The sequence below is a fragment of the Cupressus sempervirens genome, chromosome 4 (genome assembly GCF_028749045.1).
Source record: "Cupressus sempervirens isolate cs-2001-9-10 chromosome 4, ASM2874904v1, whole genome shotgun sequence".
In the NCBI taxonomy this organism is placed as follows: Eukaryota; Viridiplantae; Streptophyta; class Pinopsida; order Cupressales; family Cupressaceae; genus Cupressus; species Cupressus sempervirens.
Genome location: NC_143121.1, coordinates 562,200,980 through 562,273,068, shown reverse-complemented (window position 1 = coordinate 562,273,068; position 72,089 = coordinate 562,200,980). Strand labels below are relative to the sequence as shown.

The window sequence follows — 72,089 nt, the reverse complement described above, 5'->3', positions numbered from 1 at the left end:
AGACCCCTAGGGACATATTAGAATCATTGATATAGGTCGCAGGGGGTCATAGGGTGACCTATGAAACCTTTCGACCCATTCCATGATGATATATGTCCCTAGGGGTCCTAGGACCCCTAGGGACATATTAGAATCACTCATATAGGTCAAAGGGTGTCATAGGGTGACCTATGACCCCTTTCAACCCATTATATGATGACATATGTCCCTAGGGGTCTTAGGACCCTTAGGGACATAGTAGAATCATTCATATGGGTCGAACGGGGTCACAGGATGATGTATGACCCCTTTCGACCTATTTTATGATGACATATGTCCCTAGTGGTTTTAGAAACTATAGGAACCTATTAGAATCGTTCATATTGGTCAAAGGGGGTCACAGGATGACCTATGACCCCCTTCGACACAATCCATGATGACATATGTCCCTAGGGGTCTTAGGACCCCTAAAGACATATTAGAATCATTCATATGGGTCAAAGGGTGTCACAGGAGGACCTATGATCCCCTTCGACCCATTCCATAGCGACATATGTCCCTAGGGGTCCTAATACCCCTACGGACATATTAGAATCATTCATATGGGTTGAAGGGGATCATAGGGGGACCTATGACCCCCTTTGAGACATTTCATGATGACATATGTCCCTAGGGGTCCTAGGACCCCTAGGGACATATTAGAATCATTCATATGGTTTGAAGGGGGTCATAGGGTGACTTATGACCACTTTCGACCCATTCCATGATGACACATTAAAATCATTGCTATGGGTCGAAGGGGGTCATAGGTCCTTTGGACACATTACATGATGACATATGAGAATCGATCATATGGGTTGAAAGGTGTCATAGGGTGACCTAAGACACCCTTCGAGACATTCCATGATGGCATATGTCCCTAGAGGTCTTACGACACTTAAAAAAATACTAGAATTGTTCATATGGGTTGAAGGGAGTCATAGGGTGACCTATAACCCCTTTTGACCCATTCCATGATGACATATGACCCTAGGGGTCCTACGACCCCTAGAAACATATTATAATCATTCATATAGGTCAAAGGGGGTCATAGGGTGACCTATGACCCCCTTCGACACATTCTATGATGACATATGTCTCTAGGTGTCCTACAACCCCTAAGAACATAGAAGAATCATTCGTATGGGTCGAACAGGGTCATAAGGTGACCTATGACCCCCTTCGACACATTTCATGATGACATATGTTCCTAGGGATCTTAGGACCCCTTGGGACATTTTAGAATCATTCATATTGGTTGAAGGGGGTCATAGGGTGACATATGACACCCTATGACCTCCTTTGACACATTCCATGATGACATATGTCCCCAAGGGTCCTAGGACCCCTCAGGCCATATTAGAATAATTCATATGGGTTGAAGGGGATCACAGGATGACCTATGATCTCCTTCGACCCATTCCATGATGACATATGTCCCTTGTGGTCCTAGGACCCCTAGGGACATATTAGAATCATTCATATGGGTCAAAGGAGTTCACAAGATGACCTATGGAACCCTTCGATGCTCTTCATGACAACTTATGTCCATTGGGGTCCTAGGACCCCTAGGGATATATTAGAATAATTCATCTATGTCGAAAGGGGTACAGAATGACCTATGACCACCTTCGATACATTCCATGATGACAGATGTCTCTAGGTGTCCTAAGACCCCTAAGGACATATTAGAATCATTCATAGGGTTGAAAAAGGTCATAAGGTGACCTATGACACCTTTTAACCCATTCCGTGATGACATATGTCCCTAGGAGTCCTAGGACCTCTAGGTACATATTAGAATCATTCATACAGGTCGAACCTTCGATGCAATAGATGATTCTAATATGTCCCAAAGGGTCCTAGGACCCCTAGGGATATATTAGAATTGTTCATATGGGTCAAAGGGGGTCATAGGGTGACCTATGACCCCCTTTCACCCATTACATGATGACATATGTCCCTAGGGGTTCTAGGACCCCTATGGACATATTATAATCATTCAGATGAGTTAAAGGGTGTCATAGGGTGACCTGTGACTCCCTTCGACACATTGCATGATGACATGTGTCTCTAGGGCTCCTATAACCCTTAGGGACATATTAAAATCATTCATATGGGTTGAAGGTGGTCATAGGGTGACCTATGACCCTGTTCAACCTATTACATGACGACATATGTCCCTAAGGGTTCTAGGACCCCTAGGGACATATTTGAATCATTCATATGGGTCGAAAGGGGTCATAGGGTGACCTATGAGCCCCTTTGACACATTCTTGATGAAATATGTCCTTAGGGGTCCTAGGATGCCTAAGGACATATTAGAATCGTTTATATGGGTCGAAGGGGGTCATAGGGTGACCTATGACCCTTTTTGACCCATTACATGATGACATATGTCCGTCGAGGTCCTAGGATCCCCAAGGACATATTAGAATCGTTCATATGAGTCGAAGGTAGTCATAGGGTGACCTAAGACCCCTTTTGACCCATTCCATGATGACGTATGTCCCTAGGGTTCCTAGGACCCCTATGGACATATTAGAATCATTCATATGGGTCGAAGGGGGTCATAGGTTGATCTATGACCCCCTTCAACATATTCTATGATAATATATGTCCCTAGGGGTCCTACGACCTCTAAGGACATATTATAATTGTTCATATGGGTTGAAGGGGGTCATAGGGTGACCTATGATCGCTTTCAACCCATTCCATGATGACATATGGCCCTAGGTGTCCTAGGACCCCTAGGGACATATTAGAATTGTTCATATGGTTCGAAGGAGGTCATAGGTCCCTTAACCCATTCAATTAAAACATATGTCCCTAGGGGTCCTAAGACCCCTAGGGACATAGTAGAATTGTTCATATGGATCGAATGGGGTCATAGGGTGACCTATGACCCACTCTGACTCATTACATGATAACATATGTCCCTACGGGTCCTAGGACCCCTAGGGACATATTAGAATCGTGTATATGGGTTGAAGGGGGTCATAGGGTGACCTATGACCCCTTTCGACACATTTGATGACAATGTATATCCCTAGGACCCCTAGGGACCCATTAGGAATGTGTCAAAAGGGGTCACTAGGGGCCCTAAGGACATATATTGTCTTGAAATGTGTCGAAATGATGCATTTTATGAAAATATTATATTTAATAATTATATAATATTTTATATTTTAATATAATAATTATATATTATTATATTTTATAACAATAGTGATCATAAATTTTATTAGATTATAGATTTAATAATAACAATAACCATATATATTATTATATATAATAATTTAGTTATATAATACTACTATATATATTTAATAATAATAATAGATATCATATATATCACTATATTATAGTTAGTTATAATAATAATAATATTTATAACTATATTATATTTAATAATAATATTTATAACTATATTATATTTAATAATAATAATTATACATATTACTATAATATAATAATAATTATAATAATTAATAATAATAATAATATTAATGTCCACACTTTCTCGAAATAAATTTTCCTCTAAAATAGTCTAAAGTTTCCCTCTTAAATTTATTTCCTCTTAAATTTCTCTCCTTGCAAATTTAAAATTGAAAAAAATGCCCCCTCTCAAATTTCCCTCCAAGATTGGATATCCGATGAGGCTTGGCATTTACCAAGCTTATTCGGTCAACCTAGAAAATGTGTTTGAGAATGGTTTCAGTGACACTCAGACTTCGGGTAGCCATCTGATAATGTTATTTTGATTGAAATTGAATGAAACCAAAAGGGTTTTTTTATATCACTCTTTAGATTCCATCGATATAATTGCTGTCAAATTCTGAGTTGAATAAGTATTTATTAGTTAATTTTCAATGAAGATTATTGTAATGTGTTGATTGACATACTGATTGAAAAATAGCTATAACTTTCAAACATAATAACATTTTTTAAATCCAGAAGTTGTGTCACATTCTATGCTTCGCCTAGTATAACAAAAAAAAAAAAAAAAAATTGGTAAAATTTTCTATTAGTTAAGGTGGTCAAACACGAGAGTTTTTTTTTTTCTGAAAAAGTTTTAGTAAAAAATTCATATTTAATTATTTATTTGGAATAAAAATATGCACCACAACTAGACATGAGTCTCTTTTTATACCTATAATTATATTAAAAAAATATTATCATTTGATTTTGATTAAGGTGGTCAGATATACACCTACTTTTTATTTTCTCCTTGAAATTTTTGTAGTACTGCATTAAAATCCAAACTTTTGACCAATCAAAATTTTTTTTTTTTCCTAGATAAGGCCTAGTAGTTTACAAACTACATTCAATTTCGTACTGATTATTTTCTTACAACTTTTTGATATAAACTCGATAACCACTTTAAAATTACGTGTCAAGTTAACATAACCCTGATTTGCTAATTTTTCACTACCACTTAAGGCCATAGTTTGGTACACCATGATCCTGCACATACCCGACTCTTCCTTTTTGAAATTTTGTATAGTAAAATCAAATTTAATTTCTAACTAATTAATTAATTTGTAGAATTAATCAATTTCTTTTATGTTCAATGTTGTCAAATGTTACTAAATATTTATAAACAATGCTACATTAAGGTTTAGTTATTTTTTTAATGTTTTTAATTTACAACTACTTGTATTATACATTAGCCTTCAAAATTGAAACTTGTATTATCTGAAATTAAATCTATAAAATGTTGTTTTTCTTTAACTCATTTGTATTGGATTCTTGCATTCATAATAGGTGTGAAAATGAAATTTTGATAGTTTCAATTTATCTTACAATAATAGGATCAATGCTTCCATCCTAAAGTTTATGAATGGAAAGGGAAAAGTCAACCTAAAAGGATTGAGCTCAATGTTGATCTAGACAAAAAGGAGAATGATAGCCCGAGATGGTTGAGGGTCCTAGTAATAGGACTAGGGTAAGGCTCAATAGGAAGATGACTACTACATAAAGAATTGTGAAGACTCTAGAGGAATACCTTGATGTGACGATGGTCCAGGAAACCAAAGCTCTGAAGGAGCTTGTCTAGGTTCTATTTTGTCCTCTTCTCTATCATTTTTTTGTGTTTGTTGATTGTTGGCATGTGGCTTTTGCTAGTTGATGAACGGTTAATATTTTTTAATCTTATTCTAGCGAAGACTTACATTTTCTAGTCTTTAATCTTTATCTTATGTAACTTGAACTAGGGTTTTGGGTCCTCTTAATACCAATATTTACCTTAATCTAGTTTTTTTAATCTTGTAATACCATCTGAGAGATTCAAGTAGATTTGTAAAATATTTAAAGAAGTATTTGAAGTGTTTCTAATATATTGCATAGTTAATGAAATTATAAATTTCACGTAAATAAATTATTCTAGGGGAATTAGATACAGATTTGTGTTTGATGTAGATACCACTACTATAAATGACATTGCTTAACTTGTATATTGTTTGTTTTTCCTTACATTGCTCATGAGAATAAGCTTGGTTGAGTTTGTAAATTGTATTGCAATAATTGGTTTGAATAGAAATCTTCAGTAAGTATGGAATAATTATATTAGGAAACTAAGTATTAATAGACGATTTTAACTAAATTGAGGTTTATAGGAATTTTTTTTCTTAAATTAAATCATTTTCCTATGAAGAGCTTTATATTACATTTAGCAAAGTTAGATTTTTACTATGCAATAAATTAATTTTGAATAATATTTGGGGAGATAAAAAATATATTTGAAAACTAAATTTAGCCTAAACTTATTATTATTATTAGATATTCTAGAGCTGGGTAAGTGCAAGAAGTTGGGTCTCACTTTTGGACAAAAAGTGGAAGTGTTTTTCCTATTTTTGAAATTTCTCATCAATTGATGTCAAAATTTTAGGCATTTAGAGATTGAATATAAAAAACCTCCAGAAATAAAAATTATAGCACGTTCTGAATCTACTTTTTGAATATGTATTTTATTTGTGTACACATATGATAGATTTTTTTTGGTATGGATCTTTAAAAACCACTTTTTCAAAATGCATGTTTCAGCACCATACCACATTTCTGTACGAACAACATAATTTGATACAAATAAATAAATTTTCATAAATCCTTTTAAAGGGAGCTACCTAATCCACTTAAGATTGATGATAATATTTTCCCTTATTTTTTTATTGAATAATTTTTTTATTATTAATTATTAATTGGATATAAAGGTAAATTTTAAAACCTCTCATGTACAAACACCATAATTTGATCAAAATTTCACTTTTTTCAAATTTTATTTTTTTCTAACCTCAAAAGAATTGTATGTAGATTGATGATATATAAATTAGTTTAAGAAAAATTATAAAATAAAAAAGTTATTAAAGTTTTAGTGAACTTCACTATTTTACATTTAGGTACCACCTTTAATTAAAAAATAATGCAAAAATAGTATATTTCTGAAAGCAGGACAACAAGAGCTCTAATGGGTTTCTTTACATAAAAAATTTGATCAGGAAGACCCTGTAAAAATTATCGCAATGTGTGAATTTGTTAGCTCAATGCCTTAGCCAAATCTTGAGAGGTCAAGGCATAACCTTGGTCTCACCAAGCCTACCCCTAACAAAAATCCAGGGTAGGATAAAAGAAATCCTAACCCATGTTGTAAGAAATAGACATCTATTGTTTGAAATTCAAAAAATGGGTACTTGTTTCAAAAAAGTAAAATCAACATTTAAAATCCTTCAATTTTTTTTTGAATATTTAGAAATGGGTACCCATTTTTTACTTTTCAAAAACAGGTACCTGTTTCTAAAAAATACTATTTTTTTATGTTTTCAAAAATGGAAATTAAAAAAGGGTACCCAATTTTTTAAAAAATGGGTGCTTATTTTTTAAATTTTGGATTGGCTACCCAAGCCTAAAACAGGTACCCATTTTTTTAAAAATAACAATATCACTCTTGTAAATGTACTTCTCCACTCCTATAGGTTCAATACAATCACTGGTGCCCATAGCGCCACCCAACTCAACCACCAACTCTTTAGATTTTTTCACTAACTCTAAATTTTACCGCATTGCCAAGTTACAGGTAAGGCAATTTTTGGAAGTTAAATAAAACATACTCAAGATGTAAATATAGAGATAGTAGAAAGCCATGATAAGGCCATAAGGTTTTTCAAAGCCCAAAAAATCTCTTTCCATGGCATGTGTGAATTGTCCCTTTCTTTTCATAATCACACAACATAGCTATAAATGTAGCGAGGTATGAGTGAGGTGTCATTATTGTCTTTTACAATCAAATTTGTGAATCTAAGAAAATCCATTACCTTCTGCCTTTTGCGGAAATAAATAAAATTTACAGAAAGGATATCATTCAAAGAGTATCCACATATAATCTTTCCAAATGTAAACTTTATGAGCCCTTTTGCTTTCTCACCCACACTGAAACTTGAAAATGTGCCAATTGGTATGATGATTCATATGATAGTGTTAGAATTACTTTCATGTTCCATCAATAGTTTAGTTGATGATGGAATTAGGTTGATGTCTTCCCATTCAGTTAGCCTCGTGACACTGTCTGAATTTGGCCAACTCATCTGACACGCCATTACCTTCACAATAAATATAGTCCACCTAGATTTCCTAGTATTCCTCCATCATCTTACAAGTTTCCTCAATTATCACCTTGATCACCCAAAAAATTAGATTGTACCCTTTAATGGATTTGATAATTAGCATCAAATCTCCCTCAATCATCAGCCTATTAATTCCACATTTCCTCACGAGTCTCAATCCTCATAGAAGAGCCAAGGCTTCAACTTCATTATTTAAGCCACCTCTACAATTTCCAAAATAAGCAACAACCATTTTCCCTATAGAATTGCGTAAAACACCCCCAAAAGTAGAGCTTCCCACAATGGCCAAGCCATCAAAATAAAGCTTAAACCATGTCTTAGGGGGTGGGTTCCACACTGTATACTTCCTAGACAAGGCTTTGGAGTTATCAAATTGTGCCAGTATATGGCCCACTCCCTAGGAAGAAGCCCACTACCTATCAAGTCTACCCAGGGGTTTGTTGGGGGGGGGGAAGGGGGGTTTCCACTACCAAATTCCACTATAACCCTTTAGGATTTTGATAACCTATTGTGCCACCCCCAAACTAGTAGCAACTTTATCCTTGAATATTTTGTTATTCCATTCCTTCTAGATTTACCGTGAAACATAAGGAAGAATTATTAACCATAAGTTATTTAGGTATGGATGGGAAGACAAACCATTCTAGTGAACAAATTGTTGCAAGCCTTCATTAGCACACCATTGGATTCTCCATAAGGCAAGTACCGCCCTCCAAACCTTTGAGGAAAAAGGGTCATGAATAAGAAAGTGTGATATATATTATGTGTCCTAAAGACAAAGAACACAACAGTTTGCAAGCTGACATCCTCTCCTTTGGAGATTTTGCACTGTAAGGATAGATCCATGTAAAGTCATCCACTAGAAAAAAAAAAAAAAAACTTTGGAAGGATCCATAGGTGCTAGACCTTTCTCCAATATCCCTGGTTCTCCTCCCCAAGGAAACATAGGTAAGCCAACATCATTGTGAAGTCCCCCAAGGGAGTAAGATTAAAAACCATGGAGTCCTCAACTCGAATGAGGGGGGTCCTATAATTATTTAGTAGCTTTTAAAATTCCAAGAAAGACCCACCCCCACAAGAGACTGGTGTTGGATCCCAATCCATTGGTGATCTGGGTGATATAGTTTTGGGTCATGGATCCATAAGCTTTGATGTATGTCTTACGCAAAGGGAGGAATTTAGTGTGCTTGAGTGGGTAATCTCTGAGCCTTTGATCTTCCTAGAAATCAATGGTGTCACCATTCCTAACTATCCAATGGCACCCATCTTTAGAATTTTCTAGGTGTGCACCAAATTATTCCAAATTTTAGAGCCCTAGGGGAGAGCCTAGGTCCATAAGGCATGACTAAATGATTCTCCTCCAAGGTACTTAGCCCTCACAATGTTGCACCAATTACCTATTGAATTCATCAACCTTCATCCAACTTTGGATAGGAGGGCTTATTCATATGTCTAATCCTTCATATTTTTAAACCTTTGAGGTCCTTAGGATGACAGATTTTTTCCCAGCTTACCAAACTCATCCTAGTTCGTTCATCAGTGTTAGACCATAAGAAGTTTTGCTATATTTTTTCCAAGATATCTTTGAATCTACGAAGGAGTTTGAAAATGGATAGGAAGTAAATCAAGATGCCCTGTAAAGAAGCATAGAGAAGTTGGAGTTTCTTGGCATTGCTCAAAATCTTACCTTTCCATCCCACCATTTTCCTTTGGAAGTGTTCAACAAGACCATTCCAAAAATGATTTTAAACTTCTTTAATCATGAGTGGGATCCCAAGATAAGTGTCTAGGGGAAATGCCTTTTGGTATTCCAGAATTCAAGTAACCTTACCTTTCAGACTAGCAATAGTGTTGAGGAAATACACTTTGATTTTTCGATAATTTATGCATTGACCAAAGACCTTTGCATACTAGTTTAGGATAGCTTTCCACTCCCTAGATTCATAGACTAAAGAGATACCAAATAAGAAGGTGTCATCCACAAATTGTTAAATAGTTTCAAGAGGACATAAGGATGCAAGTCTAAAATCTCTTACCTTGCCAACATTGTTCAAGGAAACCAAATTTCTACCAAGGACCTTAGCCACAATAATGAAGAGATATGGGGATAGGGGGTCACCTTGGCACAACCCTTGGGATGAAGAAAAAAACCTCCAAGAGTCCCATTAACAAGCACCGAAAAGGTGACAATATTAACCACATTTTTGATAATTTTGATAACATTTTCATTAAACCCATGTTTAGAGAGAATAAAAATTAGAAATTATCTCCTAACTTTATCATAGGCTTTTTGGATATCTAGTTTGAGATCCATACCTAGGTTCTTGCTCTTATCCATAGAGTGGATAACCTTGTGAGTAGTTATGATTGCATCCAGAATCTACCTCTTGGGATGAAACTATTTTGATAGGGACTGATGAACTTATCAAGGATGGGCTCAATTTGGTTTACCATAATCTTGGCAAGGATTTTATAAATCATGTTGCATAGACTAATAGGTTGAAACTCCTCTAGATTACTAGGGTTATCAGTCTTAGGGACAAGAAAAATGAAGGTCTAGTTGAGTTCCATCAGTAAATTGCATGTTCCGACGAAGTCTCTAGTGACATGGATCAAATCATACTTGACAATATCTCAAAATTCTTGAAAAAAAGCCTAGGGAAAACCATCAGGAATTCTTTTCAGATTCTTTCAAGTTTTCTAGTGATATAGAACATGGTCATTCCCTCAGTTGGGTCTTTTCACCACTGTGTAATACAATCTGTGAACTTGGTGTGTGAGTGCCACATGATTTCCTACCTTAAAGGCCTCTATCTAGTAGGTTGATTCTCCAAGCAAGAGAACACCAACATCCTCGACTCTGCCTTTAAGGAAGAATGTTGAAGAATGTCCCAACTAGAAGAAATAAGAGACCTATCAAGTCTAACCTAAATCAAATATTTTCCCAATCTATTATTTGACTAAGTGAACACAAGACCGAGAAGATCAATACCAATCAAGTCATTCCTTCCAAGAAAGCCCTCCAAATCTTGCATACTATCAAAAAAGTCGTCCAAACCCCCCAATTTCTTTGACAGAAATGGAGGGGTGTTAAAATCCCCCATGCACACAATTCTTTCTTGTCTCATAGTCTCAACCACTTTAGTAGCCTCATCCTAGAAACCTAGTCTACCATCCCTAGTGTTGGGGGCATAGAAATTGAAAAGATTCCAACAAACAACATGGGAGTTGAAACTCGTGAGCACAAAATGAGACATATATTATATTAGTATTAAATGCAAGTCTTACATTGATTGTCTATTATGTAAATAAATTTTAAAACATCTATTTTACATTGTGATATTATTATTAGGATTTAATTGTGTAATTTTTTAGTCAAACTTATTGACCCGTGTGTCATAAGTAGCGATTCACATGAATCCATCTCTCATGTGAACAAATGCAACACTTAACACTCACTGAATCTAGGTGATGCTCATAGAGGTGAAGCATTGAGACTTCCCAAGAGGTCACCTATCCTAGTACTGCTCCAACTTGAGTGCACTTAACTACAAAGTTTTCTCCATAGTTATTTCATTTCATTTTCTAACTATTTAATAAAATATAAAAAATTGATTGAATATTCTACATAATTGTACAATTTGTTTATAAGAAAAATAATTAAAATATAACTTCCTTAAATAAAAAAAGAGCTTTTATATTACATTCTATAAAACAAAAATTATAATATGACTAAGATTTTGTTATCATTCTCTAACTTTTATAGAATAGACTTAGGAAAATTCAGTTCTCTCTGAAACAAAAAATTAGATTTCATCATAGAAGTTTACACTTTTTTAATATATATTAAAGGAAATTTTCCATCTAATTAAAATAAATGAATTACTTTGTAATGAGAAATTTATATCTTCCAAAATATTTAAATTAAGAAAGACTTTCTCTTTTGAATTTGACATATTTTAATATTTTTCAATTATTAATTTTTCATAATTTTTAAATTGAAGATAATTGTCTATTTTATATTGTGTGAACTATGTTTATTTCTTTATTTCCACACTGCCTTTAACATTATCTTTTACATAATTTTTTTGTTGAGTATTATTTTTATTTTCAACATTGCCTTCTCATTTTCAACTTGACTTTTGAATTTCATTAATGATAAAATGAGTGGTGTAGGATATGTGAGTATATTAATCTTAACATCGATCTTTTTAGGTTAAGTTAGAAAAACCTTTTACATGTCAAAATCATAATATTTATTATAAACAAAGTATATTTCTAATAATAATTTAATAAAAACTAAATAAAATATTTGTTAAAATTATTAAATTTGCATAGATAAATATAATTTTTTAAAGAAATTGAAATAAAAAACTTAAGTGCGTGCAAAATAAATAAATGAAGGTAAACATAAATATATATGTTTTTTGATGCAATAAATTGTTTAATCATTTTATATCTATCGACTTTTCTTTAGATATATTTTTTAGTATATTTATACTATTTTATGTTTTGTCATATATTGAAACATATTATTGTGTTTAAATAATGTTTAACCCGCATCTTGATTGATAGTTGTCATATACAAATGAACTTGGCTGTTTCAAGACATTTAACATGAAAACCACATCACTATTTAATATAGATATATATTGTTTTCTTGAGAGGAAAAACAAATGTTGCTTTTATTTATTAGTCCCTGCCTTATATAAGACATGGAACTAATGTTTTCGTTTGACCCCCCTCAATTTCTTTTGCTTGAGTAACCAAGCATATTTCAAAAGTTTTAGGATGTATATTTTTTATTTCATTTATGAAAACTTTTTTTTTTCTAATTGGTGGAAGACTATTTTCCTAGGCTTTTATTATTTTTTTCAAGTATAAAAGGGTATGTGTAGGATCATGGTGTACCAAACTATGGCCTTAAGTGGCAGTGAAAAATAAGCAAATTAGGGCTATGTCAACTTGACACATAATTTTAAAGTGGTTATGGACTTTATATCAAAAAGTTGTAAGAAAATAATCTATAGAAAATTAAATGTAGTTTATAAACTACTAGGCCTTATCTGAAGAAAATATTAATTGATTGGTCAAAAGTTTGGATTTTAATGCAGTACTACAAAAATTTCAAGGCGAAAATAAAAAGTAGGTGTATGTCTGACCACCTTAATCAAAATCAAATGATAATATTTTTTTAATATAATTATAGATATAAAAAGCAAATGCATGCCCATATGTGATGCATATTTTTGAGTATTTTTATTCCAAATAAATAATTAAATATGAATTTTCTACTAAAATGTTTTTGGAGAAAAAAAACTCTCATGTCTAACCACCTTAACTAATAGAAAATTTTACCAATTTTTTTATTTTTATTTTTCTTATACTAGGTGAAGCATAGAATGTGACTCAACTTTTGGATTTCAAAAATGTTATACCATTTGAAAGTTATAGCAATTTTTCAATCAGTATGTCAATCAACACTTTACAATAATCTTCATTGAAAATTAACTAATAAATACTTATCGAACTCAAAATTTGACAACAATTATATTGATAAAATCTCAAAAGTGATATAAAAATACTCTTTTTGCTTTATTCAGTTTCGATCAAAATAGCATTGTCAGATAGCTACCTGAAGTCTAAGTGTCACTGAAACCCTTCTCAAACATGTTTTTTGGGTTGACCGAATAGGCTTGGTAAATACCAGGCCTATATTTGATTTGAAATTAGATATCTGATTTGAAATCGGATATCCGATTAGGCTCGACAACTTTTCAGACCAATTTGGAGGGAAATTTGAGAGGGGAGGATTTTTTAAATTTTAAATTTGGAGGGAGAGAAATATAAGAGGAAATAAATTTAAGAGGGAAACTTTAGACTATTTTAAAGGAAAATTTATTTGGGGAAAGTGTGGACATTAATATTATTATTATTATATATTATTATAATTATTATTATATTATAGTAATATGTATGATTATTATTATTAAATATATATAGTAGTATTATATGACTAAATTATTATATATAATAATATATATGGTTATTATTATTATTAAATCTATAATCTAGTAACAGATATGATAATAATATAATAATATATTATTATTATATAATATAATAATATATTATTATTATATAATATAATAATATATTATTATTATATAATATAATAATATATTATTATTATATAATATAATAATATATTATTATTATATAATATAATAATATATTATTATTATATTAAAATATACAATATTATATAATTATTAAATATAACATTGTCATAAAATGCAACATTTCAACTCATTTCACGACAACATATGTCCCTAAGGCCCATAGTGACCCCTTTCGACGCATTCTCAATGGGTCCCTAGGGGTCTGAAGGATATACAATATCATGGAATGTGTCGAAAGGGGTCATAGGTCACCGTATGACCTCCTTCAACCCATATGAATGATTCTAATATGTCCTTATGGGTCTTAAGACCCCTAGAAAAATATGTCATCATGTAATGGGTTGAACAGGGTCACTGGTCAACCTATGACCCACTTCGACCCATATAAACAATTCTAATATATCCCAAGGGACATATGTCATCATGAAATGGGTTGAAGTGGGTCATGGGTCACCCTATGATCCCATTCGACCCATATGAATGATTCTAATATGTCCCTCGGGGTGCTAGGACCCCTAGGGACATATGTCATCATGGAATGGGTTAAAAGGGGTCATAGGGCACCCTAAGGCCCCCTTCAACCCACATGAATGATTCTAATATGTCCCTAAGGGTCCTAGGACATCTAGGGACATATGTCGTTATGGAATGTTTCGAAGGGACCTATGACCCACTTCGACCTATATGCACAATTCTAATATGTCCCTAGGGGTCCTAGGACCCCTAGGGACACATGTCATCATAGAATGAGTCAAAAGGGGTCATAGGCCACCCTATAACCCCTTTCAACCCATATGAACGATTCTAATATGTGCCTAGGGGTCTTAAGACCCCTAGGGACATATGTCATCATAAAATGTGTCGAAAGGGGTCATAGGTCACCCTATAACCCCCTTTTACCCATATGAATGATTCTAATATGTCCCTAGGGGTACTAGGACCCCTAGGACCATATGTCATCATGTAATGGGTCGAAGGAGGTCATAGGTCACCATATGACCCCCTTCGACCCATATGAACGATTCTAATATGTCCCTAGGGGTCCTAGGACGCCTAGGGAAATATGTTGTCATGGAATAGGTCAAAACCCCCTTCAACTCATATGACTGATTCTAATATGTCCCTAGGGACATATGTCATCGTGGAATGTGTCGAAGGGGGTCGTAGGTCACCTATGACCCCCTTCGACCCATATGAACGATTGTAATGTCGAAAGGGGTCATAGATCACCCTATGACCCCCTTTGATCCATATGAATAATACTAATATGTCCCTAGGGGTCGTAGGACCTCTAGGGACATATGTCATCATGGAATGTGTAGAAGGACCTATGACCCCCTTCGACCCATATGAACGATTCTAATATGTCAGACCCCTAAGGACATATGTCATTATGTAATGGGTGGAAGGGGGTCATAGGTCACCATATGACCTCGCTTTGACCCATATGAATGATTCTAATATGTCCCTAGGGGTCTTAGGACCTCTACAAACATATGTCATCATGTAATGGATCGAAGGGGGTCATAGGTCATCCTATGACCCCCTTTGACCAATATGAACAATTCTAATATGTCCTTAGGGGTACTAGGACCCCTAGGGACATAAGTCATCATGGAATGGGTCGAACGGGGTTATAGGTCACCCTATGACCCCCTTCAGCCCATATGAATGATTCTACTATGTCCCTAGGGGTCTTAGGACCACTAGGGAGATATTTCATCATGGAATGTGTTAAAGCGGGTCATAGGTCACCTTGTGACCCACTTCGACCCATATGAATGATTCTAATATGTTCTAAGGGGTCTTAGGACCCCTAGGGACATATGTCATCATGTAATGGGTCGAAGGGGTTCATAGGTCACCCTATGACCCCTTTTGACCCACATGAATGATTGCAATATGTCCTTAGGGGTCCTAGAACCCCTAGAGACATATGTCATCATTAAACGGGTCAAAAGGGGTCATAGGGTGACCTATGACCCCCATCAACCCATATGAATGATTCTAATATGTCCCTAGGTGTCCTAGGACCCCCAGGGACATATGTCATCATGGAATGTGTCGAATGGGGTCAGAGGTCACCCTATGACCCCCTTCAACCCATATGAACAATTCTAATGTGTCCCCAGGGTTCCTATGACCCCTTGGAACATATGTCCTCATGGAATGGGTCAAACGGGGTCATAGGATCATAGGTCATCCTATGACCCCCTTCAACCCATATGAATGATTCTAATATATCCCTAGGGGTCCTAGGACGCTTACTGACATATGTCATCATGCAATGTGTCGAAAGGGGACATAGGTCAACCTTTGATGCCCTTCGACCAATATGAACGATTCTAATATGTCCATAGGTTAACTTTTGATGCCCTTCAACCAATATGAATGATTCTAATATGTCCCTAGGGCTCCTAGGACCCCTAGGGACATATGTCATCATGGAATGTGTTGAAGGGGGTCATAGGTCAAGGTATGACCCACTTCGATCCATATGAATGATTATAATATATCCCTAGGGGTCGTAGGACCAGTAGGGACATATGTCATCATGTAATGGGTCAAAAGGCCTTCAACTCATATGAACGATTCTAATATTTCCATAGGGATTATAGGACCCCTAGGGACATATGTCATCATGGAATGTGTTGAAAGGAATCATAGGTCACCCTATTGCCCCCTTCCACCCATATGAACAATTCTGATATGTCCGTAGAAGTCTTAGGACCGTTAGGGACATTTGTCATCATGTAATTGGTCGAAGGGAGTCATAGGTCACCCTATGATGCCCTTCAACCCATATGAATGATCGTAATATGTCCTTAGGGATGCTAGGACCCCTAGGGACATATATCATCCTGTAAAGGGTCAAAAAGGGTCATAAGTCATCCTATGACCACCTTCGACCCATATGAACGATTCTAATATGTCCCTAGGTGTCCTAGGATCCCTAGAGACATATATCGTCATGAAATGGGTTGAAAGGGATCATAGGTCATCTTATGATCCCTTTCAAACCATATGAATGATTCTAATATGTCCCTTGGGGTCCTAGGATGCCTAGGGACATATGTCGTCATAGAATGTGTAAAAGGGAGTCATAGGTCACCCTATGACACCCTTCGACCCATATGAATGATTCTAATATGTCCCTAGGGATCCTATGACCCATAGAGACATATGTCATCATAGAATGGGTCGACCTTCGACCCATACGAATGATTGGAATATGTTGCTATGGGTTCTAGGACCGTTAGAGACATATGTTATAATATAAATGGGTTAAAGGGGGTCATAGGTCACCCTATGACCCCCTTCAACCCATATGAATGATTCTAATATGTCCCTAGGGGTCTTGCGACCCCTAGGAAAAAATGTCATCGTGGAATTGGTCAAAAGGGGACATAGGTCACCTTATGATCCCTTTCAACCCATATGAACGATTCTAATATTTCCCAAGGGGTCCTAGGACCCCTAGAGACATATGTCATCCTAGAATATGTCAAAGGGGTTCATAGCACCCTATGAGCCCCTTCAACCCATATGAACGATTCTAATATGTCCCTAGGGGTCCTAGGACCTCTAGGGACATATCTTGTCATGGAATTGTTCGAAAGGGGTCATAGGTCACCCTATGACCCCCTTCAACCCATATGAACAATTCTAATATGTCCCTTAGGAACATATGTTTCATGAAACCTGTCGAAGGGACCTATGACCCCCTTCGACCCATATGAACAATTCCAACATTTCTCTAGGGATCGTAGGAACCCTATGGACATATGTCTTCATGTAATGGGTCGAAGGGGTTCATAGGTCACCCTATGACCTCCTTCGACCCATATGAACAATTCTAATATGTCCCTAGGTGTCTTAGGATAGCTAAGGACATATTTCTTCATGGAATGGGTCGAAAGGGGTCATAGGTCAACCTATGGCCTTCTTTGACCCATATGAATAATTGTAATATGTCTTTAGGGGTCCTAGGATCCCTAGAGACATATGTCATCATGAAATGTGTTAATATTAACAATTCTAATATGTCCCTATGGTTACTAGGACCTAGGGACATATGTCGTCATGAAATGTGTCGAAGGGAGTCATAGGGTGTGTCGAAGGGGGTCATAGGTCATCCTATGACCCCCTTTGACCCATATGAACAATTTTAATATGTGTCATCATGGAATGGGTCAAAAGGGGTCATAGGTCATCCTCTGACCCCCTTCGACCCATATGAATGATTCTAATATATCGCTAGGAGTCCGAAGACCCTTAGAGATAGATGTCATCATGTAATGGGTTGAAGGGGGTCATAGGTGACCCTATGACCCCCTTTGACCCATATGAATGATTCTAATATGTCCCTAGGGGTTCTACGTCTGCTAGGGACATATGTCATCATGGAATTGTTCAAAAGGGGACATAGGTCACCTTATTACCCCCTTCAACCCGTATGAATGATTCTAATATGTCCCTATGGGTCCTAGGACCCCTACGGATATTTGTCATCCTGGAATATGTCAAAGTGTGTCATAGGTTACCCTATGACCCCCTTCAACCTATATGAATGATTTTAGTATGTCCCTAGGTGTCTTAGGACCCCTAGGGACATATGTCATCATGAAATTTGTTGAAGGGGGTAATAGGTCACCCTATGACCCCCTTTGACCCATATGAACAATTCTAATATGTCCCTAGGAGTCCTAGGACCCCTAGGGATATGTTGTCGTGGAATGGGTCGAAAGGGGATTTCAACTCATATGAACTTGATTCTAATATGTCCCCAGGGGTTGTAGAACCCCTAAGGACATATGTTTTCATGGAATTTGTTGAAGGGACCTATGACCCCCATCGACCCATATGAAAGATTCCAATATGTCCCGAGGGATCCTAGGAACCCTATGGACATATGTCATCATGTAATGGGTTGAAGTGTGTCATAGGTCACCCTGTGATCCCCTTCGACCCATATGAACGATTTTAATATGTCCCTGGGGGTCTTAGGACCCCTAGGGACATATGTCATCTTGGAATGAGTTGAAAGGGGTCATCGGTCACCTTATGACCCCATTTGACCCATATGAATGATTCTAATATGTCCCTAGGGGTCCATGGGTCGAAAGGGGTCATAGGATTCGACCCATATGAAGGATTCTAATATGTCCCTAGGGGTCTTAGTACCCCTAGGGACATATGTCGTCATGGAATGTGTCAAAGGGGATCATAGGTCACCCTATGACCCCCTTAGATCCATATGAAAGATTCTAATATGTTGCTAGGGGTCCTATAACCCCTAGGGACATATGTTGTCATGTAATGGGTCACCCTATGGCCCCCTTCTACCCAAATGAACGATTCTAATATGTTCTTAGGGGTCTTAAGACCCCTAAGGCATATGTCATCATGGAATGTGTCGATAGGCATCATAGGTCATCGTATGACCCCTTTCGACCCATAGTAACGATTGTAATATGTCCCTAGAGGTCCTTGGACCCCTAAGAACATATGTCATCATGGAATGTGTTGAAAGGGGTGATAGGTTATCTTATGACCCCCTTTGACCAATATAAATGATTGTAATATTTTCTTAGGGGTCCTAGGACCCCTAGTGACATATGTCATTATGGAATGCATCGAAAGGGGACATAGGTCATTTTATGACTGCTTTGACCCATTTATACGATTCTAATATGTCCTTAGGGGTCCTAGGACCACTAAGGACATATCTCATCATGGAATTCTTCAAAAGGTGTCATAGATCATCCTATGATCCCCTTCGACCAATATAAACAATTCTAATATGTCCTTGGGGGTCCTAGGACCCCCAGGGACATATGTCATCATGGAATGCATCGAAAGGGGTCATAGGTCATCCTATGACCCCTTCGTCCCATATAAATGATTATAATATGTCCCTAGGGGTCTTAGGACCCCTAGCGACATATGTCATCATGGAATGCGTCAAGAGGGGTCATAGGTCATCCTATGACCCCTTTTGACCCATATAAACTATTGGAATATTTTTCTAGGGGTCTTAGGACCCCTAGGGATGTATGTCATCATGGAATGCATCGAAAGGGGTCATATGTTATCCTATGATCCCCTTCAAGCCATATAAACAATTTTAAATGTCCCTAGGGATCTTAGAACCCCTATGAACATATGTCATCATGGAATGTGTTGAAAGGGGTCAGAGTTCATCCTGTAACCGCTTTTGACACATATAAATGATTCTAGTATGTCCCTAGGGGTCCTAGGATCCCTATGGATATATGTCATCATGGAATGTGTCAAAAAGGGTCATAGGTCATCCTATGACCCCCTTCAACCCATATAAACGATTCTTATATGTCGCTAGGGGTCCTAGGACCCTTAGGGACATATGTCATCATGGAATGTGTCGAATGATCTATGACCCCCTTCGACTTATATAAATGATTGTAATATGTCCCTAGGGGAACTAGGACCCCTAGCGACATATGTCATCATGGAATGTGTTGAAAAGGGTCATAGTATAACTTATTACCCTTTTCGACCCATATAAATGATAGGGGTCCTAAGACCCTTGGGGACATATTTCATCATGAAATGTGTCGAAAGGGGTCATAGATCATCTTATGACCCGCTTTGATATACATAAACCGTTCTAATATGTCCTTAGGGGTCCTAGGATCCCTAGGGACATGTTGTCATGGAATGTATTGAAAGGGGCCATAGGTCATCTCGTGAGCCCCTTCGACCAATATAAATGATTCTAATATGTCGCTAGGGGTCCTAGGACCCCTAGGGACATATCTCATTATGAAATGTGTCAAAATGGGTCATAGGTCATCCTATGACCCCCTTCGACCCATATAAATGATTCTAATATGTTCAGACTTATGTCATCCTGGAATGTGTTGAAAGGGGTTATAGGATGACCTATGACCCCCTTCGAGCCATATAAAAAATCATAATATGTCGCTAGGGGTCCTAGTATCCCTAGAGACATATGTTGTCATGGAATGTGTCAAAAAGGGTTATAGGTCATCCTATGACCCCCTTCGACCCATATAAATGATTCTAATATGTCCCTAGGGGTCCTAGGGCCCCTAGGGACATATGTCATCATGGAATGTGTTGAAAGGGGTCATAGGTCATCCTATGACCTGCTTCAACCCATATAAATGATTTTAATATGTCCCTAGGGGTCGTAGGACCCCTAGGGACATATGTCATCATGGAATGTGTCAAAAGGGGTCATAAGATCGACCCATATAAACAATTTTAATATGTCCTTATGGTCCTTGGACCCCTAGAGACACATGCCATCATGAAATGTGTTGAAAGAGGTCATAGGTCATCCTATGACCCCATTCGACTGATATAAATGATTCTAATATGTCCCTAGGGGTTCTAGGACCCCTAGGTACATATGTCATCATTGAATGTGTCGAGAGGGGTCATAGGTCATCCTATGACCCCCTTCAACTCATATAAAAGATTATAATATGTCCCTAGGGGTCCTAGGATCCCTAGAGACATATGTCATCATGGAATATGTCGAAAGGGGTCATAGGTCATCTTGTGACTCCCTTTGACCCATATAAATGATTCTAATATGTCCCTAGGCATCCTAGGGCCCCTAGGGACATATGTCATTATGGAATGTGTCAAAATGGGTCAGAGGTCATGTTGTGACCCCTTTCGACTCATATAAACGATTCTAATAGAAATAATATAGTAGAAATATAATAATATAGTAAAAAAAAAAATATTATAGTATAATACTCGTATATATATATATTAATATGTATATTATATTTATAGTTTATAATAATAATAACATAATATATTATTATATATTAATAACATAGGTCATAATAATAATAATAATATATTATAGATTATAATTTATAGATGATAATAATAATTATATATATTAATAACGTATATATAATATATTATGTTATTATATTTAATAAAAATATACTAAAAATTATAATAATATAATATAATAATATATATTATATTTATAGATTATAATAATAATAACATAATATATTATTATATATTAATAGATTATATATTATATCTTTACGTTACGCTATTATATATATTATATATTATATAATATTAAATTATTATATAATATATAGATTATATATTATATTATATATAATAGTTATGTTATTATATTATATATTTATAGATTATATATTATATCTTTACATATTTCGTAACTCAAATTAGTCTATAACTCACAAATTCATTTTTTGCTCCAATTTTTTTGCAACCAGTATCGAATATCCGATTTGATATCGGATATCTGTTCTCAGATTGGATATTCATTCTTAGATCGAATATCCGATCTCAAATCTGATATCCGATAAGGCTTGGGCCTTACTTTCCAGGTTTGGTATCTGGATAGGTGAAAAAAAGTCAGAGTTGATTTTGAAGTGCTTTTAGATGTCTTCAAACTCTATTTTTTTCACATTGCCACTTTTTGGCACACTATGATCTTGCACATACCCAAAAATAAAACTAAAAAGACACGATCAGTGAGATGAGATAAAAAAAAGGAATTAATGTGTCAGGCCGGCTATCAGAAAGGACAACTTTTTTAGGTGGCATTAATATTATTATCAGCAATGTCTCTATAGAAGTTTACAAGGACAATTGTAATTTCAACATAGAATGAAGGATCATGATTGGTTTATTATATACCAATAATTCTAGATGACCATCCGTTGGTTGATTCTAATTTTTACTTACCCCACTTGTTGATTCTAATTTTTAATTACTCTTGAATTTTTCTAAGTGATTCATATACAAAGAAAAACATGTAAACCATGATTGGTTGATTGATAATATTATTTACTTGTAATCTTAATAGGATTAAAAAAGGTATTATCTATTCAATGGTTAAATGATGTAGCCCAAAACCTTCAGATTAATAACTCAAGAAAAACTAACACAACACAGATTCTCAAAATACCAGACTCTTCATTAAAATTCCCCAACTCTGCTTTTCTTCTACAAAGAAAATAAAACACCTACTTATTACAAACTCAAAAATTACCAGATTTGGCAAATTTTTTAGGAAAAATAGATTTTTCCATTTTTGGAAATTTTTAAAACCCACCCTATGAATCTTGACTTTCCCAAAGAAATGCCCCCAACTTAGGCAAGATGAATTACCAACTAATCTAGGAAATCAAGAATATGATTTTCGATTTATTACAAAACTAATTTTCTAAAAAACTAGGAAAAATAGAAAAACCAATTTCAGCGGTCAATATTAAATTTCAGGCTTCCAAAAAAGTGTCGAAATGGCCACCTATCAAGCAAAGCTTAACTGACAATCCAAATTACTCCTCACTCAACTGCTTGTAAAATTTTAGCCAAAACCCATATCCAAGTCAAAAGTTATGACTCCCAAAAGTTAAATAGTTGATTTAGTGTTTGAAAATGAAAATATGGGCTTCTTTGGTTATTATTATTTTATTTACATCAAAAGGGATGAACAGTTTTTGAGCTGCATTTAGTTTTTATAATACTATAAAAAATCATTTTTTATTCAACATTACTTGTATTTTTATTTATTTATTTAAGATTGAAAATTTATTAGTTAAAGGTTGTAACTATGTCTTAATTTTAATTTTGTTGATAAATGTGGGAGTTCAAATTTTTCATAAGTATTTTTAAATAAGATAAATTTGTGAGTTTGAATTTTTTTCACCAATTGGATAATCTAACTAGATCTCCATCATTAAATTATGAAATCATAAAAAAATTATGGTGTAACATGGGTCTAAATATAAGTTTTATTTTAAAATTTTACCATAATATAAGATGGTGACAAACAACATGTCTAGAGTGTTTATTAGATGCAAAAATTTGAAGTACAAGGAACTTTTACTCGTGTAGTAGACAACTTGTAGATGAAAAAACTTAAACTGAAATATAAATTTTCAAACAATTATCAAATTTACTATTTTTTTTCTCATTTAAAATGTATATTTATCTTAAGATTTATAAAGTAGATATTTATGAGAGTAATGTAACACTTTCACCAGTTATTATAGGGATTTGCACAATAAGATTAATGCTTTCCCCACATCAACACACAATGATACATAGATGTATAAAATGAACTTGAATACTTGAACATAAGTAGAATCAATTTTACTGCACAAATGAATACAATATAATTTGTGTTGTTGTGAATTACTACAAGACATGCTGACAACTACAATCTCCACCATGACTCGAAAAGGTAGGGACTCCTACTCGCAAAGAATTTTTGTTTATTTACTACTTACTTATTCCCAAATCAACTAGTTAATCCCTTTTTATTAAGTTTTTTTAAAATAATGAACTTCAATATATAATATGAGTTTCCCAAAAATTCAATCATCTAGTCAGTCCAATGATTCAAAAATTAAACTCCATTTAGACTATGTTACTAATAGTTGTGCCTAGCATGAATTCTATTTTAAACTAATGATAGTCATAAAAACAACTTATAATTACAATTCCCTTAAAAGATGGGTACAATATTTTTGTTACAATATCTTAGTTTTGTACTTTAATCAAATACTATATCATTAATCTTAAATAGCTATTGAACAATCACTATAATTTACAACATCAAATAGTTAATATTACACACAAAGAGTTAATCACTTGTTCTATAACATTACATTTACATTACTTGTAAAAATTGCATTTACGTTACCCATAAAAAAAAAATATTACATTTACATCACAACATATTTATTATTAATATTATACGTTAGAAAAATAGAGTTCCTATAATTCCAAAATTGCTCCAGGGATAACATTTTGACAAAGATTTTCTCAAGTTTGATAAATATATTCTAAGAAGAAAAGCTTGCTTACAATTTAGAAGTTTGTTTCAAGATATAAGGGAATTATATTTAAAACAAAGCTTTTTAAACAAATAATTTAGAAGGAGAAAGCTTGCTTTTACGAAATTCAGAGACTCACAATGACAAAACTTGCTTATTAGCATGGAGCATTATTAACAATTGTATGTCTCATGATAATAGAAATATCAACAAAATGGAAGTATATCATAATTCGATAGTGTAGCCTATGTTAGATATGAGCAAGGGCTTATTAATTGGTAAAGGAATACAAGTGGAATAGGCATATGTATATTCTTAAAATTTTGAATTTTCTGTTTGGATGTACCAAATCGAAATTGGAATAGGAATAAAATTGGAATACGTATTCCAATTTCGGTCCAAAAATGAGGATTTGCTATTCCACCTAAATAGGTGGAACAGAAATATGAATTCCTATTCCAATTCTTTTTATTTTAGAAAACATAATTTTTTGAGTCCGTGAATTCCACATCAAATTCTATGTGAACCAAACAAGAATAGGAATGCGTAACCCCATTTTCTATTCGAGAATAAGTATTCTTGTTCCCTTTTTTATATTCCCGCAGTCAAATAGACCCCAAGTGATTTGTAAAAATAATTTTAATTTATTTATATATTATGGATGGATTCACAAGTCATCATACTATCCACTTTAAGAGGGCGTGAGACATATAGATCACAAAGAACAAATGCTGAAAATTTTATAATAATCCATTGTATTTTCAATGTTTTGAATTTTAGTACATATAATGAAAATTTTACAAAAATCTACTATATTTTCAATTTTTCGAATTTTAGTCAAAGATACATTTTGTCTGAAAAATAGAATGCTTCTTCATCCTCTACCACGCCCTACTGACTTTTTGATAGCACCGGACCAATATAATTGCTAACTCCGGCGCATTACAACAACTGTTTATTGAGCTCCATGGATTCATCATAGTGGGATTGAATCTCTTTAGCAGTTGGGTTCTGCTGCATTATTTTTCCTGCAACGTTTTCCAACGTTTGCGTCAACGATCATATTGGTGGCCAGCTCTTACCTTCGTCGCGTCTTGTAATCGTTTCTGACACCTGTAATTTGTGATGATGTTTATTTACTGTTCCATTCTCCCGCCGCTGTATGTGATGTGATCATTTAAAAACCATTCTCTTTTGAAGGCCGGTGCATCACACTCTGGTTCTTGGATTTAGAAGGATTCAGAAAAAATATTGTTTGTTTATTCTTCCCACATTCGAAGGCTTCGCCAGCTATTTCTGTCATCTCCGCAGCATGGCAATCTGCATCATTAAAGAACGATCTTGCAAATGATTTAATTGGATATTGTCTTAAAATGCCCTACCGTCTACAGTCCCATCTGAAGATTTCCTACGGATAGTGCGGACGTGCCTTATCTCTCTGCCATTTCTGCTTAGCATTATATGAGATGTTACTCTGTCGGTGTGAAAATGACTGCTGGTATTCTCGCAGTTTTAAATTCCAATTCCAGGAATTCTCGGTTTGACATATATTTGTTTGTGAAGCTAGATATCAAACATGGAATTGAACATTGTGAGTCGCCGCAACGGTTGTTTTTTCACTTTCAGTACAGTTCAAAATTTATTCAAACTTTATAAATTGATGAATTATATTTTTATAAAATCATAATTAGCAATTGCATCATAGTGTGCAATAGGTACATCAAGATGTGTAGAAAGTCAATTGAAGAAAAAATTGTTCTTTATAAAATACATGCAATCTGTTCTAGTATTTCATTTAGTAAATTATTTTTTGTTCAACAATGTTCTGAGAGGAGAAGTGATATCTTCAAATGAATTATGCAATTGAAACACAACATTTGAATGAGGAAGACAATTCGAGTGCACTATCAATTGGATCTTATGTTTGCAAAAGATGGTAGGATATAGTTCAAGAGAGATATAGATAGAGGTAGGGAGAGACAAATAGTGTATAAATGAGGGAGATAGAGAGAGACATGGAGGGAAGGAAAGGGGTATAAATATAGAGATAATGGAAGGAGAGATAGAGATAGAGGGAGAAGATTGATGGGGTGAGAAAGATGGAAATTGGGAAGAGAGATGAAGAGGAAGCTATAGATGAATTATTAGAAATTAAGTCAATTCTATAAACATTTGATTAGAATTATAGAACTCCTCTTGTAACAATGAAAGAGAAGAAGGTGATTGTTTTTTAAAGCGACTTTATACTTGATTGCACTTGCTTAAAAGTTTCCCAAATTTATCTACGTTGTCCATATTCTTTGATCATAAAGTAAAATAAAATAACTACTTATCTATATTAAAAAGCATAAATTCTTTCATTAATTACTAAAAATATTAGATAAATATTTTTTTAAATAATATCTTATATTTTATATTAATTTTATATGTAGATAATAAATACATTTAGATTACCTATTTGATAATTTAATATACTTAACTTCACAATTATTTTCTTATCTATCATTCTTAAACAAAAATATTTCACATAGATTGCACCGCCACCTTGCAATCATTGGCATGCATGTGTATATTTCTTGAGATCAAAACATATAATGAGAGATTGAATCAAGTTCTACCAAATACCATTGCTAAGGAATGAAACCCACTCCAGTTTTGACTTTCCAATGCTTCAAGAAATGTTTTTGTTTGCCTTCATAATTTACAACCAATTTTTCCACAAACTTATATTTCTTGGTATCTGTTGAATCATCAAGCCCAATATCCGTTGAAGCACAGGGGGATTTTGATCTTTGTATGTTTCCTTTATAGGATGAACCAATACCTATAATAGTTTGCATAGGAAATCTTTGAGGAAAAACCTCTTAGGAGAACAAAACATCAAGTGGAGTTTGACCTTGCAAAACACGAGGAAACTATTGAAAAATAGAGAAGTGGCATTCAAGAAAAAAAAAAGACAAGAGAAGAAGAACTAGAAACATAGTATTATTGAATAATGCAAGCATATTTATACAGTTGAATGAACAACCTCCTCCTCTCCATCCATCCATATAGAATGGGTACTTAGGGTTGGTAGCCCCTGTTTGACTGTAAGAAAGAAATCAACCTTTCTTTGCTAAAATTTTGCAAAGGAGATAGACAAAAACTCTTAAGAGTTTAACAACACACTAAGAGGATGTCACACCACAAGTAGAGTAATGGATAAGTGGACTACTCTAGACAGCTAACTAGATTTAAGAGAAAGATTTACAGTTAGTCATTTGTTTAAAATAGATCTCTGTGACACAACTACAATTAATCTAAAGTCTTGCTTTCAACAACTCAAACTTGAGTTGCCACATGTGCAACTGGTTATTCATTATTCTAATAGAAACATATGACATATCTTTAAAATAAAGTAATAAGGCAATAAGAAAAGTATGATCAAAGTATCAAACATCAAAGCATTACGTCTCCTCTAAATTCCATTTCGTGATGAAAAGATACAAAAACATTTTGCCACTCTCATTGCAAACATCTTTGTGTTTCCTTGTGCAGTGGTCTACAACTTTAGACTAACAGATACTCGCATCATCAATAAAATGTCTCTAATCTTTTTCTCATTTGTTGTTGCTATTAATTGTTGTGTCTTCTTCCTCTTTGGAAGAATCTTCTTCACAAGAGCACCTTGCTCTATTGAACTAGAACCCTTTTACACAACAATCTCATTTGTCCTTAATGGTAGTCCCCATATCAAGATAAAACTCTAGATAATTGCTTGAACTAGTATTCTATCACAACTCATTATTTTTGACATGTTTTTATTATGACTTAGGATGCTATTTGACTTTTTGATTAAGACTATGTATGACTTGACTTGAGTTGAATGCCTTTATATTTTTGTTTAGACTTTTGGTCGATGATATTAGATGGACTAAATTTTACTTCTTCTAATGTAGTCATTTTGATATATGTTGATCTTATGAGATTTTGACATAATGGTTAAAAATTGTGATTTCATTTACATGTTTATATCTGATGATGTATGATTGAATATTTTAAAATTTGTATTTAAGATATTATTTATATAATATGGTTATGAAAATACTGATGCAAAGGGTGATGTCGATTCCGTAAGTGTGTAGGTACGAAAGATGGAAGGGTGGTTGAGGTAGAGGAGTTTAGCTCCTCAACAAGGTTGGCCCAAAATTTTTATGGTGTATTCGCGCACACACAGAGAGTTTTATTTTATTTTAAATCAAATTTTTTGACCTTTAATTATCTAGGTAGATTAAAATGTTTTGTTATATGTATGAGTAGCATAAATGATTAGATGAAAAGATTTAAATAATATTCTTTTGAAATGTTATAAGTTTAATTTCAATAGTTCATTAAGGAGATAAATAGATAATAAATAGTTATTTTATTTCAATATTTGGAAAAGAAATGTAATGACCCGCCAAGGGATCCAAAGAATTAATCTAAAACTTCACTAAGTTTGCCAAACAATTTTTTTTTAAACATGAAAGATAAACCATTCATAACACTTGCGGAAGCAATAGAAACAATTCGAATAAAAGTACACATAACATAACATAACAGATTACATTCTTTAAGGATCCCTTAACGTTGAATCACATCATTCATCTAACATCACATCCTTATGAAATAACAATGATACATCCAATGTTCGTAAATTACATTTCCGATTACTCAATCATCCACTGTACATGTCAAAGGCTTAAAAGAATAAACATCCATGTAATGTAAATAAAGTACATCATCATCTAATATTAATCCATGATGCAATAACATAATGAAACCATAAACCATACATGATACATCATCATCATAAAGATATAAACATCCATCTTAAAAGATAACCATATATCACACACATAAATAACTAAGTGCACGGTTCCTCCCAACTGTTAATAGCATCATTAGACCATCGTGGATCCTAGCCATCCCTCCGTGCGTAACATTCCAAAGCACCGAAGAGATCATCGGTATTATCATTGTAGGAATGTCACTCCTAAAACATCCTACTAACATGCAAAGTAAAGCATAATATATCAACATCTAACATAAGCAAACCATCAATGTAAGAAACATACCAGTAAATACATCCATCATAAGGTATATTACCTATCATAATAATCCAAGAACAAAATGAAGATAAATACCAACCAAGAATACTCCAGCCACGGTGTCTCGGATGGATCTCAAATGATAAGAGTGGAAAAACACTACCACCTGACCACGTGGTACCTAAGTGGTCCACTCCCACCGTGCTGAGGAGATAATCTCAAGTCCCAAAAAGGATATCATAACCTCATGGCATAAATCTCTAGAAGTCTAGGAATCCTAAAAGTATACTAACTCAAAGGTTCCAATCACACAAAATCGACATCTTATTCCCAGAGGCACAACAATGACATGTAGGAAACCTACTTTGCAAGCGGAAAATTATCATCACATTTATCACATACAAGTTACCCTGGTAGTTAGCTAAAACTCCACGGGTCCATACTGATCTCATGCGGCCACTAGTATCCTCTCATACTGACGAGGCATACTACGGAATGCAAGGTCGCAACCATGCATTCTCACTACTCCCATCCTAGCCTGTACAAGCACTCAAGGCATGGGCGAGAATATCAACAATTATCTTTTTAGGTTCATTTAATCCCCATTTAGTGTGTAAATGTTATCACTTATTAACCAAACTTACAATGAGTTACCGTGGCAGCCACTTAGGGCCCCGACCCCCATTGCAAGCCACTTCCCGACACTACAAGTAGATAACCTACCCTAAGCTCATGGAACCATAAAATCACCACAGTCTTGTACAAGCAATTGTAAAGAAAATCCAAAAGATAATCCATAAAAAGAATCATCAAATATCCACAATATAAGCATCAAATATCCATAATAAGAATCATCAAATCTCCAAGATAAGAATCATCAAATCTCCATGAGCATCTGGAAAAGCATCCATAAAAAATCATGACCACAACAGTTCTCTATTGGCAACTGAAGGCATCATTGATAATTATAAATATCTATTGGTTCTCAATAGCCAAAACATATCTCAAATAAATCACCATATCCATTGGTTCTCAACAAGCAACCAAGAATATCTCAAAATCATACTGATCGAAGACTCCAAAGTGGTTGAGTCAAACATGTCACAAAATGATATCATCAAGAATAAATCCACATTTTAGTCCCATCATGGTGACTAGAAAATAATCCAAGGATAACTGATCGATGACTCAAAAATGATTAGCTCAAGTGTCTCATACACATACATCTCAACTTCACACATGAAGACTGATGAACAATAACAATCAACAATTATAAACATTTCATAGAGCATTGATGCAGGAGCATCTTGTATCGAAAATAAAGGGGAGACATGTTGAATGTAAAATTAAAAAAAAAACAACAAAAAACAAAAAAATAAATAAATAAATTTAAAAAAAAAAAAAATGGAGGAGAGAGAAAGTGACGAAAATTAGAGGAGAAATAATTAAAAATAAAAATGAGAAAAGAAAGGAAAAGAGGATTTTTATTTTCGAGGTGCATAGGTGGCATAAATAGAAAAATAAAAAAAAATAGTTGTCATTACATTAATCGAGGTGTGTAGGTGGCATCTTAGAAGCTTGTGGAAAGTTTCTTAAATCTTGCATTTAATATTTGTTGTGATCCATAAAGGAAATGTAATTTTCTAATTGGGCCACATGGTGGTGCTTAGTTGTAATTCTAGAAGGTTATGGAAGTTTTAGAAAGTTGTGGATATTGTGTAGGAGGAATTCTAGAAGGTTGTGGATAAGCCATGCATGGGGTGGTAAGTGCCTATTTAAGCAAGGCATATGAGCATTTCTAATCAAGTTTGAGAAGTAGAAGCTAGAAGGCGTGAAGACTTCAAGGTGTGAAAACTGTAAAGGTGTAGCTCTTCAAGTAGAAGTTATTGGTGAAGGCCTTGGTGTGAAGACTCTTATTTAGAATTTCTCTTATGTTGAAGAAGTCATATCATCTTGTGGGTGTTGTAAGGAATTTTCAAGTATAATAAAATTATTTGTGAAGTATTTTTTTTTTTCTTGGTCTCTATATTGTTGCATTCTTGGTTGTGAGTTGTTAGAGTGGTGTGGCCCTCTATCAAGTGGTATCAGAGCGGGAGTTCCTGAGTGTGTGGACAGATCGCCGAACGTGAGGCAGTTTACACCAATATTTGCAAAGAAGGTTGATCTTGTGGCTGATTGATCTTTTAGATTGGTAGATTTGTTTAGGGTTTGCTAAATTTTTGGAAGATGCCTCCAAGAAGATTGGACCCCAAGGAAAATGATAACCTTAGTGAAGCGATGGAAGAAAGAATCTTAGAGAAGATAAGAGCAGAGGTCAAATCAGAAATTGCATTGATAAAGAGTGACATGATTGCTGAAATTGTGAGTGCTTTGGGTGGTGTACCTAGGCATGTGGGTACTGAAGATAGATATGACGAAGTTGCTGAAGACTTTGAAGCTACTAGTGAGGATAGAAGTGATCATGAGGAGAGACCTATTGGAATTAGGGCTAGTCAGTTTGCTCGACTTGGAACTCAGTTGAAGTTGAAGCATAAGATGGAGGTTTCTAATTTTTCAGGTACTTTGAATCCTAAAGACCTAATTGATTGGATTGGTGAATTAGAGAACTACTTTGAGCTTGAGGGTATTGAAGATCCATTGAGAGTAAGGTTGGCACAAACTAAGTTGAAGGGACATGCTGCTCTTTGGTGGAAGGAACTGCAAAGAGACAGAGAAGAGGAAGGTGAATTGAAGATCACTAGATGGAAATTGATGTTGACTAAGTTAAAAGAAAAGTTCATTCCAGTTGATTATGAACTTGAATTGTTTAAGAGGTTGCAGAATCTGAAACAGAAGGATATGACTGTGAAGGATTACACTGAGGAGTTCTACAAGTTGACTATTCGGTTTGGGCATAGAGAATTGTCAAAGGAGAAGGTAGCACGATATATTAATGGTTTGAGATTCAATATTCAAGATGAGGTTGGTATGCTGAATATTTCCACAGTTGAGGATGCTTATCAGTATGCTTTGAGAGCAGAGGAGAAGCTAAAGAGGAAGAATCAAGGTAGTTCCCGAGGGAAGGAGAAGCAAGATAGTTCGGTACAAGCTAAACCAAAAGTAGAAAGTGAACCAAAACCTATTGAACAAAGAAGAAGGACATGTGGAGGTGTATTCAGAGGTAATTGTTTCAAGTGTGGTCAAGAAGGGCATAGATCTTTTGAATGTTCTATTGGTAGGACAGCTACTATTGTGAATGAGGTTGAAGTCCAGGAAAATCAGCCTGAGGAAGGAGAAAGTTTGTTGGCTCGACGAGTACTAATGGGTAAGAAGACATTGGATTCTTATCAGAGGACTAGTTTGTTCAAAACTTGTTGTAAGTCTGGTGGGAAAGTTTGCAAGGTGATTATAGATAGTGTTAGTACTGATAACCTTGTTATTGAGGAGATGGTTCAAAAACTTGGTTTGAAGAGATTGAGACATCCTTGTCCTTATAGAATTGGTTGGTTGCAAGGTGAGCATGCTTTGGAAGTGAGAGAGCAATGTCTTGTTGATTTTCAGATTGGGCAGTATAAGGATCAAGTATTGTGTGATATTGTGGATATGAATAGTTGTCATGTGTTACTTGGTAGACCTTGGCAGTATGATTTCAGGGCTATGCATGATTGTGTTAGGAATGTGTTTACTATTGAAAAAGGTGGTAGGAAGTTTTCCTTGATTCCTTTGTAGAATGAAGCGCTCGGTAGGAGAAACCTGAGTGTTGGCAGTCGAGTTGAGTTGGCAGATTTTGAGAAGATTGAAAATCAGCATGGGAAGCAAACCTATAGAACACCTGTGGTGGATGTAAAGGAGAAGAAGAAAAACAAGGGAAAGAGTGTGCAAGTTGAAGATTTGGAGGACATATATGTGAAGAACCAGTTTGGAATTTATGTACTGAATCCCGAAAGATGTTCTTCTAGCTATTAGAACATATTTTCAGACCTAGGGAGTCTGATGCAGGAGCATCTTGTATCCAAAATAAAGGGGAGACATGTTGAATGTAAAATTTAAAAAAAAACAAAAAAAAACAAAAAACAAAATAAAATAAAATTGGAGGAGAGAGAAAGTGACAAAAATTAGAGGAGAAATAATTAAAAATAAAAAGGAAAAAAGAAAGGAAAAGAGGATTTTTATTTTCGAGGTGCATAGGTGGCATAAATAGAAAAATAAAAAAAAATAGTTGTCATTACATTAATCGAGGTGTGTAGGTGGCATCTTAGAAGCTTGTGGAAAGTTTCTTAAATCTTGCATTTAATATTTGTTGTGATCCATAAAGGAAATGTAATTTTCTAATTGGGCCACATGGTGGTGCTTAGTTGTAATTCTAGAAGGTTATGGAAGTTTTAGAAAGTTGTGGATATTGTGTAGGAGGAATTCTAGAAGGTTGTGGATAAGCCATGCATGGGGTGGTAAGTGCCTATTTAAGCAAGGCATATGAGCATTTCTAATCAAGTTTGAGAAGTAGACGCTAGAAGGCGTGAAGACTTCAAGGTGTGAAAACTCTAAAGGTGTAGCTCTTCAAGTAGAAGTTATTGGTGAAGCTCTTGGTGTGGAGACTCTTATTTAGAATTTCTCTTATGTTGAAGAAGTCATATCATCTTGTGGGTGTTGTAAGGAATTTTCAAGTATAATAAAATTATTTGTGAAGTAATTTTTTTTTTCTTGGTCTTTATATTGTTGCATTCTTGGTTGTGAGTTGTTAGAGTGGTGTGGCCCTCTATCAAGCATACGATTACATTACCATGGTTGGGTTTATAAAGATCGAGACCAAAAAGATCAACATGCCATCACATCTCATAACCCCCAAGCCTTTGGTAACAACCTAAGACTGGTCAACACTAGTCAACCCAAAACCCAAAACAAGAAGCATAGAGAATGCAAACACATGTTTTGGTTTACTAAAATCACATAGCTGAATTAAGTATAGAGGTTTTTTATTTTCTGTTTGCAAGTATACCTCAAGTGTATTTAAGTTTCATCATTTGACCTACAAGTCAATCCATTTGTTCCCCGATAGCATTGTCCTTCCATTATTAAGATTTACATTCCAGGAATAACCTAAGGATAGATATTCACTCAACTGATCATCATTGACCTTTAATTAAATCATTCACTTTATTTTGCTAAGATCAAAGTTACTAATTGAGTAACTCTTCCTTATCATTAATTCAACTTTTCAACATAATCAAAAGATCATTATTCAGTTATAAGAGAACCAATTATCAATCTTCGAATAAGAAGATTATAACTTTATTAAAATGATCAATTAAATTAATCAATTAACATAGGTACACCATCCATGACCTATAAACATTATAATAGTTTTCAATTTAAAACTTAATTAAGTATTATTAAAATTTGAGCCTTTTAATTTATTTGTTATCATCGTTGACAACCATATAATATCTAAAGTCATTATTCAAGTCATAAGACTTATCAACTTCGATATAGATAATTTACAACTTTGCTAGAAAGATCGATATTAGCATATCAATTAAAAAATTTATTACATATCTTAATTATTAATTAAATTTAATTAACTCTAATTAATTTAATTAATAATTACATATCCATGGCAACGTTTCAATAAATATCAGTTGACTAATAACTAACTATAATTTGTCAGTTAAATAAATGAACCATAATCCAAACTCTCTAATATTAATAATTCAATAATGACTTGTTATTATTTAATAACAAGTTGTATTAAATTTTTTATTAATAAATCTATAATGACCACATTCGTTACTCTCCAACAATGTTCACAAGCTATAATAAATCCCCAACACCAAATATTATTATCTCAAATAAATACCTCCTATGTTGGTTGATAAATAGATTAATTATACTTCTTCTACTATTAACTAATCTTAATTAAATTAGATTAATTAATAAATCATATAAAACTAATGCATAAAAATAAGATTCTACTAAGGGAAGATTGCAATAATATCTTTAATTCATTCCATGCTTTGATATATTATTTTTGTGAAGTTTAAGCATAAAGAACTCTTAGTTATGGGAAATGGAGAAATATCTGTCCTTGAATAAAATAGTTACAGTACGAGGGTCATATCTCCCTAATGAACCATTGGATTGGGCTGAAATTGAAATATGTTGGAGAGAGCCAAGTTGTGCCAATTTTGACTAGAGCGATCGAATAAATTCAATCACAATAAAAAGTTATGAATGACTGAGTTCGGGTCTATCCAAGGGGCAGCGACAGGGCAGTTTGTGATGAATTAATAATTTCTCCTAAAAGGTAATTGTTCTCTAAATTTACCCATTCATCCATCTAATAGGTTTGACTATAGATTTAGAAACCTTTTTCGAATCTATTTATCAATTTGATTCTAATTCGAACCCAAACCTGATTTAGATCTAATTTCTTCTTGTCATGTCCCCTTTTCAAATAATTAAAAAATAGTAATCTTTGCTAAGGCAGGCAGGCCCAAGAAAGTGAAGTTTCGGAAAAAGGGGGTTAATCTTTGGAAACTGTTGGACTAATAAATGAAAATTATTATTAAAATATGTTTCATTAACCTCTCTTGGATGTGAGTTACGGTTATGCCCTCTTTTAAGGGGTTTGGAGGCATTTTGGGGTGATTCCAGAACTTTATTTTGCTCATTTCTTTGTTATTCTTTAGAGGCTGCCAAACCTGTGGAGAAGGAGACCCAAGAACGAGAGTTTGCAGGTTTCTAAGGAGACCCAAGAATGGGAGTTTGCAGGTTTTCAGGAAGACTAAAGACAGGAGTTTGAAGCCATTCCATGTGCATGCTCATACAGAGTTTTCCTTTGTGCTGAATAGTGCAGATTTGTAAGTTTTCGGGGTTTTTTTGGTATGAGTTTGGTGTTTTCAGTAGAGTATTTCATATCAGTTTGGGTTGCTGCTGTATTTCAAACTTTAAGATGTTAAAATAGAGCTAAATATATGTATTGGGACGTGATTAAACTTCTAAGATAGTTTATTAGTGTTTTGTGGTGTTTTCAGGCATTTTTGTGTTAATTTCAGGAGTCCGATGAGCATAGTTTTTATCCTACATTTGTGAGCTGTTTTGTAAAGGCTATACAGATCTAAAAATTTCATTTTGTAGGCCGTTATGCTACTGAAATTTTTGTAAAAATGTCCATTTTCAGATTTATCAATAATAGGTGAAGCTGTGAAGCTTTTGGCACCATTTCTGGCATACCCGATTTGGGGTTTCTTGAGAAATTTAGAGGATCTTTGTGATATTAGTTGTTTGATCTTAAAGATCTGATTAAAGGTTGGAAATATCATACAAAATCAAAAAAGGGACATTTCAGTGGTATCAGAGCCATGATCTTGCCAGCCTGAGGGTTTGTAGAAGTTTGCATGTCAGTTTTCACAACTACCCAGATCTTGCATTTCAGTTTTGAGAACTACCCAAATCTTGCATGTCACAATTTATGGTTGCATGTTGCTTCTAATCAGCTGCATGTCAAAATTTATGGTTGCATTCTACTTCTAATCATTTGCATGTTAGTTCTTGGTGAATTTGGTGGTTGTAGAAGTTTGCATGTCAGTTTTGACAACTACCCAAATCTTGCATGTCAGTTTTGACAATTACCTAGATCTTGCATGTTAGTTTTGACAACTACCCAGATCTTGCATGTCAGTTTTGATAACTACCCAAATCTTGCATGTCAAAATTTATGGTTGCATTCTACTTCTAATCATTTGCATGTTAGTTCTTGGTGAATTTGGTGGTTGCATGTTGCTTCTAATTAGCTGCATGTCAAAATTTATGGTTGCATGCAACTAAGTGAAAGAGAAAAAAGATATTTGCAGTGAGAAAAGGATAAAATTTTTTTGATCAAACCTCCAGTTGAAAGTAAAAGTACAAAATCCAAGGAAGGGAAAAGTATGGCTGATCCAAATGAGATGGCAAAGAAATTCTTCCAAGATATCCAAAATACTCAGAAGCAAATAGTGGATAGTTTGGCAGAAACTAGAGAGGCTTTGCGAATATTGACAGAAAAACTACAAGGAGTTGCATCTATTAATGAGAAAGGGAGCACTTCAGAGGAGCCAAGAAATATGAAATCCACACCATCTAAATCAACCAAAACTATTTTCTTGCCTGCAGATGAGCCACCAATACCAAATCCAACCATTAATCCTGTGGAAGAGGTTACAGGTAACTTGATTACATTAAGAGCTACTTATAATGGCTTAGATGATGACTTTCGTAGTTCGGTTCCTTTTAGAGAATATGTGGAAATGATGAACACTTTGATGCCCAAGAAAGAGTACATAAGGGATTATGACATAAGTGGAAGAGAGCTCAAAAATAAAATAAGCAAGTTTATAGCACCTACTTTTGATGGAACAAATAAAATTTCAGCTAGAGCATGGCTACAAAAATTACAGACCTTCTTCACACTTAACCCCATGAAGGAGAGTGATGTTGTTCAAATTGCAAGTCTACACTTGGAAGATGCAGCCTATGATTGGTGGTATCATGGAATGACTACTCAAGGTCATGGTCAGGTAACTACATTTGATGATTTTAGTCAAAGAGTGATAGATAGATTTGACCTCAAGGATGATGATTATGAGGATGTTGTTGTGCATGATGGTGAGATACCTGGTGGAGATGAGCAAACATTGAGTATTCATGACTTTTCTGTGAGAGAGTACCAGGAATAGTTAGATGCTTCATCACATGAGGTTGAGGCTAGTAGTACTTCACATGATTTATCCTGCTAGCTGAAGGTGAGTGAAGACAGTATTGTGACTACATTATCTCATCATGACAGGTATGTCGAGTTAGTTGGTATTGGTCATATTACTCAAGTGAGGATTTTGCTTGAGTTACCAACTGATTCTAGTTTATAGATATGGACTCGAGATTGTTATATTGGTGTTTGGGGTTCAGTTGACTGTAAATCTTTAACACTTTTTGGTAGCAGTGATTGTTTGGGTGCTACCATGGATTTGATTAGCAGATTGCACGGTGTTGTCTTTTCTTGTGCCAGGAGCTTATCCGATGTTGATATTAGTTTTTATACACTGGTGTTGGGCTTTGTTCATATATCCAGTCGACCATACTTGTTGGAATGTGTTGATGATATTTCATATTTGGCAGTGTGTACAGATGAGTCCCAGGATCATATTGGCATTGATGACATCCAGGAGGATGTAGTGGGCAGTTTTGAAGACTTAGTTTCCTTGGGTACAGAGGAGTTGGACAGCAGTGCTAATGTTTTTGATACTCCGTATGTTGATATGAGCTTTAGATTTGATTCACAAGGTATGGATTGTAATACTCTAGAGACTAGTGACTTTGAGGATACTCTTTTAGACAGTGCATCAGAGGAGGTTTATAGGAGACAGTCAAGCTAGTGCCATCATGTGTCTAATAAGTTAAGAGTTAGTGACCGAGACATTGCTATCACTTGCCAGCATTTTGATGATGCTCGTCAGTTGTTAGCAGTTTATGGATGGGGTTCTCTTACTAGTGATGAGTAGGAAGGCAGTTATCTTTCCTTGACAGAGATCCACTCTTTATGGGAGGCTATTCGGATTTTGAGACAGAATTATATGCAGTTGGTATCTGACAGAGATTATCTTATGGAGTGGGGCAGTATAGCATATGATGCATTGTTGGCCAAGGAAGATGAGGTGAGTGAGCTTACTAAGCAGCTTGAGGTGACTTTTGAGATTCTTGAGAGTACACAGTTGACTTTCAAGGAGTCACAGTTTCATTTGGCTAAGGTAACCATGGAGTTAGAGTGGCTACAGTCTTTACCTAATTCTATACAGTCACAAGCTGTGGTGTTTGGTGATCCGAGGATGTCCATGGCCGAGATTGTCAGAGACAGTGGAGATGGGGATGCATCCATCCTTGATACTAACATTGGCATATCAGTTTCATTCCCACTAGAGTCAGGTTCAGTTGAGTTGGGTGTTGTAGCAGATTGTTGTATGCCTAACATGGTGGTGGCCTCTAGTACTGATGGCACAAAGACTAGAGATGTATCAAAGATCATGTGTGATGTTGGTGAGTCGAAAGTTGGCATGGTTCCTGCTAGTAATACTACTCCCTTGGTGATATCTTTGAAGGTAGTAGTCAGTTCCAACATGGTTAATGATCAATTGCAGTTAGTTTCATCTCGATTACAGTCTAAGCTATTGACTGAGATTGGCGCATTCTATCGACATTACATTGTGAGGTACGCTCATCAATTTACCTTTGATGACCATGTTGATGAGATTATGATACAGAGATGTACTTTGGTTCCTAGTGCTTATCATCAGTTATGAAATAGTTTGATGCTTCAGGATGAGAGTTGTGATGGGCACGACATGGCGATAGGTCCTGCAATTGATAGCTTGATAATACATGACTTAGAGCAGGAGTTTTAGAGTGATGCTTCAACAGGTGTTGTTATTGATTCTACTCCTTTTCCTATGACATCTCCTGACTTAGCTAGTGATCAGTCACAGTGGGTTGTATCACTTGTTCATGGGGAGCTGTTGACTGAGGTTGGTTTTTTTAATCAACATTATATTGTAGGGTATGTATATCAGTTAGAAATTGATCATTGTGTTGAGGAGTTGATGGTAGGAAAATTTGGTTTGGGTTCCATTTCTTGTTGTTTATCTTATGATGGCTTTTCACCATCAGGGGTGCATGGGAGTTATGGTTATGAGACAGTGGCCAATGATCTACAGAGTTGTGTTGACTGCAGGAGTTGTACAGTGTGTGGATTCTCCATACTTGGTATAGTTTCATTTGAGAGCATTCACCATTGTTGCAAAGTTGGATTGTACATTCCGTATAGGCTAGTGGGATGCGTTGATGGTATTTATTGTGTTGGCAGTTTGATTTGTCCACTTTACTTGGGTTCTAATGTTCTAAGAGTTTGTGTCTCGTGGGTTTCTGATTGTGGTAGTGGTGGTTTTGGAGTTTGGTTGAGCTGTAATTGTCAGTTTGATTATGGATTCCTCTTGGTCATATTGTAGAGGATATTGCAGGAGCCTATGTTATTTGGCAGTAGTATAGTTCATGACTACATTTGGGATCCAGGTGGATTGATTGGTTTATTGTTCAGCCATTGCTTGAGGACAAGAAATGTTTTGGAGGGGAGGACTTGTCATGTCCCCTTTTCAAATAATTAAAAAATAATAATCTTTGCTAAGGCAGGCAGGCCCAAGAAAGTGAAGTTTCGAAAAAAGGGGGTTAATCTTTGGAAACTGTTGGACTAATAAATAAAAATTATTATTAAAATATGTTTCATTAACCTCTCTTGGACGTGAGTTACGGTTATGCCCTCTTTTAAGGGGTTTGGAGGCATTTTGGGCGGATTCCAGAACTTGATTTTGCTCATTTCTTTGTTATTCTTCAGAGGCTGCCAAACCTGTGGAGAAGGAGACCCAAGAACAGGAGTTTGCAGGTTTCCAGGGAGACCCAAGAATGGGAGTTTGTAGGCTTCCAGGAAGGCAAAGGATGGGAGTTTGAAGCCATTCCATGTGCATACTCATACAGAGTTTTCCTTTGTGCTAAATAGTGCAGATTTGTAAATTTTCAAGGTTTTTTTTGGTATGAGTTTGGTGTTTTCAGTAGAGTATTTCATATCAGTTTGGGTTGCTTCTGTATTTCAGAATTTAAGATGTTAAAATAGAGCTGAATATATGTATTGGAATGTGATCAAACTTCTGAGATAGTTTATTAGTGTTTTGTGGTGTTTTCGGGCATTTTTGTGTTAATTTCGGGAGCCTGATGAGCATAGTTTTTGTCCTACATTTGTGAGCCGTTGTGTAAAGGCTATATAGATCTGAAAATGTCATTTTGTAGGCCGTTATGCTGCTGAAATTTTTGTAAAAATGTCCATTTTCAGATTTATTAATAATAGGTGAAGCTGTGAAGCTTTTGGCACCATTTCTGGCATACCCGATTTGGGGTTTCTTGAGAAATTTGGAGGATCTTTGTGATATCAGTTGTTTGATCTTAAAGATCTGATTAAAGGTTGGAAATATCATACAAAATTAGAAAAGGGACATTTCACTTCCTTAATTGGATCTAGGGTTTTCTATTATTTTCTTCTCAACCAAATAGCATATCTAGATTCTAATTTCAAATTGTAGATTCAATCACAGAGAGTATTCAGACACATATAACAAACACGATGAAGACAAGAAGAGAAATAGTGCAAAGAGAGTATGCGAATATCACGAGTGCACTTGGACACTGATGCTAACTTTGCCATGCCTCAGAAGTCTATAAAAAATCCCTTCCTTTTCCAACATTCGCAAATCATCCAAGATCCAAGCCAACCGAAAACCTCCAAGTGACTAGAAGTGCTAGAAGAAGCATATAGAAAATATATGAGCATGTAGAAGCATATAAGCTTCTCAATGAATGTAAGCTTTGAAGCTTCCATTTTAGCTTGAAGCTTGTAGCTTGTAGCTTCCATTAAGCTTGCCCAAACACACTAGGAGAGCCTCTATTTAAATGCCTCTAAGATGCATCTAGAATGTCTCTAGAAACAACTAGAAGATAAGCATGACAACTAAGCATGGGTCTTCTCCAACCTTCTAGATGAGTCTTAAGGTTGTAGACACTATGTGCTCAAATAAAATGCTAACTCCCAAGTGTAGACAACAAGTGCATTTCTTAGAGTGCAAACTTCTGTATTGTCTACATGACAACTCTCGAGAATTTGCAAACTCCTAAATATTAAAATAATGCACAATCATTAATATAATATTTACTTTTACTCTTTCCAATTTAATTAATTAATTTATTAAATCTCATGCACTAACTTTAATAATTCCACTTATTCTTATCTTAATATATTTATATTTTAATCACATGAAATCTAGAATCTTTTAATAATTTTAATATATTTTCCACTTTTAGATTTCATTTTCCAAAACTTAAATTGCTAAAATATTTATTAGCTTTAATAATAATATTATTTAGTCATTTATTTAAAAATGAACTCTAAATATATTATTATTAAAATAAATATTGTCACATTCCATTTTTGAAATTATAACTTTTATCTTCAAATTTAATTATTTTATTTAATTAATTTTCCAATTAATTAAATAAAATAAATATTAAAATACCATATTAATTTTTCATTTAATTAAACCATTAATTAAATCTTTTAATTAGGCTTAATTAATAGAAAATACATCAAAGACTCATAAAATAAAATATGAAAACCCATCATGGCCAAAATACATACAAAATCAAACAAAGGGTTTAAATCATGAATTACGTTATCCAACGTATTCAGAGGGTACTCAACTCAGATACTTGTCCTAATTTTCCAATTAGAACAAATGGCTTAAAGGGTTGGGATTTGGACTTGAGAATTTATCTCCCCTCTCTTATCATTGAGATAATGTGATAGGGTACGCTCATCCTGGCAATTCAGGGAAGTTGATACTCGGTACCTACAACCTGCATAAAAACCACGCATGTACAAGCACAATATACTAAACTAAACAGGCAATGGTAGGAAGTGGTGCATCGTGTAGATCTCGACTAGCAGGTGACTACGACTCCCTTCCTTAACCACATCAGACACGCCATACAAAAGCAAACATGCAAAGCAAACACGCACACCATACACATGCAAGTATGGGGTAAGTATCCATAAGAAAACACATATGATAATAAATCATCTTACTAATCATCATTAATAACTGCGAACACTGAAAATAATCATCATGCATACATGAAATGCAAAATCTAAGTAATCTCATCACATAATAAACTGAATCCATAGCACAATATCTGATAATCTCAAAAGAATGTTGCTAACCAACAACATAAAACTAGCTCTAAAAGAGTTCAACAATGATAACAAAATGCAAACCAGGGGTAGGCACTACAAGAAAAAAACTAGAAGTGGTCATGTTTTAGATAGAGATAAATTTACTCAACTGAAAGTCATATACTTTTCCTTTTGACACCAAGTAGTAGTTGTAATCCATAATGAGTGGAAATTAAATTGATTGGTAATAGTTTAAAACATATATCATGATGGCATTCGAGGGAATAAAGGAGAGATTGCACAATTTTTTTTTATAACTACGAGTATGATTAGGAAGGGAAACAATTTTTATGAAGGGAAGGTGGCATTTAAAAGGGGGAGGCCAATTTGAAGAGGGGTACATTTTTTTAAAAAAAGAGGGAAGACGTTTTTGGAAAAAGGGGAAGAAAATGTGCTGGGGAAAGGGGGAGAAGGATTTAATCCTTTCAAAATTTTGTAGGTGAAAGGAGATGCATGCTAAGGGAGGACGATTTTGCTATTAAAAGAGGAGAGTCAATAATAAAGAGAGAGAGAGAGGCAGTGGCTTGAGTGGTAAATCAACTTTTGAAAAGAATCCAGAGGCCCTACGTGTCCCTCAAACAGTCCAGGTTCTAATCAACATTTTACTTATTTTACTATGGGTCTTACATTGTTATAAGTGCATTGACACTATATTTCACCTATGGGTTTTCATTAGTAAGAATAGATTTGAATTGCATGAGATTTGATGTTCTTCTATGTGAAAAGATGAAAAATAAATAAAAAAGTCAAACAAATTCTAATATTTCTTGTACTTCTTGTCAAATTTTTCTTGCTGTAGATTTGTTTTAGTTTCTATCTTCTTCTTCTACCAATAGTTTTCCTTGGCTAAATACACCATAACACTTATAACTCCCTTCTTGTTCACATCACATTTTTCCTTTGACCTAAGTCTAGGACGATGAGTTTATTATGTCCACTAAGGAGGTGGGTAGCAACTTTGGGTACAATTTCTCTACACCTGCGACTTTTGTATATATATTTGTAATTTATTTCTATTATCTCGATTAATAAACATAAGGACTGGGTAAAGGAAATTGTTTCCCCAACTATAAATGTAATGAAACAACCAAAATTTGCATTGGTAAACATCCAAATCGTGTGATTACTGTTTAAATTGTTATTTTATTGTATATAATAGATAAATGAATAAGCTTTTATTATTGATGAGTGGATTTAACTATGTTAGTTTCTCAATGTTGAATAGTAAGACACGGTTTAGAAATTCGAGGCTAGAAAATTTAGCATACTGTACATATTTAATCATCTTAGATTTTATTAGAATTGAACAACTAAAACCAACAAAAAAAATACACCAATCAAGTTAAGAGTAGCCTTCTGAATAAAAATTATAGGTTTCGACTGATGTCAAGGAAAAAATAAGTTACAAAGTTTATACAAAAACAATTTCAATCAATTTTTCATTGACAACGATTGTTAATAAAAATCGTTGTTCTTCTTCATGTACTATAGATTTATTTAGTAATGTAGGGAGCTCTAAAGTGATTTTTAAAAGTTGTATATATTAAAGATTTTAAACTTTCCTTTGAAATTGAATAGACATTTAAGATGTAAACTTCCATGAGGATTAGAAGGAAGTGTAAGAAGCTAGTCAATAGTTAGATCTTTTATATTTTATTATTATTACATGTTGAAATGTTGTAGAATGTGTATGTGTAGATATGATAAGTATGCATATTTTTATTTTATCTATTTTAATAAGATATAATTAAGTTATTCATTTGACCTACTTGTACTTCTCAAGGAAGAAATTTATTGTGGAAGGGTGTTCAATGTGGGGAAAAAAGGGGAGGGTAGAAAATTGAGAGTCTTATTATTCTTTCATTACTACCTACTAGTACTTTTACATTACATTGGTTATTTGCTTCGCCAACCTTAAAAATAGTTATGCATATGATTGAGATGCAATGGCTATTATATTTTTTCCCTCTTCCACATCCTTGTGTATGTTTCTACTAGACATATGTGTAAGTAGATTAGGCACAAAGGTTGCACCAGATCTTTCTGATCTAGTTGTGCCAAGTTGCTAGCCTTCTTGTGCTAGGGTTGGGTAGTTCTTCTTAATTGGAGAACCTTAGGGAGCTAACCACTCCATGGTTGGGTAGTAAAAGTGCCTGGACCACTCTTTCATCTCATGATAGCAGATCAACATTGATCCGATGGCTTGGAGATGAGATTACATGTAGATGGAAACTAAGGTTTGATGGCATGCTATTTTTGTATGATTATGTTGTATGATTTGTGTTCTCTTTCTTCATCTTGATGATGGATCATAGAGTGTGATCCGAAATGTTGATGCAAAAATAACAACACAATCAAATGTAGAAAAATTGTAAGCATTCTATGGATTGTGGAAATCTTCTCTCTACTATGTTATATATGTTTTATATCATATAATTTGCTGATGTTATAATCATGTTTGACATGCAAGATTTACATAGTTTTAACAAAAGATGCCATGTTCACCTGATTTATTTCAAACATTATGCTTTGATTTGTTTATGGTATCAACATGTCGTCGACCTTGTATTATTAAGTGTATTTAGAGAATTTGGTGTTATCTAATAATGATTATGATTCCAGTTTCTTCTCGACTAATTGTCGATATGTATAGTTTTTCATTTGGAAATGGACAATCAATTAAATGGTTATGTGAATTAAATTGACATTTGACTTTTCAAATTTTATATATCTGCATATTGAGGTTGATTGCATTTGTGGCATGTATGGTGAATTTTTGGTTCTTACATGTGGTATCAAAGTTGTGTTAAACACTAGGACCTAAGATCTTACTAATGCTAAAGTTGCATAGTTTGCTCTTAGAACAAGAGTAGTCTATCATCATGTATTCTCGTAGAGGCAATAGGGTTGGAAGCAACAATGGTTCTTAGGATGAGCTTGGAAACCAAAGGCTTGCCTAGATTTTGGTGCTCCTCACTCAGCAAGGACAGCACATGGATGACATGGAAAATGCCATAAGAGGATGACAAGCTGAGGAGGATGACCGTAGAGAAGCTTTGCATCAGTAGGAAGAAGCATAGAGGAAAAGAGAGGAGGACCAATTTCTTGAGGCTCAAAGGAAACAGGAGGAAGATTGAAGGATTGAAGAATAGAAGAAGGAAGAAGTTGATCAAAGGATGGCTGGATTAGTTCATGATAGGGTCCAAATCATAGAAGATCTCAGCAAGGACCTCAAAAAGGTCACACCTCCTACCTTTAATTGTAAGACTATAGGTGAAGAGGTAGAAGCTTGGATAAACATCATGGAAAAGTATTTTCATGTTCATAATTTCTCTAAGAAGTCCAGAGTAGTATGGGCTACCTTTCAGTTGGTTGATGAAGTAGTAACATGGTGGAAAAATGTTATGACTGAGAAGAAGCTACAACACAGTGAGATATCATGGGAAGAATTCCTATAGATGTTTCTAAAAATGATAGTTTCCTCAGTTGTTTTATGACAAGAAAACATCATAATTCTATAAGCTGATCTAGGGAGTCATGTTAGTCACACAGTATCATGAACAATTTTGCCATCTGGTTAAATATGTTCCTTAGTACCAAAATGATGACTTATTTAGAACTCACAAGTTTTTCATGGGGCTATGCCTAGAAATCTATAATGAGGTGGAAATGCATGAGCTAGAGTCTATGGACTCTGCATTGAGAAAGGCACTGAAATAGGAACAACAATCGAAAGATACAACTCTAGTAAAAGCCTATAATAACCAATCTTTTAGAGAAAATTTTAGGATAATAATAAGTAGTAGGGTGGTCGACAACAAATGAATAACATGAAAGGGAAGGGACAAGAAGAATAAAAAAAGGGCCATAGTAGGAATTTCCAAGGTTAGGACAGGGGTAGAGGAGGTAACAATAACATGAATAACAATGGTGGCAATAACAGGAACTAGAACAAGAATGATAAATCAACAACTCAAACAAGACCTCATGATGGTTTCTTTGTCTGTGGTAGTAATCACTATGTGGCTAGATGCCCTCAAAGGAGTGCACCTAGAAATGGACCAAATGTTCAACACCAAATTCATGCAGCTGTGGATCATAGGCAAGCAGAGTTTTAGGTAGGACCTTTGTAGTTAAGATTTACTATTGTGAAGTGTCTATTTTTATTGATACTAGTGCTATAGAGTCTTTTTTAGATCCTAGGGTAGTAGCTAAACTTCCAATTAAAGTTGGAACTTATATGGAGAAACCCTAGATAGTTGAATATGGAAGTTGGATAGAGCATCAAGTAGAGCAATGTCTATCCTGCAATGAGTTAGAACTTCCAACTTTTCACACACGAATAAATTTATATGTAGCTCCACTTGGGTCATATGATGTCATACTAGGTATAAATTGGCTTACTGAGCATAAGGTAATAGTAAATTGCAAATATAAGCTAGTTGAATGCTTGGATGACTTTGGAAATCTAGTAATAGTGAATGGGATTAAGAGACCAATAGTGCTTTGGCATATTTCAGCCATGTAGATGAATAAGGCTAAGATGAAGGGTTGTTAGCTTTTTGTTGCACATATGAAAGATCTTGAAGATCCTATACCTTCCATAAACAATTACCCTATATTACAAGAGTTTTGAGATGTTTTTCCTGAAGATTTACTTGAGTTACCTCCTAAGAGAGAATTTGATTTCTCCATTGATATTAAGCCAGGAGTTGAGCCAGAATCCAAGATGCCTTAGAGGATGACCATCACTGAGATGTACGAACTCAAGGTTCAGTTGCAAGAGTTGCTGGAAAAAGGGTTTATTTGTCCAAGCATATCACCATGGGGAGCACCAGTGATCTTTGTAAAGAAAAAGGATGGAACCTTGCGCCTATGCATTGATTATAGGATGTTAAACAAGGTTACCATACAAAAAAAATATCCACTTCCACAGATAGATGAACCTTTTGATCAGATGAAGGAAGCTAAGGTATTTTCAAAGATAGATCTACGATCTAGGTATCATCAACTATAGATTAAGGATGAAGACATAGCTAAGACAACTTTTAGAATAGAGTACATGGGCACTATGAATTCATAGTTTTTCCTTTTGGTCTTACGAATGCACCTGCAACATTCATGAATCTAATGAACAATGTGTTCCAAGATTGTTTGGATAAGTTTGTTGAAATCTTCATTGATGACATTCTAATTTATTCAAAATTTACGGAGGAGCATGAGGAGCACTTGCGTATTGTCTTGCAGTGCCTTTGTGATAGGAAGTTGTATGTGAAGCTTACCAAATGCACATTTTTATCAGAAAAAAATTCACTACCTTGGGCACATCATCACTGTTGATGGAGTTTTAGTGGATCCTTCCAAGATTAGGGCTATTCTTGAATAGCCAGTTCCTTAGAATGTGAGTGAAATTTGGAGCTTCATGGGTTTGGCAGGCTATTATCAAAAATTCGTAGAGGGATTTTTGAAAATTGTAGCACCTATCACCTCACTATAATGGAAAGGGAAGAGATGTGTGTGGACTGATGAGTGTGATGGAGCTTTTCAGTTATTGAAATAGAAGCTCACGTCCTCTCCTATTCTTGTGATTCCCAATCCCAATGGGCATTTAATCGTGATAAATGATGCTTTAGGTGATGGTTTAGGTGGAGTTTTGATGCAAGAAGGTAGAGTTGTAGCTTACGAGTCCCATAAGCTAAAGCAACACGAGGTTAATTATGCACCTCATGATCTTGAGTTGGCTTCCATTGTTCATGTCTTGCAGATGTGGAGGCATTATCTTATTGGTAAACCATTTGAGTTGAAAACAGACCACATGGGTTTGAGATACATCTTTACTCAATGAAATTTGAATTCTAGATAGAGGCATTAGCTTGAATTCCTCAGTGAGTATGATTTCAGTATTGAATACATTAAGGGTAAAGAGAATAGGGTGGTTGATGCTCTCAGTAGGAGAAGGCATATTTCTACTATATTTGCTACTAGAATATGACTACAAGATCATGTTATTGAAAACCTTGTAGGTGATGACCATTATGAGATGGTTAAAACTACATTTCACACTGATCTATCTGATCACCGTTTTGACAGATATAGTTTTGACACAGAGGGTCATCTGAGATATCAGGGTCATATGTATATTCCCAATGTTGTAGGGTTGAGGAAAATTGTGATGGAGGAAATGCATAGTACTTCTTATTTGGGTCACCTTGGAGTGACTAAGATGGTTGCAGATATGAGGCCACTTTATTTTTGGCTAGGGTTAAAGCATGATGTGACCACTTTTGTTGCCCAGTGTTTAGAATACCAATGAGTTAAGGCTGAGCATATTCATTTGATAGGATTATTGCATCCTCATGACATACTAGAGTACAAATGGAAAGTGATTTCTATGGATTTTATACATGGTTTACCTATGACTAGGCAGAGGCATGATGTTATATTAGTTGTGGTTGATAAGTTGACCAAGGTTTCACATTTTATACCAGGGAATTTGAAGGATGGATAATTGGCATTAGCCAAGAAGTTTGTGCAAGAGGTATTCAACATACATGGTGTACCTGAGACTATCATCTCTAATAGGGACACAAGAATGACGTCAAGGTTCTGGACAACCTTGAATGCTTTATTAGAGACTCAGTTAAATTTCAGCACTGCGTATCATCCATAGACTGATGGTCAAACAGAGAGGGTGAATCAAGTTGTAGAAGATTTACTTTGTATGTATTGCATGGATCATTAGTATAAGTGGGAAGAATACCTACCTTTGGTTGAGTTCACATTAATAATTCTTATCATGCATCTCTAGGAATGACTCCTTTTGAGGCACTTTATGGGGATAAATGTCGCACACCTATTAGTTGGGATAGAATGGAGGATCAAATTGTGATTAGTCCTGAGATGCTCAAGGAGATGGAAGAACAGATGGTTATGATTCATGCTCACTTTAAGGAAGCTATAGATAGGTAAAAGAGCTATGCAAATAGGAAGCATACTTTTAGATAGTTTTAGGTTGGGGACAAGGTTTTCCTGCATGTGCATCTGCATAAAAGTTCAATCTCTTTTGGCAAGTGTTCTAAGCTTGTGCCGAGATTTGTTGGACCTTTTGATGTTTTGAAGGTTATAAATGTCATAGCTTAGAAACTTGCTCTACCACCAACTCTGGCCCGTATCAATAATGTTTTTCATGTTTTGTTGTTGAAGCCATATCATCTTGATCCATCCCATATTCTTGATTGCGTGCCTTGCAGATTCACGATCCGAGGGTGGTGCAGGTGTTACCTACCCACCTCATGGATGAGCGCACTATTCGAGTGCATGATAGAGACATCTTCTAGTATAAGGTCCAATGGGACCAGTTTACTGTTGACAGAGCCACGTGGGAGGATGTTGATGTTATGCATCAATCTTTTCCACATTTTTTACTTAGATTAGTAATTTTTATTGATATTGTAGTTCCTTTATGTTATATTGATCTTTCGATATTGATGGACATTGAATCAATGTCTCTTCCTAGTGGGGAGGGATGTCATGACTCATTATTTTTTACATGTTTTTATTAGGACTTAGTATGTTATTTGACTTTTTGACTAAGACTATGTATGATTCGACTTGAGTCAAATGCCTTTAGATTTTTGTTTACACTTTTGGTTGATCATATTAGATGGATAAAATTTTACTTCTGTCGATGTAGTCATTCTAATATATGTTTATCTTATGAGATTTCAACATGATGGTTAAAAATTGTGATTTCATTTACATGTTTATATCTAATGATGTATGATTGAATGTTTTAAAATTCGCATTGAAGATATTATTTATATAATATGGTTATGACAATACTGACGTAATGGGTGATGTCGAGTCTATGAGTGTGCAGGTACAGAAGGCGAAAGGGTGGTTTAGGTAGAGGAGTTTAGCTCTTCGGTAGGGTTGGCCCAGAATTTTAATGGTGTAGTTGCACACACACAATTAGTTTTTTTAAATTTTAAATCAAGTGCTTTGACATTTAATTATCTAGATAGATTAAAACATTTTGTTATATGTATATGTAGCGTAAATGATTAGATGAAAAGATTTAAATATTATTCTTTTGAAATGTTATAAGTTTAATTTCAATATTTTGTTTAGGAGATAAATAGATAATAAATAGCTATTTTATTTCAATATTTGGAAGAAAAAAAGACTGGAAGTGGTCATGTTTTAGATAGAGATAAATTTTCTCAGCTAAAAGTCATATATTTTTTCTTTTGACACCAAGCAGTAGTTGTAATCCATAATGAGTGGAAATTAAATTGATTGGTAATAGTTTAAAACTTATATCATGATGACATTTAAGGGAATAAAGGAGAGACTACAAAAAAATAATTTATAACTATGAGAATGATCAGGAAGGGAAACCATTTTTATGAAGGGAAGGTGGCATTTAAAAGGGGGAGGCCGATTTGAAGAGGGGGACATTTTTTTTAAAAAAAGAGGGAAGATGTTTTTGGAAAAAGGGGAAGAAAACATGTTGGGAAATGGGGGAGAAGGATTTAATCCTTTCCAAATTTCATAGGTGAAAGGAGACACATGCTAAGGGAGGACGATTTTGCTATTTAAAGAGGAGAGTTAGTGGTAAAGAGAGAAAGGCAGCGGCTTGAGTGGTAAATCAACTTTTGAAAAGAATCCAGAGGCCCTACATGTCCCTCAAACCATCTAGGTTCTAATCAGTGTTTTACTCATATTATTATTTTTACATTGTTATAAGTGCATTGATACTATATTTCACCTATGGGTTTTTATTAGTAAGAATAGATTTGAATTTCATGATATTTGATTTTGTTCTATGTGAAAAGATGAAAAATAAATAAATAAGTCAAACAAATTCTAATATCGCCTGTAGCTCCCATCAAATTTTACTTGCTGTAGATTTGTTTTAGTTTCTGTCTTCTTCTTCTACCTCTACTTTTCCTTGGCTAAATACACCACAACACTTATAACTCCCTCCTTGTTCGCATCGTATTTTTTCTTTGACCTGAGTCTAAGATGATGAGTCTATTATGTTCACTAAGGAGATGGGTAGCTAGTTTGGGTACAATTTCTCCACACCTGTGGCTTTGCATATATATTTTTAATTTATTTTTGTTATCTTGGTTAATAAACATAGGGACCGGGTAAAAGAAATTGTTTCCCAAACTATATATGTAATGAAACAATCAAAATCTATATTGGTAAACATCCAAATCGTGTGATTACTATTTAAATTTTTATTTTATTGTATATAACAGATAAATGAATAAGCTTTTATTATTTATGAGTGGATTTAACTATGTTAGTTTCTCAGTGTTGAATAGTAAGACATGGTTTAGAAATTTGAGGCTAGAAAATTTAGTGTACTATATAGATTTAATCACCTTAGCTTTCATTAGAATTGAACCACTAAAAACCAACAACAAAAATACACCAATCAACGTAAGAGTAGCCTTCTGAATAAAAATTGTAGGTTTTGGTTGATGTCAAGGACAAAATAAGTTACAAAGTTTATACAATAATAATTCCTATCAATTTTTCATTGATAGTAATTGTTAATAAAAATCGTTGTTCTTCTTTATGTACTATAGATTTATTTAATAATGTAAGGAGCTTTGAAATGATTTTGAAAAGTTCTATATATTAAAGATTTTAAACTTTCCTTTGAAATTGAATAGACATTTAAAATGTAAACTTCCATGAGGATTAGAAGGAAGTGTAAGAAGCTGGTCAATAGTTAGATCTTTTATATTTTATTATTATTACTTGTTGAAATGTTATAGAACATGTATGTGTAGATATGATAAGTATGTAGATTTTTATTTTATCTATTTTAATAAGATATAATTAAGTTATTCATTCGACCTACTTATACTTCTTTAGGAAGTGATTTATCGTGGAAGGGTGTTCAATGTGGGCAAAAAGGGGAGGGTAGAAAATTAAGAGTCTTATTATTCTTTCATTACTACGTGGTAGTACTTTTACATTACACTATTTATTTGCTTGGCCAAGCTTAAAAATAGTTATGCATATGATTGAGATGCAATGGTTATTATATTTTTTCCCTTTTCCACATCCTTGTGTATGTTTCTACTAGACATACGTGTAAGTAGATTAAGCACAAAGGCTGCACCAGATCTTTCCGATCTAATTGTGCTGATTTGCTAGCCTTCTTGTGCCAAGGTTGGGTAGTTCTTCTTAATCGGAGAACCTCAGGGAGCTAACCACTCCATGGTCGGGTGGTAAAAGTGCCTAGACCACTCTTCTGTCTCATGATAGTAGATGGACATTGATTCGATGGCTTGGAGATGAGATTACATGTAGATGGACACTAAGGTTCAATGGCATGTTATTTTTGTATGATTATGTTGTATGATTCATGTTTTCTTTCTTCATCCTGATGATGGATCATAGAGTGTGATCCTAAATGTTGATGCAAATATAACAACACAATCAAATCCATAAAAGTTCCAAGCATTCTATGGATTGTGGAAATCTTCTCTCTACTATGTTATATATGTTTTATATCATATAATGTGCTGATGTTATAATCATGTTCGACGTACATGATTTACATAGTTTTGACAAAAGATGTCATGTTCACCTGATTCATTTCTAGCATTATGCTTTGATTTGTTTATGGTATCGACATGTGGTCGACCTTGTATTATCAAGTGTATTTAGAAAATTTGGTGTTATGTAATAACGATTGTGATTCTAGTTTCTTCTCCACTAATTATTGATATGTATAGTTTTTCGTCTAGAAATGAACAATAAATTAAATGGTTATGTGAATTAAATCAACATTTGACTTTTCAAATTTTATATATCCGCATCTTCAAGTTGATTGCATATGTGGCATATATGGTGAATTTTTTATTCTTACATATTCGAGCAACTAGATGACCATTCATTTATCAACTCTCTATCTTTCATTACTTGGTCATGTTCTTCATTTTGGAAACTTAAGTTCTCTCCACGGTCAACTGATCATGGAATTTTTTCATTTTATTGCATGTATAGCTCTCAAATGTGAGCCCTGTAATATGATTCTCCTTCTCTTTCAGCAATATGCGACTCTTCTTGTTTTATAGTTGTCATCACAGATTCATCTTTGCATGCAGAAAAAGGGTTTAATCGTCTCCCAAAAATACTGACATGGGTGAACCTAGCAACCGATTAAATGCAGTAGACATCGTCGTTCTACACTGCAGAGCTTGGACTGGCCAACGTGTTCAAGTTTAGTAATTTATTTTCCACATCCTCAAACCTCTACTGAGCATCTAGTTCGTTAAACCAACTCCATGAAAATCCCCACAAAGCAAACACCGCGCCCCACTACAACCCCAAAATCCACAGCCAAAGCACTCAGAAACCTCTAGTTAGCAAATAGTGCTCTCTGAACAAAGTCAAGCTCAGTCGGGACTTGAACATGTGACTTCCATGCTCTTTTAAAGATTCAATGACGGTGTAGACCGATAAATGAGGGACATTTGAGGTTGTGTTTGTGTATACTGTACTTCCCAACGCTCGCTCGAATAAGATGCAGAAAAAGACAGGGGGAAGCAAAACGCATGTACGCAACTTCTCCCTCCTTACTACCAAGTTAGCTTGAATTAGAAGCAAGTTATTTTGTGACTGTTTTACTAAAAAAATATATGAAGTAGCATCCTGCCCAGTAGACAGATGCTCCTTTGAGCATTGTGTTTCTCTGAAATATTTGGTTGAGCTTGATCAGATTGCATAGTAGAATCTGTAGCTTCCTTTGTAGGCCAATCTGAATCAAGTGCATGTAGCCTCTTATTTTAATTCTGGGCTAGTTTCCTGTGGCATGCAGAATGAGGAAAGGAAATAGTCGACATCTTAGGACTTGCAACCAAAATTGTCAAGACAAAAAGATTGAGGCTTCATGGAGAGTTGCTCAATAGGGATACTCCATTTTAAATTTCATCTCCATCAAATCATGTTTTCGGACCACAAAGAGAAAATGTTACACACTATTTCGACAAATTTGATCTTCGACATTAATTACGCACAACTTATGGAACATTCTTCATTGGAACTGTTCTTACTTTGATACTGTAATGAAAACCTATCACATTCCAAAATAAGTGCGAGGATGAAAAAAAGGAATGGAGCCCGATGGTGTTAACAACAAAAAAGACATAGAGGGTTGAATAGTGAGAGTAAAATGAACAGATCAGATGCTCACAATGGTCGTCCATGGGTTTTCTTTAACTTTGAACCGTGAATTGACAAAATTAGATTCTCTTTCTTATACTGTGAACACCTTGATGTAAATATGACTCTTTAAAATATCAATTATAACTGTTTACTTTATAATATAAATATATATTATATTAAATTATTTACGATAAAAAATAACTTTATTTTAGATGATTGGTAAGAATGTTTCTAAATTTGTAATGTCTATATTAACACCAAAAAAGACATAGAGGGTTGAATAGTGAGAGTGAAACGAACAGATTAGGTGCTCGCAATGGTCTTCTATGGTTTTCTTTAACTTTGAACCGTGGATTGACAAAATTAGATTCTCCTTCTTATATAGTGAATACCTTGATGTAAATATGACACTTCAAAATATTAATTATAATTGTTTACTTTATTTTATATATATACACACACTTCAAAATATTAATTATTATTGTTTACTTTATTTTATATATATATATATATATATATATATATATATATATATATAAAATTTATGATAAACAATAAATTTATTTAAATATTTTAGATGATTGATAAAAATGTTTCTAAATTTGTAATGTCTATATTTCTATTTTTTAAAACTATTTATTAATTATTAATTTACAACATTTTTTAAAGAGAACATATAAATTTAAGAACAAAAATCTTGAAAATTTAAGATTCCTGTATATATTAGTTATCCTTAGGTTAACAAATTCAAACAAATTAATTGAACTCATAAATCCACTTGGTCAATATAGAAAATCATTAGTAATTCATTTTGTTTATATCAACACCTAGCTCTTTGCTTTAGTGTTAGCCGAGCTGGCAAAAACATATAATGATAAATAACATGACACATGAAAACAACATTCACACAAGTATGACACAAGGATTTAGCATGAAAACCTAATTTGGGGAAAACCAACAAGTAACATGCTACCATTTTTTTACTCTTCTAAAGTGAGCTCGCTTAAGAGCCAACCTTGTTAAAGTTAACAAAGTACACTATTAGGTGTGATCTTGTTAAATAATTTAATCACCTTGTTAGAGTTCTTCAAAAACATACTATCAGAATGTCACTTTGATTAAAGGGTTTACAACATGACTAATAGGTCAACCTTGATTAAAGGATTTTTATTGCCATAATGGTTCTAGAAAGTAATAGCCACGTAGTTGATTTGATAGATTACAAATCACTTTGCATGTTCATATCTCCATTTAGCTCATTCCTAGTTCATTGATTGCTCTTCATCATATTCTCCATCTCTTATTCACTTTGCAACACCTAAAGCAATCTTACTTTCACCAACTTCTTTCTTTTCTTATACAGATCTTGTTCTTCCACTTACTCTTTACAAATTCACCAGCCAGCTTGTAAAACATCTTATATGTCTCCTTAAATAGATAGGTTAAAATATTTTTTTGCTTAAACATAATCATAGATCCTAGGTTTGATCAGATTCATTGAATTTGTTCATCATTTTTTCTTTCTTCTTCTTTCCCTAAAACTTCTAGAAACTTCTCACTAAATCTTCACCTTAGATCACTCATGAAACTTAATTCATACATTGAATATGCCTGCTCATCAATCCTCATCTTTTACATGTTTAGGTATACCTTAAATTTAATTGTGACAACCTCAAGTCTAGATTTTTTGTCAAACTGTTAATGCGATGTCACTTGATCATCACTATCTTCTTTAGCTTGGCCATCACTGGGTAGCTTGATCACCACTGATCTGTCTCACTTGTCTTACACTATCTTTCTTGACCATCACTATCCTCGATCATTGCCATTGGTTTTCCTTCATCTTGCTCAATCATTACCATCACTTAGCTAGTACTTAAGTTCCTTAATCTTTTGTTTAGTAATTCTTAACTTCTTCATTGACCTAGCAATATGTTGCTTAATAAAACTAGTGTTTTATTTAACTTCTTGACTTCTATCAATCATATCTTATATACTTCAACTCATCTTTCTTCTTCACTTAACAAAATGATCAAAAAAATATTATCTTCTCAAATACTAACCGATTAAGTGCCCTTTGTAATTTCATCATATTTACTCTTCTTTACTCAATCACTTTATTGGTTCGTCTTGTTATCTCTCTTTTCAAATATTTTTCATCAATCAAATGATATGACTATCTACACTTTTAGAAAATGGCTTACCATTAAGGTTTGTCATCAATGACAATACAACAATTGTTCCAATTGTAGTTCCAACAATTTCCCTCTTTGGCATGATGGCAACAACTTTAGTTGTCATGCAATGGAAAAAGTGTTCTCAAGATTTTCACTATCAACTCCCTTTGTATTTTCTATCAAATCTTCATTAACATCCTTAGCTTCATTCTAATTCTCATTCATATGAATCTTTTATATGTTCCATCTTTGATATATCTCTTATTTCACTGGTAGCTTCTCATCCTCTTTTAGATATTGGATGGTAGCTTGGTACACATCTCCCTCTTTGACAATAATTCCAAAGACTTTATCTAAAATTATTTATTCCATGAACTAACTAATCTTTGAATCATCTCTCCCTCTTTCATCACTTACTTTATTTATCTTTGTTCTTGATTATATCACCATTTTCCTACTTGTAACTTTATCAATACATGAGCTACTATCCTTCTTTTCACATCTTTAGGTAGCTCCTAAGTTATGATCTCTTGCATCAATTTGTAAGATATTTTGATCATATAAATTGTTGCATTCTTGCATCCCTTCTTAATTTTCTTCAGATAAGGGAATGACACCTAAATTACCTCTTAGATACACAAATTAATCCTTGGGTAATGACCTAGTGAATATATCAGCTAACTCCTCCTTTGTATTTACATATTTTAGTCTTCTTTTTCTTGCCCTAATTCCCTTAAGTAATGACACTTACTTGCAATATGTTTGGTCTTTGTGTGAATCATAGGACTCTTGGATATGTTTATAGAACTTATGTTATAACAATATATCACTATAGGTTTAGTAATCTCATCCTTCATACATTTCAAAAATTGCTTGATCAACAATATGTTTGAGCAATTAAATACTGCGGCAACTTCTTCAGCTTTTGTTGTGGAATGTGAGATACAATTTCACTTCTTACCTGTTCATGAAATCAAACTCTTGCCTAGGAAGAAATCTCCTCCACTTTTACTCTTTCTATCATCAATGTTTCTAGCCAAATCAACATCTGTGTAAACTTTTAGCTCAAACTTTTCATTCTTCTTATACAATATATCATAGTCTTCTATTCCTTTTAGATAACTCAATATCCTTTTCATAGCCATCAGGTGGTTCTCCTTAGGATTAGAAAAAAATCTTGGAACAATTTTAATAACTAATGTAATGTCAGGTCTTCTATGAACGATATATTGCAATTTGTCAATCATTGATCTATGCAATGTTGGATTTACTTCAATAGAATCATAATTCTTTGAAAGTTTATGTCCAATAGTCATGCCTATGTTCCAACTGGTCTTGAACCTTCTAATCCAAGGGTATTTAGTATCTCCTTGATATAATTTGATGGTGTAACATATACACATCCTTCATTTTCTAGACTTGCAAACTAATAAAGAATTTGATATCTCCAAACATTGGCATCTCAAATTATCTCTTCATCTCATTGTCAAATGATTTGCACTTAAAATATGTTCCTCCAAATATTATATCATTAATAAATATTTTAGCTAATAATATCTTATCCTCAGATTCACTTTTCAAATATAGATTTCTATTATTGTTAGTTCATGGAAAACTAATTCTCACCAAATATGTAGTGCCTACCCTCGTTTACATCTTTTCTAGACTCATTGTTGCTATTATTATCAGACTTTGATGGACTAGTATTATGTTGATGGATTAGTGGTATTGTTTTGAGACTATCAGACATTATGTTTTGGATTCACTGGTTATATGATATGATCATTTAGACTTTACATTTCATGCATACATGATGATCATTATATTGTTTTCATCTATTAATGATGATTAGTTAGATGGTTTATTATCTCATGTGTTTTATTATGGATACTTACCCCATACTTGCATGTGTATGGTGTCCGTGTTTTCTTATTATATGGCATTTCTAATGTGGTTAAGGAAGGGAGTCGTAGTCACCTGCTTAGTCGAGATCTACACGATGCACCACTTCTTGCCATTGCCTGTTTAGCTTAGCACTATATATATATTGGATGTACATGCATGGTTTTTCTGTAGGTTACAGGTACTGGGTATTGACTTCCCTGAATTGCCAAGATGAGCGTACCCTATTATACTATCTCAATGATAAGAGAAGGGAGATAAATTCTCAAGTCCAAATCCCAAACCCTAAAACCATTTGTCCTAGTGAGTTAGGACAAGTATCAGAGTTGAGTACCCACTAAATGTGTCGGATGACATAATTCATGATTTTTAACCCTTTAGACTGATTTTGTATGATTTGTTCTATGATGGGTTTTCATATTTTATCTTGGAGGTCTATGGTGAATTTTTTATTAATTAAGTCTTAATAAATAGATTTAATTAATAAATTAATTATTTGAGAAAATTAATAAAATATCATGATTTTTGATATTGTGATTATAATTAATTAAATGAGAATTAATTGAGGAAAAATAATTAAATAAAAGAAAATTAGTAAATTAAAATTAATAATAATTATAAAATAATAATAAATTAATAAATAAAATAATAATAATAAAAGTTATAAAAATTAAAATGAAAGTTATAAAATTTAAATAGAAATTATTTAAAAAGTAAATTGGAGTTATAAGCTTGCATGGGAATTAACGCATTTTCTATTTCTCTTGTGTCAACAACACGGGGGTTAGTGCATCAATTAAGCACATGGTGTCTACAACCCTATGACTCAACCCTATGACTCATCAAAAAGGTTGGAAAAGACCCATGCTTAGTTGGTGACACCTTCTAGCTGTTTCTAGAAGCATTCTAGAGGTTTCCTGAGAGCTCTTTATATTCAAGCATCCCTAGAAGCTTAGACATAGCGTTTGGAGTGCAATTGGAGCATTCGAGGATTTGAGAGTTCTGAAGAAGGGAGCTTGCTCTGCGGCTTTTCTAAGAAAGAGCAATTTAGCATCAGAATTCGGGTAGATTCTTGTGATTTTACTTATGCTATTTTCGCATCTTGCTTTCCCTGTCTTCTTCGTGTCTTCCATATGTCTTCTGAGGAATTTCATATTTTTATTGTATGCATTCTCAATTTGGGCAATTAAATTTATTTGAGAATTTTATATGCATAGATCAAAAGGAAAAATGGGGCTAGGGTTGAAATTCATAGTCAAACCCATTAGATTAATTATTGGAAATTTTGGAAATCAAAGGTTTATAAAGAAATTCTGAAAATTGAAGACTGTATTCGTAAATTTGCTTATACATACTTATATATATACACACACACACACACACACACACACACACACACACACACACACACACACACACACACACATATATACATATACCTTTACATATATATATATACATACATATGTATATATATAATATATATAAAGAAGAAATCGCATTGCGCTTTATCTCTGCGAAAAGCGTTTTAAAAACGCTGTTTAAAAAATAATAATAAATAAATATTTCTATGCGGGTATGTACTCCCCACACCTTTATTTGTCCACCGATATTTATATTGGCAGGTCGCAGGGTACTTGCAACGCAGTGTACCCACAACAAAAGAACTGCCATACGATAGTGGTTGCAGGGTACCCGCGACGGGTATGATCGCACGTCATTAGCAGCGATTCAAATATATCAATTGCTTTCAGCTTTGGTTATAAATTGTGATTGATTTTTATATAATTTAAAAAAAAAAAATTATTATCAATTGATATTAATATATATATATATATATATATATATATATGTATGTATGTATAATAGTTATAAATAATTATTTTATTTAAAATGATTTATATAGATGGATCATTTTGTAAAGATAAAAGATTAAAAGAATATGATTAATAATTACAATGAGGAGATAATAATAATTAACTTAATTTAGTTAATTAAGGTTAATTATTAGAACATGATATAAGTTTTGATATATGCAAATTTTGTTCAATGGAAATGTCATTTTTCAAACAAAGTTTATATGAATAAAATATTATTAGATAAATTAGAAAATTGAGTCTAATGGAGAAACTTTTTATCTATCAAACAAATACATGGGTTAGGTAAAACGTGAAATTTCTCCACTTGATATAGTTTGGAAAACGTAAACTGACACTTTTGCATTTGAATTCAAAATTGAAAACTTAGCAAAACCAAAACATGTGTTTACATTGTGTATTATTTATGCTATTGTTTTGGGTTTTGGGTTGACTAGTGTTGACCAGTTATAGGACATCTACCAGAGGCTTGGGGGTTTTGTGATTGTGATGTCATGATGATGTTTTAATCTCGATCTTTATAAACCCAACCATGGTTATGTGATGGAATGCTCTATGTATTGGATGTGAATACTGATTGTTATAGTTGAGATTTTTATTTATTTATGAGACTCTTGACCTAACCATTATTTTGGCCATCGATCAGTTATCCTTGGTTATTTTCTAGTCGCCATGATGGGACTGAAATGTGGATTTATTCTTGATGATGTCATGTTGTGACATGTTTGACTCAACCATTTTTGGAGTCTTCGATCAGTATGATTGAGATATATTTTGGTTATTGAGAACCATTGGATACTTTTGATTATCAGTGATACTTCAGTTGCCAATAGAGAGCTGTTGTGTTCATGATTTTCTATGGATGTTTGCTCATGGAGATTTGATGCTTTTATGCATATTTGATGATTTTATGGATTATCTTTTGTAATTTGGAGATTTATGAGTCCATGAGCATTAGGGTAGGATATCTGCATGTAATGATGGGAAGTGGCTTGCAATGGGAGCCAGGGTCCTAAGAGGCTGCCAGGGTAACTCATTGTAAGTTGGATTAATAAGTGATAACATTCACACCTAATACTAATTGAATGAACCTAAAAAGATAAGTGTTTTGTTCTTGCCCATGCCTTGAGTGCTTGTATAGGCTAGGATGGGAGTAGTGAGAATGCATGGTTGCGACCTTGCATTCCATAGTATGCCTTGTCAGTATGAGAGGATACTAGTGGCCGCATGAGATCAATATGGACCCGTGGAGTTTAGCTAACTACCAGGGTAACTTGTATGTGATAAATGCGATGACACTTTCCCGCTTGCATAGTAGGTTCCTACATGTCATTGTGTGCCTCTGGGAAGTAGATGTCAGATTTTGTGTTTGGAACCTTTGAGTTAGTATACCCTTAGGATTCTTGGACTTATAGAGATATGTGCTATGTGTTATGGATAGCCTGTTTGGGACTTGAGATTATCTCCTCAACACAGTGGGAGTGGACCACTTAGGTACCATGTGGTCGGGTGGTAGTGTATTTTCCACTCTTATCATTTGAGACTCATTGAGACATCGTGGTTGATGCGTCCTTGGCGATGGTGGATATGTATCCTTTCATTGATGATTAGCATATGTTAGATGATGTTATCTTATGGTTATATTTGCATGTTAGATTACTTTCTACATATGATGTTGTATATATTAGGAGTGACATTCCTACTATGTAAATACCAATGATCTCTTCGGTGATTTGGGATGTTACGCAGGGAGGGATGGCTAGGGCCCACGATGGTCTAATGATGCTATTGATGGTTGGGAGGAACCGTGCACTTAGTTTATTATGTTTGATCTTCTGATGGATGTATATGTATTCTATGATGATGTATCATGTGTATAATGTGATTGTGTTTGATGTATCATGGATTAGAATAGGATGATGTACCTTATTTCACATATGTATATTCTTTGAGCTTGTCATACCCTGTGACATGTATAGTGGATGATTGAGCATTTGGAAATGTAATGTTTAAACATTGGACTTATCATTATTATTTCATGTGGATGTTGTACTAGATGGATTCTTGTATGTAATTCAACATTAAGGGATCTTTAAAGAATGTAATCTGTTATGTATGTTATGTTTACTTCTAGATGGACATTGCTATTGCTTCTGTTATTGTGAATAAGTTATGTATGGTATTTAATTTCATGCAAAAGAAAAGTGTTACCAAACTTAGTGAAACTCTAGGTTAGTTCTTTGGATCCCTTGGCGGGGCGTTACAAAATATGCATGCAATCTTCACATTATTCTCTAGAGGTTTGTTTCAAACTATACATTTTTTTTTCAACTTACATACCATGTTCTTCTTGCTAGGTTCAACAAATCCTTCGTGTTTCTCAATGTAGACTTCTAATATTTCATTTAAAAATGCAATTTTTTGACATCCATTTTATATACATTGAATCCTTTGTACACATCATCTGCAAGTAATGTTCTTACTCCTTCCAACCTTGCAATTGGAGAAAATGTCTCTCCATAGTCAATTCCTTCCTCTTATCCATATCCCTTGTAAGACAATCTTGCTTTGTTCCTTGTGACTTCACCTTTATCATTCAACTTATTGATGAATAACACTTGGTTCCAATCACATTCTTATCCTTGGGCATTGGTACCAATGTCCATGTTTTTTTCTCCATTTGATCAATCTCCTCATTCATCACTCTAATCCAATCTTCATTCTCCAACGCATCATTAACTATTCTTGGATCAAACTCACATAGTCAACATGTATCATTCTTCAACTTGCTTCTTGTCATGACTTCTGAATCTTTTTCTCCAATGATTTGACTAAGTTTGTGGTTTCTTCTCATATATTTTGATAAAATAGGTTCAAATCTTATTTCTCCTTGTTGTAGTTCACTTGGTCTAGCTTGCTCATCTTCTTCAGATATTTCTTGTTGTAACTCAGTTTCCAGTATCTGTTGTTTGGTCTCCTCTTTCTATTACTCAACCTCTATAGCTTGATGCTCATTAGAGATTCTCTTTTCTAACTCGATAGTGTATGTTTGCTAGTGCTAGATAGTCTCTTTCTCTTGTTTAGCTAAAGTACTTGGTTCTCCTTCATAGACGTATAAAATGTTTTTGTAATCTTCATGTTCCTTTTTGTATTCCTTCTCATACTTTTCTGCAAATTAATCAACTCTAACATTTTCACTTTTCATAATTTTGTTAGTGTTCAAACACTTCTATGCCATGTTTTTAGTAAAATTCTGTAAGAATATACCTTCATCACTCTTTGCATCAAGTTTTCCATTCCTTGAACCTTTCAATATATAAAACTTGCTTCCAAATACTTTGAAATATTTGAGATTAGGTGCATGGCCATACCACAATTCAAAAGGGGTTTTGGGTGTACCTTTCTTGACTTGAACTCAATTAAGTGTATAAATAGTAGTACCTACAGCTTCTCTCGAATACTTTTGTGAAATATTTTTTTCCATCATTGGTATTCTTGCACAATCTATGATTGATATGTTTCTACTTTTAGCTTTCCCATTTTGTGGTGGAGTCCTTGGTGAAAACATTTGTCTTCTGATTCTTTTGTCATTACACAATGTATTGAACTCTTTTAATATGAATTTACCCCCTCTATTTGATCTCAAGTATTTTAGAATTTTACCTATTTCTTTTTAATCTCTAGCCAAATAACACTTAAACATTTGAAAAGTATCATATTTTTCCTTAAAAAATATCATACTCATCACTCTAGAGAAATCATCAAAAAATAGGATAAAGTACTTATCACCATAATAACTTTGCACTCCAAGAGGACCACATAAATCAGTATGAACCAATTCAAAAATATCATTGAAAGAATAGGTCTTTCTCTTGAAACTAGAATTTATTATTTTTCCCATTTGACATTGATTGCACATCACTATTTTAGATTTTCTCAATCTTGGTAACCCTCTTACTCTTTTCATCTTACTAATGTTTACCAAATTATCAAATTTTACATGACACAACCTCTTATGCCATAGCCAAAAATCTTCAATTTATGTCAATAAACATGTATTTTCATATAGATCTATATAGAACATGTTACCTCTTGTTTTGTTGCCACTTCCAATCAGTTCACCAGTAGCATCATAGATTTTTGCCTTCTTGCTTTGAAATTCAACTTAGTAGTCTGAACTATTCAATTGTGGCACACTCAATAGATTATATTTCAATCCATCAACCCAATATGTATTGTCACATATGATCTTTTCATTCAATATAATAGATCCTTTACCTTTCAAATAACATGGTGCATCATTTCCAAAGTTAACACAACTTCCATTATAGTGTTCTAACTTTTCAGACTTGTATCACTAGTCATATGATGTGCGAAACCACTATTAATTATCCTTTTGACATTCTTACTAACATGTGAAATAAGAGAAGTTTCCTAAAAAAGATCATTTTCATCAAGGTCATCTTTGATTGCAACATAAACAACTTCTTCATTATGTTCATTAGAATAAGTTTTAGAACCATTTTCTTTAGCAATGTAGAAAGATTTCTTACCTTTTCCCCTGCATGACCTTTGTTACCTTGGTTGCCTTTATTTTATTTCCTTTGTCAATATCTGTGATCTTTCCTTTCCTCCATTTCATATTTATTAGGATACCTTGCAACAATATAACCAACTTTATTAGATGTAAAACTTATTATTGGAAGTTTACCTTTGTATTCTCCTTTTCATCTTGGTAGCCTTCTTGCCATTAATGCTTCTAGATCCTCAAGGTCATCATTTGATTCACTATCACTATCCACAAGATTATTTTTTGAATTTTCTTCTTCTTTTAGATCCATCAAGGGTTAATTGAGACTTTAAAGAAGATCCAATACTAGAAGGTGTATAATTATCAAAATTTGACATTTCAAATGTAACTAGTGTACCAACTAGACTATCCAAAGTAAGGTCATTAGCAGGTGTACATCTTAGTTCTTGTATTGCAAATATTCTAATGGCCTAAACATGGATTAAAGTTCTTAATACCTTGCTGATCATAGTCTCATCAATTATGTCTCCTCTAGAACCTCTAATTGCATTCACCACTTCTTTGATTCAGCCACAATAATGGGCAACAATTTATCCTTCTTTCATTCTCATGTCATCAAAATTGCATCTCAAATTTTCACCTTCAACAACTTGCCAGTTCTAACAAAGTCCCTGGTAGCATGAAGAACATCATACTTAACAATGTCCTAGAATTCCTAGAAAAGTGCAAGGGGGAACCCATCAGCCCCAGAGCTTTTTATAGGCACATGCCAAAAAAAAATTCTCACTTCCTCTTCCATGGCCTTCTTAATTAGGTCTTTATTCATTTGATCATCTATAACTGGGTTCACAATCCTTAAAATATCATCCTAGGTGTTGGTATCAAAATGGGTTGGGGAGGGTTGTAGATATCTTGAAAATATTTAGAAACCCACTCCTCCATCTCGGCCTCCTCCGAGATCTCATGGCCAACATTGTCTACTAATATGCTTATTGTGTTCCTCTCTTTTTTTTTTCTCTTTGAGGCCGATTTGTGGAAGAAGGTCATGTTCCTATCACCCTCCGCTAACCACTGAAACCTTGATTTTTGTTTCTAGATGATTTCCTCTCTATCTAATAACATATTCCACTAGAAAAATGTTTTCATATATAAACATGTGACATTCTTTGAAGGGGTGAAATGATGCTTTCTAAGTAAATACTAAATATATGACAACAAAGTTTGAAGCTCTATCAAAGAAATGCCATTTTATGTTAAGAAAAATAAAAATAATAGTTTTACTACAAGTAGTGTTGGTTTCACTTATTATTATAATTATTAATCATAAATTTATAATATAGAAAATTGAAATAATTTAAGATTTTTTTATTGAAAGTTTAATTTTTCAATTTTTACAATAAGATGAGTGTTTCTTTTGTGTGATGAAATAATAATTAGAAAAATCATATAGTATGCATAAATACTAGAGTAAATAAATAATGAATATATAATTTTTTAATGTTAATTTAAGTCATTAAATTAAGGACAAATAGTGACATTTTTAGAATAAGATGTTGATAAAAATATAGATAACTAACAATATATTAAATATATTCATTAAAGAAAATTGATTAAAAAAAATCTTAATTATACACCAAATATACAAATAATAATATTATAGCTTCAACATCTTGCTCACTTAATAAGTAGAAGATATTTAGAGATGAAGCACATTAATATAAATCTTAGGCCGTGCACTTCATATATTAAATATCGGTTAGAAGGATCTAGTAAAATATAATGAGATATAAGGGGAGCTAGGCACTAGATAAGTAGAATAAATAATAGAAATAGAAAAAAGAGATGATAAGATGAAAATACCAGCAGAGGTAAAATAACGAGGGCAATATTGGGAGAGACAACATGTAGATAGGTGGTTTGGAATCATATATCAAAATAGGAGATAGTTATGAAGGGATGAATAGCATGAAGAGAGGGTGGAGAAAAATATATAGAATGATAAATATCTTTGGGTTGATAGATAGATAAATAGATGTATAAGATCATAGATAAATTTGAGTAAATAGAATAAAGATAGAGAGAGAGAGGTGAAAGATAAAGAGAGGGATAAGATATAATAAAAAATTTGAGTAAAAACTATTTGAACATAAATGTGATACACTCTATGATTGAGTATTGTTTGAGCCATTAATAGTAGCCAAAAATTATTTATTCAAAGTCACACCCTATGAAAGGGGTCATTTCCTTTATCATTGTCAAGTTTTTAATGTCAAATATCATTACCAAAGTGATAAAAATGAACCTATTTTTTAATTTAAATATTTCATTTTACATAGAACCTTTATTCTCATGTTATTCAAAACATTATGAAAAATTAACAAATTGGAGAGAGATAGAGATTATGATCAATATTTCAACATTAACAACACAAGGAAATCATTTAGTATATATAAAACTATTAGAAAAAATCTTTGAGAATTATAATGGACCACCATGGAAACATGAGGATCCCAAATGTGTGCCAAAAGTGCCTATCACTTTAGGTAACTGGAGACAATTGCCAATCACCATATCATGGGTTGCCTATATACAAAAATCTCAAGGGCTCACACTACTTAAAGAGACTATTGATATCAATGTGGTTAAGAGATAATGCCTTACTTTCACAACTGTATCTATGGTAAAATTAATATATTTTCTTCACATTTTACATTCTTTCACTTTTGAAAGTTGCTCCAAAATGAAAAGTAATCCATATACAATTATAAGAAAAAGGAAGAGGCCCTAGATCATATGACTCTTCAAACAAAATGTCACTATTCAAGGTGCAAAAAATAATAAATAACATTATTTTGTCAATCATCTTGCTCAACCTACAAAACTAAGTTAGAACTAGCAATAAAATAAAAACTATCCAAACAAATTATCAAAAGTATACAAGATTATAGGTGAAACCCTTGCACCCTTCAAAGGTGCAAATGCTAGTTATTAGTTTCTTGAAAATACTTCTTATTTTCTTTCAATTCAATTTCTCAATTAAATCAACCAATCACATGAAAGAACTAAAAAGATTTCATGCAATTTCAATAATTTGTATTTAATTTTTATTTCGCACCAACTATTTGATAGATTTGTACTAATTTTGGCAATAGTTTGTATGCTTAAATTTTCTTAATGTATTTTTTAAGTTTTTGATAAATGAATCATTGAATTTTTTTTTTCCTAAAATATTGATGTAGAGATTAATTTGGCCTTATTTAATTGGTACTTCCAATAGAGAACAAGTTACTATGCAAGGGAGTGCCCAACCCTAATGGTTTTTGTTAGTGTGTTGTAGTAGATAAAAATGCTTGTAGATTTTGTGGTAGGTGCACTGTATTGCAACACTTAGTTTCCAGAGTCTCGTGTGGTTCATTATTTTAGTACAAATTGGTAATTTTTCTATTTGACGTGCCTTGTCTATAGTATTCCACTTTAATGTTTTTAATGTTGTATATTTTTAAGAACCCTAATTCTATAGTGACATCACACAAATTTATCTTCTTGCACATATTTTTGTTCCTCACACATGTTGGACAACCTCATTTATTGTAAGATACTTCTTTAGACATGGTGAACACAAAAACTATGTCCAACTCACAAAATTTCAAATAACATTGAGAATGTCACAATCAAACATGAATTTTGGTGTTACAAAAAATTTAGGTTGCACATCAATTGGGTATAGATTAGCTTTAATTGGTGCAGTGAAATATAGAGAACAATGTTAAGAGGAGCTAAGTTATTCGAGAATAGAAGTTGCCTTGAGAATATAGTGTTGGAATAATTTAGAATAACTAAGAGGGGGGGGTGAATCACTTATCCAAGGTCCAAATGTAAAACTAAAAAAATTTAGTACTTAACAAACATATATGTGCATGCATTGAGTAGATCATCCAATATCTTCAAAACTTCGTGGGTCACTATCCTAGGTTAATTGAACTTTGTAGAAATGTAAACATTAAGCATTGCAAACTCATTCACACAATTCGACATAAGGATTTAACATTGAAACCCAATTTGGGAAAAACCACCAATAACATTCTACCAATTTTCACTCTTCTAAAGTGAGCTCTATGAGGAGCCAACCCTATTAAAGGTTATAATGCACAGAGTTAAATTTGACCTTGATTAAAGGATTTCAATCACCCTATTATTTGTGATCCTTTTTAGAAAACTTTAGAACATTCCATTAGAATGTCACTCAGTTAAAGGATTTACTCATGATTGTTAGGTTAACCTTAATCCAAAGGATTTATCTAGACTGATAAAATTGTTAGAAAGTAGTAACAAGACTTGAGGTGATAACAAACAACTCAGTTGTAGATTTTAGATCTCTGATTAAGCTCTCCATTCTACTTGGCATTCATTCCCTTCATCTCTGATTGCTTGTTCACCCTTCAATCTTTCACCTCCTTAAGCCTTCATGCTTAGTATGCCAACAACAGGTTCCTTTGGCCACTAGGTGAAGTAATACCTCTAGATCTCTTCTTTTTCACTCACAGATTGGATCTTCTATCCTTCACATTTTTTCTTCTGGCCTTGTATCTCCTTATATAGATAATTTTTGATATTTTTCTACTTAACCACAATTGTCCATCTTAGGGTTAGGTTGGATTCATTAAATCATCCTTTCTTTCCATTATGTTCCCTCTAGAAACTTCTCTTTTAATCCTCATTAAATTCATATAAAAATGGTTTATCTTGAATTTTGTGCCACCAGCTCATCATGCTTATCATCAACATAATTCATACAATCCAAGAAATCAACTTTGTCAACTCAAATTCATCAAATCTTCATTCAAACTCATTTTACTATCACTCGATAATTATGTTGATCACTCGGCAATAACTGTCTATTGATGCTCAGCCAACACTAAGTTTCTCAACATATATTGAATCTTCCTTGCTCAATCAATACTGCCATTTACTAATGCTCGCCACATACTGACTTTCTTCTTTTCTCAGCACATACTAGATTTTCCTTTCTTAGCCTGAACTAAGTGCTCAACTTACATTGTATGTTTGGTCAAGCTTGGGAAACATAAACTTAGTGTAAACTTTTCTTCTTGTCTTTGCTTCAATATCCTTTCATTGTAGCCTTAAGTAGATAAACAATAAATCATATCATCAAAGTCTTCATTGATTTTATTGCTTCTTTTATATACCATATAACTCAACCTTTATCTGGGTACTCTTATTATCCTTCCTCTTCAAATCCTCTTCATCAATCAATCAAGTAATAACATTCAGACCAAAGTAGAAATTGTCCTACCAACAAGTAGCAAGTTTGACATCAGTAACAAAATAATGATTGTTCCACGATAGGTTCCTACACTTCAACAATCTTCTTTTTCAACAATCTCCCTTTTTGGCATTGATGGAAAACCAATACCAACAACAATACCAAAAATAAACTTAATACTTTTTTATTGAAATCTCTCCCTCTATTAGCATCTATCCTTCCTATGTGTAGGTTAGTATTTTCTTTACAATCTCTCTTCATTCTTTAGATAAACTGCTCCTCCTTTCTGATAAATTCTCCCTCTTACTTCTAGTAAATTCTCCCTCAAAAATTGTTTTAAAATCTCTGCCTCTTTAACAAAAATGCCAAAGACATGTCATCCATTCATGCAAATATGAACAATTCAGGTTCTCCCTCTGTCATCTTGCTTGTGACTATAAATCTCCTATTTCAGTTCCTTCCCTACTTTAGGAATTTCCTAAAGTAAGATCTGCTACATAAAGATGTAAAGTATGCCTTTCAACTCAGTTGATGTAGGGAACCAC

General features: G+C 33.8%; 1 pseudogene; it reads right to left on the bottom strand.

Moving 5' to 3' along the window:
- Window positions 1-27,305: 27,305 nt before the first annotated feature.
- On the bottom strand, window positions 27,306-55,165 carry LOC149562441 (uncharacterized; annotated as a pseudogene).
- Between the last annotated feature and the right edge of the window lie 16,924 nt (window positions 55,166-72,089).